Below are 72,089 nucleotides of genomic sequence, written 5' to 3'. Positions count from 1 at the left end.
TCACATTTTCAACAGTCTGAACCTCTTTTTCCTGATTGCCGGCTGCAGTGTTCGATATATAAACCTTTGGTGAGGAATTCAAAACCATGGACGTCGTCCATTTAAAAATCACAGTTATGAAAGTTTTTAACTAGTATTTATGCAGAAAAATCGCACACTATTTGTCAATCGTGTTATATACCTTGTAAACTAGTGGTAGAAACACTTAATTCATCAGCCCAGTAGTCAGCACTTCAGTGCGGACATGAATAGTGGGCTGTAGGCACTATCAATCAAACATCTATGAATCATCTGATGGCTGGGTTTTTTAAAGAGACAAAAAAAGTAATTTAACACATTCAAAGGGAGATAATACCTAACATCACGTTTTCAAATTTTTTTTTAGAAAAAAAACAAATGCAGTACGTTATTTCTATATAAGGCAAAGACCATGGACTACCTTATTATAGGTGCATATGAACTTTAAAATTGAAACCGATATTTCAAATGCCAGTTTACGAAATGACTTTAAAATCGGTAAACTAAATAAGGAGCTAAAAACTAGAACTTAAATGACTTAATGAAAATCTCTCTTACCCACAACAATGTGGTAATTGTATCAGTCTATGCTTCATGGATTGGTTAAAGTTTGCAGTTTTGTAGCTATGTGTATGACGTATATTTTTAAATGTATTTTAAAGTCTTTCAAGAATGTTCTGCAGTGCTATGACATAATTCAAAAATACTATACAGAGATAAAATTATAAATTCCTTCTACACAACCATTTGTCAAAAGAGGGACGAAAGATACCAGAAGGACAGTCAAACTCATAGATTGAAAATAAACTGAAAAGGCATGGGCTTAAAATAAAAAGACAAACAGACAAATGATAGTACAGAAGACACAACATTGAAACTAAAGACTAAGCAGCACAAAAACCAGCTAAATCTGGGAATGATCTCAGCTGCTCCGGAAGGGTGAACAGATCCTGCTCTGCTTTGTTTTGTTAGATAATATATTTAACGTTTCTATATTCAATTTAGCGATTAAATTTGTTTTTCTATTTGTTTTCCGTATTTCATTTTTTTTCGATTTAAATTCGTTTTTGTAATTGTTTTCAATTTTGGATACAGGTTTCACTCAATTGGCAACTAAGAGCGTTTGGCGAAAGGTACTTTTTTGTTATTATAATAATGAGGGGGTAGGAGGGGTCCTGATCCCGAAATCCCGGGCTTAAAAACACGAAATCCCGAAATCCCGGGTTTTAAATCACGAAATCCCTAGGTCCCGAAATTGGAATAAAGAATTCCAAGATTCCGAAAGTGTCAATCACGAAATCCCGAGCTTAAAAACACCCGATCCCAGAGTCCCGATAAAGGTCCTATCCCCCCTCAATAATGCAATCATATATATTTGTACTTACACCAAACATGAAGTCAATAAGCTACAATGGACAAAGTGTCAATATGAAGCACCTGATTCAGATCTGGGTAATGATAAAAATAATAATAAAGATAAAAATCAAATACATAATAAAATGTGACTCCAAAAGTATTCGCTCGAACATTATTTTTAGGGCGTACGCTCTAAGTAAAACTCATGCAAATTCGATTTCAATTTTGCCAGTAGTTTCAATGGACATGTTTAAACTTTATTTCATCGTTAAAGAATTCAATTTTGGAAGTAACGCGTCCTCTGATTGGATGATAGACAAACCATATAGTACATAGTTTTGTCATGTGACCATAAAGTCGTCAACAATTTTTCCTGATTTACTCCGGCTAAGATTAGAATTTATAATTAAATTATAAGGAATGACTGTAATTTTTTCCGTCTATTCAAAATAACATAATAAAACAAGAATGTGTCCACAGTACACGGATGCCCCACTCGCACTATCATTTTCTATGTTTACTGGAACGTGAAATTGGAATAAATTCTCTAATTTGTCATTAAAATTAGAAGGATGTTATCAAAGGGAATATGTATACTAAGTTTCAAGTTGATTGGACTTCAACTTCATCAAAAACTACCTTGACCTAAAACTTTAACCTGAAGTGTAACATACGGACGAACGAACAGACGGCCGGACAAACGAACGGACGAACGGACGCACAGACCAGAAAACATAATGCCCTCTACTATCGTAGGTGGGGCATAAAAAATGTGATTCACATTTTGTAATAACCCGCTACACGGGTTAGTCAGTGTGCACCACATTTTTTTATGTTTTCAGTAGACATCATTCCTTAAATACATATTTGACAGAGTCAGCAAATAAATAAGTGTGTTTATGCATTCTTACACATCACTTTATTCATTCAGTTATTCAGACTTCGAGCTGTAGGACCGTGTAATTTTTTTTTGTCGCACAAACATTTCTTACATTATTTAAAGAAACGATTCATCCACTACATTCCATTAGATGGTTTTGCTTTATATATGTACAAAACTGATAAAGCTATGTTAAAAATATAAACTACAAAACAAAAGAGCTTCTTGAAACAAAGTAAGAGCCTTTTTTCACATACATGTACATTTAAATGTAACAGTTTTCAATGTTACTTTTCCCTACCATGTATCTTTAGCATATACGTTATAACATTTGCACGGGTTTCGCATTGATGTTTCAAGATGTCTTTAAATTCCTTCATGAGATTAATTTGTTCATAAGGTTTGATGATGAAAATGTCTTCACGTCTGGGGATGAAAAATACTGGAAACGTCTGATTTTTGTTAAAAGACTGCAAACATAATAGGATATCGCCTACTAAATCAACTATAGCTACATGTTCATTGCTGGTTGCTACAGGCATGCCTTTCTTGTTGTAATTTTCGTACACATAGAAGAGACAATTTTTGAACATGTAGCTTGTTATCAATTTATTTTTTATACAGGCCTGAATATACTTGTCTTCCGAACTATGGGTATTTATAAGCCATAAATAAAGTAGTTTACAAAGACGATAACCGTCAAGAAAATATGGCGGTAAAACATTTTTTAACAACTTGAGCTCTGCTGGTGAACAGGAAATTCTCAAATGTGTTTCCGACTGTACCATTACTGTTGTTTGAAAAAGTAATAAGCATCCTTGCCCTTTGATACTTTCATTCTTCAGCAACTCACAACTTCCGCCATTTGAAGGCCACCATTCTGTTTTTCTGATAGCTGGCACGAGGTCAATACTTATAACTTCATCTTTGTAAGAGCATCCAAACCAATTTATTTCCATTGTTAACACCGGTTTGTCACATTCAGTAGAATTTTTCAACTTCCCAAAAATAACGTTTTTTGATTTCCAAATCTTCTCATCGAAAACAATTGTTTTCACCGCTCTAGAAAATGCCATTCGAACCTCGGATATTTTACACAACCCATCATCCCCAAAAAACATTTTAAATGGCTGAGGGATGTCTTTATTGTCCATGTTAGCACTTAGTTCAACAAATTCTTTTTCCATCTTCAAATCCTTAACGCTACACAATTTCTGGATTTCATCCAAGCAAAATATAAAATCGAATTCATTTGGATCCCCTACTTTTGTTCCCTCTTCTGAACTCCCTGATCTTCGAAGAGTGCATTTCAATCTTGCGTCCAATTCACCGATAGCTATGCACAATTCTTCAGCAAACTTTATCACAGTTTGTTTGATATCTTCACTTTCGTCATAGTCCCATGGGGCTACTATTCCTCTCTTATTTAAAAGTGAATGTATGGATTCGATATTGATATTCGGAATTCTCTTGATTTCAGACTGTAACCGGAATCTCGAAACTTCATATGGTGCATGTCCTTTAATATCTTTACATTCAAAGTTATCCCAACCTTTTCTATCTTTACGTTCTAGGTAATCACACGTGTCCAATTCTTTCTGCAATATCGCAACGTAGTGAAATAATGTTGAGTGATAAACATCAGTATGTAGAATATGTTCTTTGTCCATTGTTTCGATATAATACTGAGAAAGTTGTTTATGATTTTCCATAGATACAGCTGCAAGTAATATTGATCTTCCAAATATATCGTTTATGTTCAAATCTGCACCATTGTCTATCAGAAGCTGAACTGAACTTGTAGCATTTGCTAAAAACAATGGCGTACGGTCGAAAATATCTTTTTGGTTAACATTTGCACGAGCATTCAGTAACACTGTTGCAATCTTATTTCTCTCTTCGTTGTAACCATCCAGCAGTTGTTTGTCAGTGGCGGATGAAACATTCTCGTAAATATTTGGCAAAAATTCTTTTGACATTATTAGATGAAGTGAACCTAATTTCATATTGTTCGAAGTGTTGATATCATAGTCATAGTCTTCGTGTAAAAAGATTTGTAGGGCCTCTCTGTTAACACATTCCATATCTTCACATCTTAAAAGTTCAAGCAAAGGTGTATTTCCTATATTATTTTTTTGCTTTAAAGCTTTTTTAACGAACTCTTTTCCTTTCCTAAAAAGAAGCTTGTCTATTTGACTATCAAAGTTGTCGAAATTATCGGCATCTCCCATTAGAACCAATTTATGGAGAATATTATTTCCATCTTTGTCTATTAAATCTGCATTTTTTAAAGAATCATCTATAAAGAAAATCATCATTATTTTCAAACAATCTCAGTGTGGAATTATCATTTTGTCTACTGCAGAGATAAACAAATTGATACAATATTAATAAAAACAAGATTTAGAATGAATGAGATGACACAATGTTACATAATATACCGTGTTTTTATTACCACATCATCCATGAAGGGATGGATACGCGGCATTAATATGGTGCCATGACTTTAATATATTTTTAAAGTTCATTATAAAAGTATTATGAAACTCGTTTCTGGTGGTTATTATGTTGAGGAAATTATTGAACCATGCTTGCATATATAATAAACTTAGTCCTCTGTGCACTTATTTTAATTCTATAACAAATACATAAAGATAATCGACAACAAACAATTATTCGATGATTATTGACAAAATTTTGCTGCTTATTAACTTTCGGGTTTCGTACCATAGTTAAGGACGCGTCTTTACATGTCAAATACATGAGATGATATTACAGTGCAATGATTATATTTATGTGTTTTGTTTATTTTCGTTTTATTTGTTAATCACGCTTTGCCATTACAGATTTCAATCGATATGCGTGTATCAAAAGTTTTCTTACATAATCGGTTAATTCTTCAATTTTGATGACTATGTTAAACGAATCTATCCAATCGAACTTGAGATACAGAAAAGGATACAATAGATACAGTTAGGTATGCCTCATATATTGACTTACATTTAGATATGACAATGAGGGTTTGTTGAATAGAAAAGTTTACGATAAATAGAGATGAATATAGCTTCATAATTGTTAACTTTCCTTTTCTATGTACCAGCATGCAAGCAAACATACGGAGTATATATCTCCCTGCTGATACGCGATTTTAGGACTTTTATTTCCTATCATGATTTCATTGATAGAGGGTTGCTGCTTGCAAGGAAGCTATTAAATCAAGAGTTTCAAATGATGAAGTTGAGGTCATCTCTTCGTAAGTTTTACGGACGCAATCACGAGTTGCCACTGATATCATGTGTCAGAAATCTAAATGCACTACATGAATATCATCAATAATAGACAATTGTGTATATAAATCACTATTTATATTACAAACTTTGCACTTGTCCGAATACAATTGAACTTTAAATGGTGTTTACCTATTATTTCATCCCAAAGTGTTGTTTCATTGTCACTGTTTTCATCAGTACTTTGGTCACTGTACTTGCTGGTACCACCTTGATATTAATAAAAAATATAATTATGAATAATATACATATGTCGTGTGGTCTAGCGGGACGACTGCAGTGCAGGCGATTTGGTGTCACGATATCACAGTAGCATGGGTTCGAATACCGGCGAGGGAAGAACCAAAAATTTGCGAAAGCAAATTTACAGATCTAACATTGTTGGGTTGATGTTTAGACGAGTTGTATATATATATATATATATACGCTAGATTAAAACTGACGTGGAAAGGTAACATATGGCCACCGAAAGCTCTTTTTTTGAGAGCCCAGGTGGTCGTGTGGTCTAGCGGGACGGCTGCAGTGCAGGCGATTTGGTGTCACGATATCACAGTAGCATGGGTTCGAATCCCGGCGAGGGAAGAACCAAAAATTTGCGAAAGCAAATTTACAGATCTAACATTGTTGGGTTGATGTTTAGACCAGTTGTATATACATTATGTACACAGCCATGTATCACCATCATTGATGGCGATCCGATGGATACATCTGTTGTAGGGTTGTCACTGACTCAGACGTACTTATGAATATAATTATTTTCTGTGACTGTATCTTACATTAATTTGCAGGATCCTTTACTATAGATAATTTAGCTGATCTGTAACAATAACATCTTCATGCCTTATATATCATGTACTGTAGTACGCCGCTAGATTAAAACTGACGTGGAAAGGTAACATATGGCCACCAAAAGCTCTTTTTTTGAGAGCCCAGGTGGTCGTGTGGTCTAGCGGGACGGCTGCAGTGCAGGCGATTTGGTGTCACGATATCACAGTAGCATGGGTTCGAATCCCGGCGAGGGAAGAACCAAAAATTTGCGAAAGCAAATTTACAGATCTAACATTGTTGGGTTGATGTTTAGACGAGTTGTATATACATTATGTACACAGCCATGTATCACCATCATTGATGGCGATCCGATGGATACATCTGTTGTAGGGTTGTCACTGACTCAGACGTACTTATGAATATAATTATTTTCTGTGACTGTATCTTACATTAATTTGCAGGATCCTTTACTATAGATAATTTAGCTGATCTGTAACAATAACATCTTCATGCCTTATATATCATGTACTGTAGTACGCCGCTAGATTAAAACTGACGTGGAAAGGTAACATATGGCCACCGAAAGCTCTTTTTTTGAGAGCCCAGGTGGTCGTGTGGTCTAGCGGGACGGCTGCAGTGCAAGCGATTTGGTGTCACGATATCACAGTAGCATGGGTTCGAATCCCGGCGAGGGAAGAACCAAAAATTTGCGAAAGCAAATTTACAGATCTAACATTGTTGGGTTGATGTTTAGACGAGTTGTATATACATTATGTACACAGCCATGTATCACCATCATTGATGGCGATCCGATGGATACATCTGTTGTAGGGTTGTCACTGACTCAGACGTACTTATGAATATAATTATTTTCTGTGACTGTATCTTACATTAATTTGCAGGATCCTTTACTATAGATAATTTAGCTGATCTGTAACAATAACATCTTCATGCCTTATATATCATGTACTGTAGTACGCCGCTAGATTAAAACTGACGTGGAAAGGTAACATATGGCCACCGAAAGCTCTTTTTTTGAGAGCCCAGGTGGTCGTGTGGTCTAGCGGGACGGCTGCAGTGCAGGCGATTTGGTGTCACGATATCACAGTAGCATGGGTTCGAATCCCGGCGAGGGAAGAACCAAAAATTTGCGAAAGCAAATTTACAGATCTAACATTGTTGGGTTGATGTTTAGACGAGTTGTATATACATTATGTACACAGCCATGTATCACCATCATTGATGGCGATCCGATGGATACATCTGTTGTAGGGTTGTCACTGACTCAGACGTACTTATATATATATATATGTATATATATCAATGTTCACACTTAATGCTTTTGTTTTCAGCCTTCTTTTTTCATTATAGGAATGTCCTGCATTGTATGTTTTAATGATTCTTATACTTTATTTATTAAGTATTGTCAAAGTTTGTTTCGAACCGATGATAATATGCCAAGGACGTATGTGGTTTTTCTAATCTTCTATTCCAAACATGTGCAAATTGAAGCTTAATTATATCAATTTGAAATAACAAAAACTAGTAACATTACCATGATTTAGAGTAATTTCTCGCAATTTGATTGGCTGATATTGTCCTAATAAATTTCAGTACAATTTTTTATCACGTCAATATGAATTATCTTCCTTATTTAATCAATTGGGATTATCTCCCTTAACCCATTAACCTAATAAAAAAGAAAAAAATAGTCGCTTTATATTTTTTTATTTTTACAGTTTTAAATGAAATATCTCAAATATATTTGGTTGATATTGTCCTTATATTGAATTTAAATATAATAATATATATGTAACATAACAATATCAGGATAAATTCGTTACACATCTTTCAATTGTCCTAATACGGAATTTATCGGGCCAATAAATTCATTTCGGGTTTGGCGATATAGATTTTATTGACCCGATAAATTTTCATATTAAGACAATTGCACAATGTGTAACTAATAACATCCTAGTATAATAAGAGCATTTTAAATGATTTTAGTTTACTGAGAAACGAATTGACATGTCGTTGTCATAAAAACACCTAAACATCCAATATTACATTGCCACTGAGATGCAGACCCTGTTTCTGTGAAATCTATAACAACAATATGAAACTATGATAAGCAATAATTATAGTCCGTTAGAAGATTACCATCCCGTATTGTGTTCATTGACATTATAATAAGTTTCACACATGAACATCAATCTTTATCAAATTAAATTTTCTTATGGTTGTGACTTGTTTTTATTACTTGCATGAATAGAAAATTATTGTATGACACTGCACGGAGTTCGATACGAAAAAGAGATACGAAAATCTGTGTAAATTTGATAGGCTTGTTCGGTATTATAAGACGATATTACAGCATTTCAATAGTCTTATCGTTAACTGATGGTTTTCAAAGGTTAAGATGGTGTATATTTCGTCCATGGCAAAGAACATATGTGATTCCGGAAAAAATATATAAAACACTTACACATTTCACCTGACAATCTTCCTTTTGGTCAAATTTTATTTCATTCAGGAGCGTACAAAAAATTTTAAAATGTCTGATGTTAAAGTTTGACACCGTAAAGGAGATATGACGTTTTACAGGAATGTACAAAAGACTACATTTCGATGAATCTTTAACTTCACACATTGAATGTGTTGACCATAAGAGAAATAGTTATAACAATTTGTGAAAATTGGATATCGCTGTATATCAACTCTCGTTAAATCTAAGTATATTGAAATCAAATAACTCGAGTTTTTATCAAGCAATATTCCATTCTCACACGTTATGAAACCTATAAATATCAATAAATTTTCAATATGAAAAAAAAATAATAAATTTAAAACCCAAAATATCAATAAATGTAGCATTTTAATGTTTTACCAAAGTCATCAAACCCTTCGGGAACTCCAAATTGGTCCATTTTACGGAATACGTTAGCCTCGTCTATTCTTGCGTTTATTAAAGATGCATCTATAAACAAAAATACAGAACGATATCTTACTAGTAGGCATTGTACATGTATTCAGTACACAAATCATACAACATACACCACATATGAAACTCAACTGCATGACCCAAAGGAGGAGCGAAAGATTCCAGAAGGGCATTCAAACTCATAGATGAAAAATAAACTGACAACGCCATTGCTAAAAATGACAAAAGACAAACAGAGGATAAATAGCATACAAAGCACAACATAGAAAACTAAAGATTAAGCAACACGAATCCCATCACAAACTTGGGGTGATCTAAAGTGCCCCCGAAGGGAAAGTAGACCCTGCTCCACATGTGGCATCCGCCGTGTTGGCCAAGTTATAACAAACCTGGTAAATATTCTCATTCCGTAGCACACATTTAAAATGACCCTCAATATAACATATTTTTAATTATCAGAATTTGTTTTAAAAATTTTTAAAAGTGAATTCTAATTAGAAAAGTACTATCGTTAAAAGTAAAACCACAAAAATACTGAACATAGAGGAAAATCAATTCGGAAAGTCCATAATCACATGGCAAAATCAAATAACAAAACGCATCCAAAACTAATGGACAAGAACTGTCATATTCCTGACTTGGTACAGGCATTTTCAAATGTAGAAAATAGTGGATCAAACCTGGTTCTATAGTGCTAACCCTCTCACTTTGATGAGAGTCTCATCAAATTCCGTTATATTTACATTTATGCGTTAAAGAAACAGACACAATAAATAAGATAGTCAAAATATGGGTACATAAACTATTATATGTATTTACCAAAATCATCAAAACCTCCAGTAGCTTTAAACTGGTCCAATTTTTGAAGTACGTTTGCATAGTCCTCATCTGATGAAAAATCACCTATGGAGAGAGAGAAAACGCGCAAAATGATTATATTGGATAATGGATAATAATTCTCTACATTCCTGTGCTGGTGGAGTTTTAATTCTCCGAGTTTATCACCAGCCCAGTACTTAGTCAGCACTTCTTCTATTAATTGTAATTATGATGGAGAGTTGTCTCATTGGCACTCACACCACATCTTCCTTTTATCTATGACATGAATTATCATTGATATGCTCATATTTATAAATTAACTGTTTACAAAACTGTTTTGAATTTATGAAAAAATTAGGCTTTTCTACCTCAGGAATAGTTTACCTTGGCTGTATTTGACAAACCTTTTAGGAATTTTGGTCCTCAATGCTCTTCAACTTCGTACTTTAGTGTGGCCTTTTCAACTTCTTTTTTTCGATCGTCACTGATGAGTCTTTTGTAGACAAAACGCGCGTCTGGCGTAAATACAAATTTAATCCTGGTTTCTGTGATGAGTTTATTTGCTACTTAAATAGTTATCTAGCATATATCATATTTGACAACTAGAAAAACAAAGCAATGCATACAATGTAATCAGTAATAAGCAGTGAATCTTTAAAAGAGATACGGAATGAAAAAATATATAGCGTATTTTATAAAGTATCATCAAATACAAAAAGTATACAACTTCTTTTCTTCCTGTTACAGTTGCGTTTGTGTCGTGATTCATTGTATATCGCCTATTTGAAACCGATCGGCAATATAATATAGGTACAGTGTGAGTCATAGCTTTGACATTTATATGTCACACTTGAAATAAATGTATTTTGTCGACATAATTTATGAGAAAGATTTTTTAACAGGGTCCATCTTGTCATAATGTCCAGAATTATAGCTAACATCCTGGACAAAGTTGTTTTTCAACTAATGAAAACATGTTAGTGTTTTAATACCAAAATTTATAACATCGAACCAAAAAAAGGTGTGAAAACATTACCATTCTGTATTTGTGATGACATTCTTCCTTGTCATTTTTGAATGAGCAGCAAACATTTAATCTTTGGCGAAGGAAACATCTTTGTGAATATTGAGCTTATACTATTTGACAGTATCATGGACATATGACTAAATACATCTTGTACGAAGTATTGCTATCGTATTCGGAGTCTTTGTTTGACACCATTTCAAAGGCTAAAAAAGTTAATACATAGTCCTATCGGTATGCTATCAAATAGTGTGGTCACCTCCTATTACCAACATCGTCTTTATATTTAATAGTACCACCAATTAAGGAAAATCGAAAATGTTTTCAACAAAAGAATTATAGGTCTCTGGGGGGACTTTCTGGTCCACGGGTATCATAAAATCTAACATAATTATATACATATATCAATGCATAAATTAACAAACTGTAGAACAAGAAATGATTGCGTGCATTTATTTATTTTTGGCAATTGCAGGAAAATCTGCGTAGATGTCTATATGTATCAGATATAAGAATACAAGTTTTGTGTATTTGATACTCAACCAGACGCATTATTCTCACTAATAACATCTTCGCAAATAATTTCTGAATTAACAGCATAAGAAAGTATTAATAAATATCACATATTCATCACTATTGCTGTTTCTTAAAAATCACCTGTGTTTGTAGTTCCTCCTTCTGCCATTTCTTCTTGTCTGTTGTTTTAAGAATAATCAAATCTTTAGAAACAAAATCCGCCTTTAAAAAGAATATTGGGTGCATTTTTAAAGTTAAACTTGATGCAGACGCATTGTATACTGTAAGCTGAGTATTAACCTGCATTGTCTTAATTTCCAAAGCAAACTGGTTTATTTACTTCAATATATTAAGATCTTTCAAAATATCTACTTCATTAGCTCAGTGGTGTCATACTAAGGTTGGGGTCTATAGATTTATTTGTAAACGTATGTTTATGTTTGACCAATCCGAGATATGATAAGAAAGTATTGATATAGATGATTAACAGTCTACCTCAGGCATAGATTACCTTAGCTGCATTTGGCAAAACTTTTAGGAAATTTGGTCCTTAATGCTCTTCAACTTCGTACTTTATGTGACCTTTTTAACTTTTTTGGATTCGAGCGTCACTGATGAGTCTTTTGTAGACGAAACGTGCGTCTGACATACATACAAAATTTAGTCCTGGTATCTATGATGAATTTATTTTCATTGGGCAAAATCATATGATTGGGCAATTAGAGAATATTTTACTCAATACAAGGCAACATATTCATGATATAAATTTTTACGATCAACGGACAAAACTCATACCAGATTATTATCATTAAGGTATCGGTCATTCAGTACGTACTTTAAAGGGGCACTAGCTACGAGATATATAAAAAAAATCTAAAGTATGATTTTGTTTTGTTTGTTCAATCATTAATGAAAGTGAAATAGTGAAAAAATAATTTGCTTTTATCAGCTCATATGATACAATTTTGCCAAATAAAGCTAATAAACATTTATAATGAGTTATTCACATGCAAGTGAAAAACTCGACATCATTAAATCCGTATTCATGTGAACTTCAATTTAACCGCGTAGAAAAAGATAGAATACGCATGCATTGCCAGTGTATGGTAATTTAAAGGAAAATAATGTCAACATTGAAAATGAAACAAAGGCTAATAATTTGATTGACAAAAAATCTTACTTATAAAGGTAAAAACGACGATAAACATAAATTTATAATTTATAAAACAAAATTTAACAGACCTATAAAAATATAATTGCACCAGCTGCTTAATCTATTTACATGTCCTGTAAAATGATTTTTGTACTTTTGATAGTTTGAAAGAAGTTTTACATTGTTATAAACAATATATTAGAATTTGAGTCAAATCGGTGAACATGAATTTGGCAGCTAGTGCCCCTTTGATATAACCCTCTTCCTTCCAAAAAAAATATATAATGATGAATGATGTTTTCAATTTATCAGGATATAAAGAGTGTTAAGTATAAGATTGAATAAATTGGTGAGTGCTATCAACATTTCTGTGTTGTTACTCTGGCTTGATTATTTCATAGTGTATACTTTCAATTAACAACACTGTGGTTTACAAATAGAAAAATTACATGCTATTTCAAATATGTTTCTACATAAAGTTTTTAATCATATAAAACGTATAACGAAATGAACGACAACGCAAACAAACGTATGAGATTTTACGCCGATGATTGCAGCACTACTGGGTCCATGGCACTGTTGGTGGACGTTTCGTCCCCGAGGGTATCACCAGCCCAGTAGTCAACATTTCGGTGTTGACATGAATATCAATAATGTGGTCATTTTTTTAAATTTCCTGTTTACAAAACTTTGAATTTTTCGAAAAACTAAGGATTTCTTTTCCCAGGCTTGGATTACCTTAGCCGTATTTGGCACAAAGATTTGGAACTTTTGGATCCTCTCAATGCTCTTCAACTTTGTAATTGATTGGCTTTATAAATATTTTGATATGAGCGTCACTGATGAGTCTTATGTAGACGAAACGCGCGTCTGGCGTACTAAATTATAATCCTGTTACCTTTGATAACTATTAGCAGGCACATTTGCTAAGAACCGCGACAAATTCGTGACTTATTTTTGAGACTACATGAAAACTCAAGACATGGAAGAACTCCAGATCAAATTTTCAATATTATCAATTATACTATAAACACTGCTTTTTTGGCCTTTGAAATATATAAACAAAATCTAGGTCAAAATAAATCACCACATATTACACAATGTAGAAATGTTTTTGTAAGATAAGGGTGTCTGATATCATCGTTTTATACAACATTTTTGTGGCATTTAATTTGTAATTTGTTTCGTTATTTGTAAATATTTCGGTCAATTTATGTTCGATCTTTTTTTATAATAAGATAGTCTTTTTTAAACTGTTAAGACTTTTAAATGATTCTATCTGAATATAACATATGTTTATATATATTTTCAGATCAGTTCTATTACTCTGCATTTCGCTTTATAGGTCATTTTTATTCGTACCAGTCAGACTGTTCATTTCTTTATTCCTCTCACGGGTTTTTAATGTCTTTGTGGGTTGAGGCAGTGTCAGAGCGAATTCCTTATAAAAAAACATGGAAATTGTCCATAATTCCCCATATGAGCTTTTGTCTCGAAATCTTAATAGGTCTGTTTTCAGACATTCCTACAAAAACATTTCTACATTGTGTAATATGTGGTGATTTAATTTGACCTAGATTTTAACCAAATAAATCATACAATAATCGACTTTTCATTCATTTGTCTCCACCAATTTGTATCTTTTATTTCAGTACTTACCTTTGCAAAGCAACAGCTTCATTCCCGAAAACCATATTTGCAATAATTTACTTTCGTTTTGAGAAACAATATATACACTCCAGTGGTAATAAGTCAGATCATCGACGGACCGAAATAACCTCTAGGATCCCTCTCGTGTAACCATATTTGTACTAAGCAGACGGCCTTACGACATTTCAGTCCACAGACGACAACTGTCTTTGGAAACAAAGGCGTGTCGATAACTGTCTGAAGTCTATTAGAAAAAAAGAGAACTATAGATGATTATATTTGTCTTCTTATGTAGCAATAACAAACTACTAATCTAGTATGTAAGCGTGAAAAAAAAACACACTGATGTTTTCTGCTTGAGTTCTGACAGGTATTGCTAGGTTGACAATGGTTGAAAAGATATACCTTGATAAATTAAGTTTTTAAGACACTGGGCGTTCTGTCACTTAATTCTTGAGATCAGTGAAGTTTTGTCAATTCAAAGTTGATATTGCCATATACATGATATACGAGAACTTGGTAATAAGATAAGATTGTTTACAGAGATTGGACACGTTACCACAACGGGTTAGCTGACGAGTTTAGGCGTAACACAAAACACGAAAAGAACGCATCAAGATGGAGTCCTATAATGTTAAGTATTACTGCCTGATCCGGTTAATCCATATTCCTTGCCTCTTACCTGCCATGAAGTATTCCTGAACCCAAACTGTAGTGTCTGTTCCAGTCCTATGAGTCCCGACTTCAGTTCCAGTCTTAGTCTTGATCTATTTATTCCAGTAATTGATGCATTTCATTTGGTTACCTTAGAATATGTGAACAAGATCATTCTTGACATCAAACTTGGCCTCGAACACTTTCGAGTCAATTTTATTTGTACTCATACTCCAAAATCTATCAATCAGGTTGAGCAATGTTCATAGAATCCTACATTGAGTGGAAAGACTAGTCCAACAAAATAATGTCGTTCTTAAATCATTGAAATGCTAGTTCAACTCTAAATTAAACGCAAGCTTTCTATGGCAATTTTCCAAAACTTTATTTGCTTGTCAACTCTAGGGTACAATGATCAGCTGTATTGGTGGATGACAAATACTAGTGGATACCATGTTTTACCTGGTAGAAAGAAATCCTGACTTGGCATATATAAGAAACTAAAAAGCTATTGGGATAAAAAGTTATACAAGAGATTATCAAACTATAGACGATTATATTTGTCCTATAAGCTAGCTTGGAAGTGTGAAAAAGCAAATGTTCTCTCCTTGAGTTCTTACAGGGAGGACTAGTTTGAAAATGTATACCTTGATAAATCACTGAGCGTTCTGTCACTTAATACTTTAGATCAGTGAATTAAAGGCATTAACAATAAGTCAACTCAGGGGTAGATACGTGTGAAAAGGTTTAACAGGTAAACGTTGATATTGCCATGTACAAGATGTACAAGAAATGGGTAATCAGAAAAGTTGTTTACAGAGATAAGACATGTAACGAACACGGGTTAGTTTATGAGTGTAGGTATAACACAAAAAAAACGCATTAAAATCGAGTCCTATAATGTTAGCGATTGCTGCATACACCAATAAATCCATATGCATTGTCTCTAACCTACCGCGAAATATTCAAAGAGCCCAAATTGAAGTCTCAGTTCCAGCTCCGACTTCAGTTCCAGTCTAGCTCTTAATCTTTGTATTTCAGCGTTAGTGATGCATTTGAATGTCATTTGGTCAAGTTAATCTGTGCTGTCAATTATAATTAGGGTGATATTGAGTTATAAAATTGATATGATTGATAAAAAGTTGATACTGCTTCCGAAATTGGGGTTGCTTGTGGTTATGTGATATAATAATCCGAAAGGGCTTATACATTCTTCGGGCATGGATGCCATGAACAAGCACCGTTCAAAGATTGCCGTGATACCATTTGACTTCAATTTCTTATAGTATCTGAGATACTGACTACATCTTCGTACTTTATTCGGCTTTTTTAAAACTTCTATTCCGACGTCACTGGTGAGTTTTTAGACGACTACAAATTTAAATCCTGGTATCTATTCCGTATCTATGATGACTTTATTTGATACGTTAATAGAACATATACACTACAACATATACTTTCAAATCAATAGTGAGAGTCAATTGACAACTTGAGACGAGACAAAACAAGATGTTTCAATTTGGCAACATGGTACTGTTACGAGTCACAGTTTATGACTAAACTCAGTGAAGACCCGTCTAAATTGCATTTAATTGATAAATCCAACAGCACTTACCGTTATCTTGATGATCTTTTTTCGTTAAATAATCAAGAATTTTCTCAATATACTGCTGAAATTTACCCCCAAGGAACTTACTTTAAATAAATCAAATGTATTCGGTAATAACTGTCCTTTCCTGGATTTAGATATTTCGGTTTTAAACGGGAAACTACACACAAACATTTACGACAAGAGAGACGATTTTTCGTTCCCTATTGCAATTAATTTTCCATTTTTAGATGGGGATGTTCCTTTGGCACCATCTTACGGTGTTTATATTTCACAACTTGTTCGCTATGCCCGTGTCTGTTGTGACGTTTTTGATTTTAACGAACGCAACCTATGTATTACTGGTAAATTATTAAACCAGGGATATCGTTACCATAAATTACTTAAAACCTTTACTAAATTTTTCCATAGATATAAAGATTTGGTTTTGAAGTTTGGTTGTACCTGTAGAAAACTTATTTCAAACGGGATAGCACATCGTCAGATTTACGGAAATGTTGTAAACAGTGCCCAGAAATTAATAAATGATCCATGTAAACTTGTTGCTCCTTTAAATAAACTTATTCTAAAAGTTTACCTTTTCAACACTGTAATACGATCATTGATTATTGTTTTTATTGGTATAAATATTGATTTTGTTATCAGTAGATTAAAAGCTAACTAAATATTACTAGTATGGTATATACATATACATTTTCATGGATCTACAATCTGTCGATACCTGTAACTTTGCATTGCACACGGTCATGTTCTTCTCTGGCAGTTTTGGACATCTTTACACTAAATCCATTGTATGTTGGATGTGTACGGATTGAGTGTTAAGTCTTAGAGGCATGATTTTTTATGAGTTGTTAGTGGCTTTGAACTACCTGTCAGATAACTGCGAGTACTCTCAGATCTGTTCATTATGTCTTTTTGTGTCGGGATGTATAAGTACCCTGCCGCGTCCACTTGTATTTTTCAACTGATTTTTATAATTCGTTCTTATGTTGTACTGTTATACCACTGTCCCAGGTAAGGGGGAGGGTTGGGATCCCGCTAACATGTTTAACCCCGCCACATTATTTAGGTATGTGCCTGTCCCAAGTCAGGAGCCTGTAATTCAGTGGTTGTCGTTTGTTTATGTGTTACATATTTGTTTTTCGTTAATTTTTTTTACATAAATGAGGCCGTTAGTTTTCTCGTTTGAATTGTTTTACATTGTCCTATCGGGGCCTTTTATAGCTGACTATGCGGTATGGGCTTTGCTCATTGTTGAAGGCCGTACGGTGACCTATAGTTGTTAATTTTTTGTGTCATTTTGGTCTTTTGTGGATAGTTGTCTCATTGGCAATCATACCACATCTTCTTTTTTTATATGTTCAATTGGTCGAAACCTTCCGATATTAAATATTTTCATAGTTGACATCATCCTGTACATAGTACTTTGACCTATAATTATTTACTTTTACAAATTGGGACTTGGATGGAGTTGTCTCATTGGCACTCAACCAACATCTTTGTATATCTATAAAGTGTTATTATATTTTTTGGAAAAATGTACCTAGTTTCAAGTTGGTTAGGTCCATAACCTTAAACATAATCTTCAATCCTACAAGGGGTGGACGAACAGATGTAAAAGACTAGAAAAAAATAATGTCCTACTATTATAGTAGACATTTCATAAAAAGTTACTAAATTTCCTATATTGAACTTTCGAATGTTATGTAGCACTTTCTAGCAGCAACTGCATTTGAAATATGTATCTCCAAGAAATTTATTAAGCATTCAAGTCTTGTGTTCCCTAACAAAATTTCTTTGATAAATGATTGTTGCAAAGGTAGTCTATTCCATGAATATAATCATTTCCACCAGGAGTTCATTACTAGAAATGGACTTCTGTTATCACGAATAATTGTTGAATCTCCACTTTTCAGAAAGCCACAATTTCGGTTTTTTTTCTCAATCATCACAGTTTTCAAAAGTACCAGGCTTATAGTTTGATACGCCAAACACGTGTTTCGTCTTCATAAAACTCATCAGTGATGCTCAAATCAAATTTTTTATAAAGCCAAACAAGTACAAGGTTGAAATGCATTCAATACCCAAAATTTCAAAAAGTTGTGCCAAATATGACTAAGGTAACCTAGCCTGGTATAAATAAATTCTTAAGTTTCATACTTTTGCAAACAGGAAATATATAAAAAAAAAAAAATACCATATATTTGATATTCATGTCAACACCAAATAGCTTACTGCTTGGCTGGTGATATCCCTTAGGAACGAAACGTCCAGCAGCAGTGGCAGGACTATATAAACCTTCTCATAGCATTGGAGCCACCAAAAGAGAAAGAACTGAAGACCCCTTTTGGCAAACATAAACACTACCCTGTTTTTGTATGCTCAATTTTGACTTATCTGTGTAAAGTTTTGTAAATATGTTTTTTAGTCTTTATTCCTTTTCATCATTTTTGCTATGTGTTGTATGTCCATACATTGGTGGTTTCATTGTTTTGTTCTCTTGGTTTCTTCTTTATTTTCCATTATTATTAAAGATGTGCATATTGTTCAATCCAATTAAGATGCATATCCTGTTTCCAGTTCTACTTTCAGTTCTTGTAACTTTTTTGAAGAAATTACTGCCTACAATTATTTTAAAAGTATGTATACAGATCATAAATACTTAACCAGACCAACAGAGGAACATAAAAAGGGATTTAAAAACAGAAAGTAGAAAGAAGATTTCTAAGATCCTTGTAAATGAAGCATAGACATACATATAGATGTTCTCATTGAAAGAGTATGATTCTTTGAAGTTGTCCACAGGTACAAATGTAGTAGCATCAATCCTACTAATTAGGACAATTATAGTTTTTTTGTATTGTGGTTGTCTTTTCAATATCAATAGTTATCAAAGGTACCAGGATTATAATTTAATACACCAGACACATGTTTCTTCTACATAAGACTCATCAGTGACACTCAGATCAAAATAGTTATAAAGCCAAACAAGTACAAAGTTGAAGAGCATTTAGAACCGAAATTTCAAAAAGTTGTGCCAAATACAGCTAATTTACGTAAGGTCATCTTTTCCTGGGATAAGAAAATCCTTAGTTTTTTTAAATATTTAAAGTTTTGTCAACAGGACATTTATTGAAACTACCATATACATGATATAGTTAATATGCATGTGCTGAATATCAAGGCTGTAACCTAAACAATGAAACAAATGGTGAACACAATAAAGGTTTATTTACTGAAACTTAACATTTACAAGCAGTCATATTGTTATTTTAAGTCTAAACATAAATGGTGGAGACAAAAAACTAAAATAGAACTAAACAAATAATAAACAATTTAAAGTATAAGAAAGTCAAATAATAACCTTGTTTAGGAAATACCCTGTATCCCTAAAATCTTTGAATTAAATATCCCTCAAAAAAGGAGTACTGCATCCATCAATTAAGAAATAATCTTCACCCAAGCTATAAGGTATACATTTAACATGCGTAGTTAGGCTGCACTACTTTAAAATCCCTAAAAAAAGGCTCATAATGCAAATTCTTAAAAGACTAAAGATACTAAAACATTTCTATTGCTATAAAATAAGGAAAGATGATATTATTGCCACAGAGACAAAATATCAACCAGAGATAAAATCATGTAAATGTTTCCAACAATACATGTACATTACAGTCTTAGAGCAAAATCCATAATAATTCCTGTTTTGATTATTACTTTATACTCTGTTCTTATTTAAGTTAAAAACAATTGTAAAAAGGCAGACTTATTTCTTTTCAATTAATTTGACAGCGGCATTCAGGTAGAAATCATGTGATCAGATTTGTCTGTATATAAAAGTCTACACGCACATTAGTTATTTTATTACAAAAGAACCCTTAGAAAGGTTTTGAAAGTTCTATATTGTCCTTTTTGATTAAATACTAATTCAAAATGTTTTTGAAAATATTAAAGTATCTAAAGAAACACCTGAAATTATCCAACTGAGCTGAACAGAAATGTGCGTCATTTGAAGGGATTAAGTATGATAAATACAATTACATTTTATACCGAATAAATTAGAATATAAAATATATATATCTCCATATTATTTCTTGTATTAGATAACTTTTCCTTTCTAATATTAAACCTGTGACTATAAGACACTCCTTGTATTAGTTTACATACTGAAAATGACTATAAATCTGAATCATGGTTATAGTCAATATAGATAAAATAAGTGAAGATGTATTTAAAAATTGTTTGAATATTAAACAAAGAAAAACTTTGAAAAGACAACAATATTTCTGCTAAGAGCAGACCAAATAAATAATAATATTTGTGTGTACGGCATGTTAAAAATATTCATCAAGGAAACTCAATTCAAAAAAGTTAAAAATCAGGTATTGAGATATAGGATTATAAATATAACATTGCATGTCTGTCTTCATAATATTTTTTTTTCAATTTATCAATTGCTGGAATAAATTTTGGCTGTTTAAGGACCCTTGTTAATGTGAATCTAACACACAGATCATTAATGTTTATCAAAGGACATTTCTAGACTTTTTTCTTTCACTTCAGTCTTTTTGTTGTGTTAAAATAATCAAATTATTTTGTAGTGTTTAAGTTGTTAAACCCATACCAAGTATGGCAGCTTTATTAGCTTTAATGAAAAGATAGGTAAATCATAAATCATGTATTTAGCTAAAGCATCTAATTAACATAACCTCATAAAATGTGATTACAAGCAAAATTAATTAAGTAGAGACGTCTTCAGTATTAAAGCTGAAAATAAATAGTTGTCAGGCATGTCGGGATTTAACTATTTTTTTAATATAAAATTGAAAACTTTTACACTGAACCATCTATAAAAGTAATCACTCAGGCCAAATAGAATAATTGTGTGATTCTGGTTATTATCTATATATGTTATTAAAATAACAGGTTTGGTAGGTATGTTATTTTCCTTTTTTTGATAATTTTTTCTATAGAATATACTAAGACACATGTGAATAAAAGATGCTTACTTAAAAATGGCCCAAAAAAGTTTACGGTAAAGGAGCTAGGGGTTCAAAATAAGTGTAGATAGGGAAACCAGAACAACCAGAACAACATCTTCATTTTATTTGGCCTTGTGGTATAATGTATTTAAAATCACAACCATTTTCTTACTAAACATTATACCAGACAAATCTGTTCTATCACTTATCAATTCATAAAAAAGTCAACTTGTCTAACATCTTGTAACATACATGAACTTCAATTTAAATAAATAAATAAAAACAAATAGAATATCACCCCTTTCATCATTTTCTTATATCATTAAAAATATTAAATTTGGAAATCTTCCCAACCATATTCAAACTGATATTCATTCTTGTGGAGGTCTCCCTATTACTGTAAAAACTTGCATACAAGCTTGCAAATAAATTATTTTGACAATTATCAATACAAAAAATAAAGATAATATCTCATAACTGACCATATTGTGAGAACACATGTACATGTGTACATTACAAACACGTGACAATGGTGTATACCATACTCATATACATGTAGTAGTTAGGCCAATTAAAAGTAGTTACAAGAGACAGTTATATGTTAAATAATATATGAGAAATTTTGGCCTTCAAAACTTTCATGAAGCAATACTAGACACATGTACAGCTGTTTTGACAGTACAGACAGTATATAATTTACATGTCCCAAATATTTCCATTAAACCATTGTTTGGTGAAACTACATATATGTGTGGTAAGTCCCTGAACTCTGGAGTGACATAAAAAAAAGTATCACTGACAGCATAAAAGCTATCATCCAAAGCATAAATGTGTAAGGGTTTTACCCTTTTCAAACAAGGCCTTTTTTGGTCAGGTCACATGAATGTTATATAAAGAAAACTTAATAATACATTTTATTTGAAATAAGGGTATTCTGACTTCATAACTAATAACTGACCACATAAATAATAAATAATAATGGTATACTGGATTTTCAGTTGAAGTGGGTGAACAACAAACAAACAATGCATCAAAATATACTACAATACATCAAATACATTTGTAATAAGGTGAATAAAAAACACCAAAACAAACATCTATACATTGTACCTACATGTATAGGTGACAAAAAACAAAGACATAATCAAACAATATATAACACTATCAAACATTATAAAGCACTTATAAAACAATAACTAGCCCCAGCTAAAGACATAAAATCAGTGGAACTAAGGCTTAGCGATTAATAAAAAAAGAGAAGATGTAAGTTTGTTATTGCAAAAATATTACTTGTATCTAATCTGAATTATCAGGTTAAAGTAAAATTGAAATAAAACATCACAATTCTCAACATTTCTATTGATCAAAACTTTAACCAAAACATAAACAAAAAAACAAGCTTAACAAAACCCTCATGGTTTTAACTCTAACACCATGTGCATACATGGTTTCAGCTGTAACAAAAATTTGTTACCATTTTCAACCCTGATTTTACTCTCTTGCAATCATCCTGCTTTATCAATTTTCAAATTTCTTTAATTTAAGGAAAACGCATATACTATTCATTAAAAAGCAAATTCTTAATAGTATCTCCTCACAAAAATACAATTTTGTTACCAGGGGTATTTATAAGCTAAAGAAAAAATTTAGAAGTGGTGTTCGTTTTCAGCCCCATCTCTTTTGTGTGACTGAGGTTGATGTCTTTATCTGCCTTTATATCACTGAGATTGAGATTCATATCCTTTATACCAATTGCTTTAAAAATGGTATTGTTCTGGTGGTTAAACTCATCAGTATTGCTCGTATTTGTTAATTTATGATGTAGAGAAACTGCTGCAATCACAACTAATACCAAAATGAGTATAATTGCGAAGATGAAACAGAATGTGGCATTCCTTGATCTTCTTCTCGTTTTGTCTTCCCGACTTTGTGTAAATAATTTATGCTCTCTGTGAAGAAGAAGAGCGGTATCTCGTACATATGGAGCACTATTAGTACTTGTGACAGTTGAGTAGTTGGATAAGAACTGCCCTCCCTCCAAGTCATGGATGGTAGAATAGTTGGATTTCATAGGATCCATTATTTCTATACAGTCAGGACGGGTAATTGGAACACATGGTTCATCACCATTTTCGAATGAAATACTTTTTTTTGCTTGGGACATTCTTTTAGCTTATGATTGAGTATCTAGCTATCTATAGTTGGTCCAAGTTTATCTACTCTCAGCTTTGCTGTAGTTCCAACCTTAGGTCACTGCAGTTATTCTCATCTTTTGTGATGTAACCTAAAAAGTAAAATTTGATATAATTAATTAACCAGATGCTCCGCAGGGCGTAGCTTTATACGACCGCAGAGGTTGAACCCTGAACGGTTGGGGCAAGTATGGACACAACATTCAAGCTGGATTCAGCTCTAAATTTGGATTGTGATTAAATAGTTGACACAGCATAGGTTTCTGACACAGAATGAATGTGTTCTAATGAACTTAAAATTTTTGTTTTCTCTTAGAGCAATTCACTATGCTGTTGAATATTAATCCTCTCAAAAAAATGTTTGAAGAAATTTTCTTTTTATTTATGAAATTTCAAATGAGAAAAATTGAACCCAATTTTTTAATCACATCCCCCTTTCCCTTATTCCAAAACTAATCTCAATTAAAATATTCTAATGGAGTTTGCAACAATAACTACTCATTTAAATACATCATAAATATTAAGATGTAAAAAAACTGCTTGTTATCACTGAATGATAAAGATTATTTAAATTTATCAGTTGGTAGTAAAAAGTGAATATACATTGTATATTGTATATAACAAAGATTTAAGTTGATTCTGGACAAAGAAAGATAACTCCAATTAAAAAAAAAATCTTGCAATAAGATATTTCTTGCTTACTATTCTGGACAAAGAAAGATAACTCAAATTAAAAAAAAAATTTGCTATTTCACAATATTGTGAAATTAGATATTTCTTGCCATTGCACAATATTGTGCAATTGAAAAGACTTGCTATTGCACAATACTTAATATAATAATTTTAGATCCTGATTTGGACCAACTTGAAAACTGGGCCCATAATAAAAAATCTAAGTACATGTTTAGATTCAGCATATCAAAGAGGCCCAAGAATTTATTTTTTGTTAAAATCAAACTTAGTTTCATTTTGGACCCTTTGGACCTTAATGTAGGCCAATTTGAAAACGGGACCAAAAATGAAGAATCTACATACACAGTTAGATTTGGCATATCAAAGAACCCCATTTATTCAATTTTTTATGAAATCAAATAAAGTTTAATTTTGGACCCAGATTTGGACCAACTTGAAAACTGGGCCAATAATCAAAAATCTAAGTACATTTTTAGATTCAACATATCAAAGAACCCAACCGATTCATTTTTTGTCAAAATCAAACTAAGTTTAATTTTGGACCCTTTGGACCTTAATGTAGACCAATTTGAAAACATGACCAAAAGTTAAGAATCTACATACACAGTTAGATTCGGCATATCAAAGAACCCCAATTATTCAATTTTGATGAAATCAAACAAAGTTTAATTTTGGACCCTTTGGGCCCCTTTTTCCTAAACTGTTGAGACCAAAACTCCCAAAATCAATACCAACCTTCCTTTTATGGTCATAAACCTTGTGTTTAAATTTCATAGATTTTTATTTACTTATACTAACGTTATGGTGCGAAAACCAAGAAAAATGCTTATTTGGGTCCCTTTTTGGCCCTTAATTCCTAAACTGTTGGGACCTAAACTCCCAAAATCAATACCAACCTTCCTTTTGTGGTCATAAACATTGTGTTTAAATTTCATTGATTTCTATTAACTTAAACTAAAGTTATAGTGCGAAAACCAAGAAAATGCTTATTTGGGCCCTTTTTGGCCCCTAATTCCTAAAATATTAGGACCAAAACTCCCAAAATCAATACCAACCTTTCTTTTATGGTCATAAACCTTGTGTTAAAATTTCATAGATTTATATTCACTTTTACTAAAGTTAGAGTGCGAAAACTAAAAGTATTCGGACGACGACGACGACGACGACGACGACGCCAACGTGATAGCAATATACGACGAAAATTTTTTCAAAATTTGCGGTCGTATAAAAATGTCAACATCAATGTACATCTGTACTAACTTAAATATCTTGATATTTTACTCTCACCTATTCACATACACCTTTTATTTTATTATAAAATTGATGCAAATTTATAAGTTACAATTCCTATACTCGTCTGACATGGGTTTTTATACATGTAATATACTTTATTAAGAATGAATTCGCCTTTTCAAAATCTCAAGGACTATGGGTAATCTCATTGTTCGTACACCAAAAGGAGAATATTGATACATCATTAGATGAATTTTAATTGATTAGAACGTTTTTAACCAACATGACCAATCACAACATTTTGATGTACACTTTTGAAAATATTACCCTAAATGCATTAGATTCTGAAATGGCAAATTGTGACGTCATAATTTCCCTTGAAAATGCATGTAAATTACAATTTTTGTAAAGTATAAATCCATACATAAGGGAAGTAATGCCTTTTAATGTCAGGTGCAAGCAGTCATTTTTGGCTACCGTTAGTATCAAATTGGTTAAAATTTTACCATGATTTGTAAAAAAATCCTCAGATTCATCAGAGGTTTCAAATAATTATCTTTACCGTCATTTAAAAAAAAAAAAACGATATTGGTCAAAATCAGTCGATGTTTTTATCATCTAAAAGTAATTAAGTGTACATTTCATTGACATACACCAAAAATTACCATTAACGTCATTTTTCAAGATTTTTTACCATTATTCCCCATTACGACCCTCGTACACAGGGGCATAGCAGCTAAGGTAATAATTTTTGTTGGTATGGCATGCCGTACCAAATAAATTGCATAAAAAGTTTTTTTAAACCCAAGGTTTTTGCTTGGAAATAAAGAAAACAAGGTATTAAGGGAAATAAAAGATAGAAAATCCATTTATGAGTCATACATTGTAAGTAGTTTACCGTATACATTCATCAATACCGGTTCAATAGAAATAAGAAGATGGAGTATGTTTGTATGTACTTCTGAGATTCTGTCAGTTGAGATGCACCCCTTGATTGATTGCAAGGGTACAGCGGATCCATGTACACTCCCTTAGGATTAATGGAAATGTGTCCTTTACAATATTATCCCACCACCAAAACAATTGCCACCCAACACTGCCCAAGGTAGGTTGTAGGACACAGGGAAGTCTTTTATTAGGGTTGAGGGAGACGAAGTACTCGGAGAGAACCACCAGGATTTTCGGCGGCAACAAACAACCCGAAGAGATTTCAAAAGATTGATCTCCAGGTCAAGCTTGGAACAACTTTGACCTACCGAGGCCCCCGAAGTATCCAATGTAGTTTTAAACTCCATTTTGGTTACCAGACATGTGTGTGTGTGTGTGTGGGGGGGGGGGGGGGGTGAAAATAATCCTACTGATGTACTGAAAATTTGACGTCTCCAGTGAGAATCGTACTGGGGACCTTCAGTACTGTAGCCAATGATCTTAACCACTAGACCATGAACCCACATTTTTCTAGTTTGAGTTTGAGTATCAATGAGACAACTCTCAATCCAAGTCACAATGTGTTAAAAAGAAAACAATTATAGGTAAAACAAGTGAAACTGCGAGCTACTGCTCACTGATGATACCCCCGCCGCAAGTGGATAATATAAATAGTGTAAAAATATGCAACTGTTCAGTAAACAGGAAGTTGTCGAGTGATGAATCTGAAAACGCATCACACAGTATAGCTGACTTATATAAATCCTGAAACCAAATTTCAGAAATCCTTGTATTGTAGTTCCTGAGAAAAGTGTGACGAAAATTTTCAACTTGGCTATCATGTGTAAAATCATACAAGTGTTCGGTAAACAGGAAGTTTTCAAGTGATCAATCTGAAAACGCATCACACGGTATAGCTGACTTAGATAAACCCTGAAACCAAATTTCAGAAATCTTGTATTGTAGTTCGTGAGAAAAATGCGACAAAAAATATTCATTGGACGGACTGACTGACGGACGGACTGAAGGACGGACAGACAGAGGTAAAACAGTATACCCCCCTTTTTTAAAGCAGGGGTATAATTAAGGTCTTCAGTACGGAGCCTTGGCTCTGTCACATTGAACAGCAAGCAAAACAGAACCCCATTATAATTGACTGAAGTAAAACAATTCAAACAGACAAACGACAAAAGAGAAAATGTCAGCTTCCCAATTGTGAACTTTCCATTTCTTTGTTGCAATATTACAGCATCGCCTGCATACGGAGTATATGCATTTGTATCTCCCAATCGATACGATATTCCCTGGGTTGTGTTTCCTATAATGATTTCCTTGATAGAGGGTTGCTGCTTGAAAGGAAACAATAAAACCAAGAGTTCAAAATGGTAAAGTTGAACATGTTGAAATCATCCCTTCGTAAATTTTACTGATGCTATCAAGAGTTGGTTGAATGTAATGGACTTTCTGTTTCACATATGAAATTGGATATGTTACTAGTTTCTCTACTACAATCCAGTTCCCTTTTCACAATTGTTTTGTCTTTAGTTTTTTATCTTGTGTCTTGTGTACTATAAGTTGTCTTTTTTTCAGTAATGCCAGCATTGTCAGTTTATTTTCGATCTACGAGTTTGAATGTCCCTCTGGTAACTTTTGCCCCCTCTTTTCTACAATTATCCTGGTGTAAACATTTCATAACAACAGTTGCATGACTTTTTTGTATGAATACTATGACTCAGTGGCATCATATCGCGCGTTAAATGCCCTTTTTCAGGATTGGCACCCTGCCCTTTTGAAAACCTAGCTGGAACACTGCCATGGAAGAACTGAAGTTATTAAGTACTCAACTTCCCAACTTCTCTGTTTAAAGAGTTCCGCAGTGAAAGTTATTGAACAAAACATACGAAAAACAAAAAGAGAATTAAATTACTCTTGTAATTTAACTCTTTTTTATTGAAAATTGTCACTGATTTCAATCCTTCCCTGAAAACCCTTTCTCGTCTAAAAATTTGGCGTCGGTTGTACCCTAAAGTATGCAAGGCAACGGCCATCTTTTATTTAACGATCGCTTTGCAAAAGGTTTAACCACACGTAAATACTGTTCGCGATTCACATGCAATGTACGACCATCGCAAAGTACGATTGATTTATGAAACGGAATTTTAGCGTTACTTTTGGTTAACGTTCAAACTTACGCTAATGATCGTTTTATGAAACAGCAGCCAGGTGTCCAACACAAATGTAAAGTATTAGTTTTAGCTTAGATATTCCATTTTTCCTATTCCAGTTGGATTGTTAACTTTTTTTACACATAGGTCTTGTGACCTTCAAACTAGCACTTGATGGTCTTTAAACGAGACAACTGTTTACTAAGACCCTTAATAAAGAATCCATACATACTACCATGACTACTGTCACGGAAAATAAGTTCCTTCATAATATAAGTTCTAAATGGAAAAAATATTCTGGAATATTATTTCCTCAGGAATAAATATTACAGTATATGTTCCTAACGGAATAAATAGTAAAGAATATTTTTTCCATCAGGAATAGGTATTCTGACATTGTTTATAACAAAGTTTCCATTGGAACTTCTGTTAGGGGGAACAAATATATGTTGAAACTACAACCGAGTCTTTATGATGCCCATTTCCACCCGGTTTCAATGGCGCCCAACGTGGGGCTCGAACCCACAACCCCGAGATTAAGAGTCTCGTGCTCTACCGACTGAGCTAATGTCTTTATGATGCCCATTTCCACCCGGTTTCATATATATCATGCACGGTTGAATTTTTTTTTTTTTTTTTTTTTATATTTTGAAGTTTTTAATTTAAAAATTTGAATTTTCAGGAGCAAAACTTCAGTGTCAGAATGCAGGATATTTTACACTATTTATCCAAAAATTTTTGGGATTGAACCCCTGCTGAATAACCGCCTCTACAAGGCGGGATGACTCGCTTCGCTACTCATAAAATTTTCTGCTGTACCAATATAAATTTGGGTGCTTCGTCTCTAATACATATGATGTATGAAAAACAAATTATCTGACCTAATATGGAGCAGTGGTGTAGTGGTTAGTGCATCGTACTTCTAACACAAAGGTTCCTGGTTCAATTCCCATTCGGGATGAAAATTTCAGGAACTCAATTTTCGGCTCTCCCTTGACACCATTTGAGAGTATGGTTTTGAGGAAACGATGATAGTCTTTCGGAAGGGGACGATAAATGGCTGACCTGTGTTAAGAGAGAGCCATATCTCTTGCACGTTAAAGACACCCTTGTAGATTTCGAAAAAGAGTAGGCTAATGCCGCTACAAGGCAGCACTCGCAGCCGCAAAGTGGAAAGGGATTAATATAAGTTGCAAAACTTGTTTCCCAATCCACTATAAATAAATATGTTTAAAACTAATATGGTTTTTTTTCTCATATTAATATTTTCTATTTGGGCAGGATAAGACTTTAGTTTAAATATGTGCCAGATCAACAGGGGCAGTGCCAGTGGCGGATCCAGAGGGGGGGTTCCGGGGGTGCGCACCCCCCCTTTTTTTTTGCCGATCAATGCATTTGTATTGGGACATATGTTTTGCACCCCCCCCTTTGCCCTGGGTTAGCACCCCCCTTTCGAAAATTCCTGCATCCGCCCCTGAGGGGCCTGAACATATAGGGACCGATCGACATGAAAGCATACTATGTATGTAGAGGGGGGATAGGACCTTTATCGGTACTCCGGGGTCGGCTATTTTTAAGCTCGGGATTTCAGGATTGACCCTTTCGGGATCTGGGAATTCTTATTTCGAAATTCGCGACCTCGGGATTTCGTATTTTTTAGGCCCGGGATATCGGGATTTTGTGTTTTTAAGCTCGGGATTTCGGGATCAAGACCCCTCCTAACCCCCCTCTATATAGTATAAAGACCAGAGTAATGCTGATGGTCATGAATCTTTTATAAATTTTCAAGTACTGATAAATATCATTGGGCTGAGAAACAGCTGAAAGGAACTTCCCAGGAGTTGATTCATATTTTTAGAAGAAGTCGAAGAGTGATTAGAAACAGCTGATACCCATTTTTTTCTATAAATCATTACTTACCAAACAAATTTTTATAAACATGATTAAGAATGACCTTCATTTCACAAAAAATATTTCATTCGACAAAGTATTTCTGTAGCCACGCTATGTGTGAAAATAACCAGTATAATCTGGATAATACACAACTGCAAACTGGAATAAAATGAGTAATCACATGATCAACTGTACACAATTTCTACATTCAAAAGTATATTTTCTCCGTTAACAAACGCAACAATGATTAAGATCAATACAGGGGTTACACTAATGTCCTGACAATGTCCTGACAATGACCTGACAATGTCCTGACAGAAATGAAAATGCTTAATACTTTTTTATTATTGGAAGGATTTACTTGAAATTTGTAATCAAGCAAGATGAGAACTTATATTTAATAAATAAAATGTTCTACATTTAATATGAAAGGATTATAAAGATGTACAGAATGCAATTAAGTCCAAAGACAGTGACATGAATAATTAAAATTTATTCACACATACATTGATTAAAATTAACACAAATTGGAGTGTTTACTTAACTATATTTTTCTTATTTATTTCACTAATTTTTTGTTGTTTAGTTAATGAGGGATTAAACATGTCAAATAACATAAACATGATAAATAAGGACAGGAAATGGGCTTCTTTTGATGTCGATATATTGTTTTTACAAGCATTCAAAGTAAAATTATGTTAGAATCACACAGAAATATAATTTTATTATGTCACTGTCTTTTGCCTTTCTTATACACATATATTACGAATAATTTAAAGTGTATCCAAGTTCTTTCTTAACTATGTTTAAATAAAAAAAAATATCAATATTTTTTAAAGAATTAAGTATATTTTGTCTTTAGATAGAGAAAAAAACAGTTTTATAATATTTGTCTTTTCTTCATCAGTCAGAACATTGCAAGACAAGGTAAACATTGGTGAGGTCAAGTTTAAAATATTTTTTTACATGGCTTATAGTAAGTGTTGTAATCTTCCCTGATATCTAACTTGGTAATATCTCAATAAATAACAAAAATGTTATTGATATCTTTATAACGGTCGGGACATTTATCATGACAAATATCAAGTTGGTCAGGTAAAGTTTTCTAACATTTCAAAAAAATAAAAAAATAAAAAATTTCAGCATTTTATTTTCTCTCTCATAAATTCCTATATTTATTGCTATCATCTTCCTGGGTAAGGAACTTGAGTCATTTTTTTTAATAATAAAAAGTTTTCTACATCGGTCAGGACATTAGTCAGAGCAGAGTCAACGTTGGTCAGGTCAACTTTTTGAACTCTTTAAATTCTCTTTTTTAATCTTTTTCTTGCATCAATAAATTAAGTATTATAATCTACCTTGACATTAAATTTGAAGTCGAACCTTCAAATAACAAAAAAGTTATTAGCATTTTACATCGGTCAGGACATTAGTCACGGGAGTACGTAGTTGGTCAGGTCAAGTTTTCTAACTCTTGAAAATATTTTTTTTCTTATTTTTTCTTATATTTGTGTATCAAATGTATTAATCTTCCTTGGTATCGAATTTGAAGTCTATCCTGTCAATTATAAAACATTTTTTAGCCGTTCATATCGGTCAGAACATTAGTAGTTTAAAAGTCAAGTTGGTCAGGTCAAGTTTTCTAACTCTTAAATTTTTTTTTTTATTTTTTTTAAATTTTATTTATTAAATATAAGTTCTCATCTTGCTTGATTCCAAATTTCAAGTAAATCCTTCCAATAATAAAAATGTATTCAGCATTTACATTTCTGTCAGGACATTGTCAGGTCATTGTCAGGACATTGTCAGGACATTAGTGTAACCCTCAATACAGGGGAAATAATCCTTGTACTAAATTGAAAGTAGAAACAACGTGAGGGAGAAAGAAGAAAACAATGCTTTGAAATTTAAACAAACCATGGAAAGACAAGGTTTGCACAAGTTATAACCATTTATCCATCTACTTGTACCTATTTTTGGTCTCAATATGTTATTTTCCAACACTGCAACAGTTGAAATCTTGACATTTGTTTATAAACTGATAAATAATTTACATGCATGGCCATGGCATGGACTCAAAATGTGCACCAGATTTAGTTATTTTGTTTTGTAAACTCTATTAAAGAAATGATTACAGTGGTTACATATAATGTATAAGACATATATATATTGATCTTGCAACATTCAAGACCAATAAAGTTGATTACATAATTATCATTGCAGAGGGAGGGTAGGAGGGGTCCTGATCCTGAATTCCCAGGCTTAAAAAAACGGAATCCCGAAATCCTGGACTTTAAAACACGAAATCCAGAGGTTTCAAAAAAAGAATTCCAGGATCCCGAAAGGGTCAATCCCGAAATCCTGACCTTAAAAACATGGGATCCCGGATTCCTGATAAAGGTCCTATCCCCCCTCATTGCATAGCTAATAGATCTCTAGTTCTCCACTTGTGTTGAATCTGGGAACAGTATATATATGTTCCTAGTTGAATCCAGTCCATTTGGCCTGATTCATGTTCTCCGGATGGATGTTTGAGGGGGGATAGGACATTTATCGGGACTTTGAGATCGGGTGTTTTTTAGCTCGGGATTTCAGGATTGAAATCCCATTCAGTCTATTTATGCAGTAATATTTTAACTTCAAAATCTTTTAAAATTTAGAAACAGAAATACCGTAATGTTTCCGATTTTGGTTCTGTTGTTCATGTTGTTAGGGATTTTAGTAGTGACGTTATCTATAATACTAAAATAAAGAGGTCCAATTTTACAGCCGTCATCATGTAAAAATCACAGGGTTGACACTACTAAATTCAATCATTGTCACATTGTTCCCGATTGTAGGATTTTAATCAGTATGACTTTCTAAGATGACAATAAGAATAATAAAAATCTGGACTTGAAATAAGGCGTATAGGTACAGCCTGTACAGTTTTCAATTTGTTAGCCGGAATGACATAAAACAGCAAATCAAAGAATTCAACTTTATTTATAACTGATAAAGGACAATGCTGTTGATTAAAAAATACTCCTTTCTAGGCCCTACACAAAATATAGTGCATTGTTCATAACATTCTATACATCTTATCCATGACCATTCAGAAATTTATCGATGTAATATATGCTTAGATATTCATGGCACAAAATGATGTTACAAAATGTACATACACTTGTCAAGAAATTACATAACTTTTGCAAGGTGCAAAAAATCTTATATCTGTTCTAAAGATATAAATTGTGTTATCGTTTACCTCATCTTTAAAAATTTAAGTTATCTTCCTTTTCCTAGAATAGCTGTTAAATCAACTACAACCAATGCAATATTTATCTTTATATACTTCCAACTAATGAATTGAAGCAATCTTTACCATTCAGTGCTTTCAAGCACTTTGATTGACTTAAAAATGTATATTCTCTGAAACTAAAGCATTTAAAGCAAATCTGACCGAATGTAAATGTCCATCTGGTCAAGAAAGAAAATGTTCATCTGGTCAATCCCTATTGATGACTGAATTGCTGCCGAAGAACATGTAGAATTGGTAATTTTATGGCAATTTTACAGTTTTGCTTATTATTTTGAATATTATAATAGACAGAGATAAACTGGCCCGAGAACACAGTTATTTCGTAGTGCATTTCTTTAAGACAATAAATTCAAATTAAAAAAATCGCACCTGCTCTTTCTCAAAAATATGTTTACAGTGTCTGTGTAGTTTACTACCAGTGAGACAAATAATATCAAAATTATAGAAACTTCTCCCAGCTCTAACTCAAAATATTGACAATTCTGTGTTAAGGGGGTGTAAAATTCAGTTTGACAGCTTCAGACGTGATAAAATTTGACCTTTTAGAACTGGACCAAATCACTACTTAACATAAAGTTTCAGCACCCAAATTTTTTTGACATGTAATTACATCCCCCTACTTAATATTTCATGCATTTAATATTAAGAAATAAATTGGGAAAGTGTATTAAATAAAACATGCAAGTTATACACTGTTTACACTAGGGACTATATTCGTAGACAACAAAAACCAAAGGACGATACATGTAACTGTGTCCATGGAGCAACTGTACTGCAAAATTTTTCAACAAAATAAGATCTACAAATAAGTCAGCATGACCAAAATTGTTAAAATAATTGATCCCTTTAGAAGTTATTGCCCTTCATAGTAAATTTTTAACAAACTTTTGTAATCTTTTGCATAAATCTATCTTCTCCTCTGAAACTACTGACTGACTGACACATGACTGAGACAAATTTAACTTGGCCACAATCATCATTAACATGATTAAGGTACAAATGTATCTAATTAAAAAATGTGCCTATCAACCAACATGGCTGACATCACTAAAAGTAGAACATAGGGGTAAAATGGAAGTTTTGTATATAATTGTTTGAATCGTTATCAATCTGTAAATAGAGAAAATCTGAAATGAAAAATAATGTTCAGAATAATGAGCTCTACCAATTGTCCACATATATATACATCAAATTGTTAGATTAATTCTTATACTCAGATACTAGGAGTTATTTAAATGATGAAAAAATACGATTTTTTTTGAATTTTTCCTTTTCTCATGTTTAAAGAGAAACATATTTTTTTGTTATGTCTCATTATGATAATTAAATAAATAAACAGTCTAAATCGTAAAAAAATTATCAGCAAGGCAAGATCTATCAATAAGTCAAACTAAACAGATTAAAAGATCAGTAATACAAGATCAACAAAATAGAGATTTTTGTCATGTTCTGTTCTCATCTACAATTTTACCAGAATGTAATGATCGACTGATTCAAAAATTTAACAGTGATAAATTTGCAGAGGTGTATTAGTATTACCAATGTAATATCAACTGATCAGGCAGAGCTTCTGTTTTTATTTGCATAAGTCTATTTAAAGATGTGTGCCATAAGGTTGATTGCTGTTATAATTATTATTGATCTTTAATCACCTATCAGTGTCACCGAACAGATGTACAAAGAACTAAATTTATAATATTTGACAAATGAATGAGCATTTCGAATTCATCGATAAGTTTATCCCAAAACTCCTGTCTATAGATGGACTGGTCTTTAATAAGCGAACCTGTTAAATATAAAAAAGAAGATGTGGTATGATTGCCAATGAGACAACTGTCTACAAAAGACCAAAATGACACAAACATTAACAACTATAGGTCACCATATGGCCTTCAACAATGAGCAAAGCCCATACCGCATAGTCAGCTATAAAAGGCCCCAATAAGACAATGTAAAAGAATTCAAACGAGAAAACTAACGGCCTGATTTATGTAAAAAAAAATGAACGAAAAACAAATTTGTAACAAATAAACAAACGACAACCACTGAATTACAGGCTCCTGACTTGGGACAGGCACATACATAAATAATGTGGCTGGGTTAAACATGCTAGCGTGATCCCAACCCTCCCCCTAACAGGGACAGTGGTATAACAGTACAACATAAGAACTCCCGTCCAGTCAAGTAAAATAAATCAAGTAATATCCATGGTGATGTGACCTGTTGCATATGACACAGCCCTGAGGTTGGCATAAATGGTGCTTCATAAACATGATAAAGAGCATATTTGAATTACCATGATTACAGTAGTTAAATCTCTTTAAATATAATCTTCCTCAATTTGCTAATAACTTATTGGGTTAGCTTTAATGTGCAATTTTAAATGTTTTTCTTTTGTTTAGTAATTAAGTTGATTAATAATCAAAAGTTTAAATGTTATAATTTTCTCTAATCTTATTATTTTGCTTCTGCCATAATTATGTCTGTGATTCTTCAATCTAAATTTAAGGATGTCCGCTGCTCTAATTTAAAATAACAAGGATTTCATGTGGTTGCTTAAAATGAAAACAACTTTGATATTTAAACAAAATAAAGTAATAAAATCATTAGTCTCGTGTGTAGTTTTCAAAATACGAGACATTTAGAAAATGGCGGGAAAAGGGCTTTCTTCAGACTTTACTATTTGTTAACATTGGAATTGTTTTTTACCCTTTAAACCAAGAAAAAATAACAAGGATTTCATGCCGCTGGAATACTAAATCTTAAATGATCTATTGAACAGATTTATGAAGACAAAAGTGGGGTGTCGTGTAAAAAAAAATTTAATACATTTGGATGGATAAAACCTGAGAAAATCGAAAATATGACAAGAATTCAAAAACATGACCAGCAGACATCCTTAACAAATTGTCATTAGCTCGGATTATTATTAACAGATAAACATGATTATTCAATTTACAAAATAGCCCACTGCCACTTTTGTGTGTAATATAAAGTGCAAGTGTAAAAATATCATACATTTAGAAAATTGAGCCTTTAATTTACAGCTCAAAAATTAAGCTTATGCACATCCATACCGTATTGACAAGTCAAGAGATGTTCTGAAAACAAAAAATATTACCTGTTTACACCTGACCTAATGACTCCTTTAATTAATATATATCAGATAAAATGAACATCCAAACTGTCTTTTTTCATTTCTGGCCCTAAAATACAATAAATGAATGAAAGTGGGAAAGAAAAAATACACTACCAATAGTGAGAACTATAATTGAATACCGGAAATAAAGGTAATTAATTGTTGTTTTGTCTGATACACCATGTACTAAGTGACATAAATAGTATTTGACATTATAAAATGATTTATCAAGGGAAATATATAAAATACTCCCACCAATAGAAGGTTATTTCCTCCAACATTAACCACTTCATAGACTTTGGGTTCATTGTATGTTTTAACTATTTGTATCGTTTTTAAATGTGAAGATCTGGATTGTTTGAATCGTAAATGCCATCCACCAAAATATTTGAATCAATGATTGTACTATGAAAGGTTACAAATGACATCATAGAAATTTCACCTCAGAAAGTAACAGATCTATACTTTCATCTCTTTTTCACTTGCAGGAGTCATTTTAGTAATAAAAGTATTAAAGGGAGACAAATCCAGGTAATCTAATGCCACGTTTACACGTACATTTAATTCGAATTGAATTTGAATCGAATGCGAATCGAATTCCCTAATCACTTTCACACACTCTTCTATTTTAATTGGAATTGATTCTAATTGGCTAATCCGAATTATCCAATTTGCATTAGAAATACGCTTTTGTTAATATGAATTAAAAGTTAACATCGTTTGGACAGTAAAGCGAATTTGACGCCCATTGCAATTCAAATTAGAATTGACGTTTGGACGTAAAACGTTTTGAATGCGAATTAAACTAATTCGAATTAGTTACTGCGAATTACGTGTGAACTCAGCATTAGTCTACTTTTTTATATATTTTTGTAAGGAGGACTAGTCAATGAAATTCAAATTTGTAAATGTACATCATTAGTTTAAAAACTAATTTTCACAAATATTGGTAATCCATAGAATGCTTTTTAGTCAATTGCAGACAATTTTGATAATATATTGTAGATTGTTTATATTTCTGTAAAATGCTGCTGAATCGAGGGTCAGTTGGAACCAAATTGAATTAATAAATTATTTGTATATTATAGAAAGGGTCAGAAAGAATGACAACTCATTGCTTTAAAACCATAATACAAATGTACATAATATTTATGATCAATTTTCTTTTCAGTGGAATTGTGACTCTATCTAATATTTGACTGTAGCTATAAATAATAAGTTTTCTTAAAGCTGTAGAACTGAACAGTGAAGTTAAAGATTGTGATTAATACTAATGCTATGACTTTTTACTCTGATGTTGAGTGAATTTACAAATAATCATAAAAAACTTACCTTCTCTATTCACAAAACATGCACCATGTGCACTAGAGGTACATATGAGTGACATCATACAGTATGATAGATGTAACTCAAGTGCATATTTTGTGAAAAAAGATGATACATGTAATTTATAGATCACATGATTGTATACTAAATCAAAGATGAAAGTTGATTATAGTATACCTAACAGGCATTTATCTAGACACAACATGCACAATTTAACAGCCAATAAAATGCTAGGTAACAAGGTTTAAAATTTGGATCATTTAAGGAACTTAGCTTACCTCCATATTTTATAAAAAAAAAAAAGAGAGATTAATAACAATTTTGACCGGTTAATCAATAGTTTACCTACAGGAGAAGGCTCAGCTTAAGCCATAGTTAGAACAGCTCTTGGCAATAGATGTTTTATTTTGATAAATTGTTTGAAAAATATTGTAGTTGACAAATATATATGTCAATGAATTATGAAACTGATTTTTCAATTCCAGAAAAAAAATGGGGGAAAAAAAATGTTGATAATGACAGTTTATTAGAAGTTCCAAAAGGATGGAAAGAACCAGGAATAACAAAAGAAGATAATAAACATGGCATGCTGGCAGAGAGTTCATTTGCTACACTATTTCCAAAGTACAGGGAAAAGTACCTGAGAGAATGTTGGCCTTTGGTTAAGAAAACTTTAGCGGACTATGTAAGTTCTGGAAAATATATATTATATGGATGTAGTTATTCTTAATTCAGGATAAATGTATTATTTTTATCAGTTACCCGTAAGCATGTTTTAGCATTTTAACCAATTTTTCTTGAAACTTGTGGCCCAAGAGCACAGATATTTTGTAGTGCATTTTTTAGACAATAAATTCAAATTTCAAAAATCACACCTGCTCTCTTTCAAAAAGATTTTTACAGTGTAGTATACTACCAGTGAGATAAATAATATAAAAATTATAGAAACTTCGTCCAGCTCTAAATCAAAATATTGACAATTCTGTGTTAATGGGGTGTAAAATTTAGTTTGATAGCTTCAGACGTGTTAAAATTTGACCTTTTTGAACTGGACCAAATCACTATTTAACATAAAGATTCAGCATTCAAATTTTTTTAACATGTAATTACATCCCCTGCTTAATATTTCATGCATTTAATATCAAGAAAAAATTGGGAAAGTGTATTAAATAAAACCTGCAAGTTATACACTGTTTACACTAGGGACTATATTCATAGACAAAAAAAACAAAGGACGATAACTGTGTCCTTGGACTTTGTGCTGGATTTAGATTTACAGATGAATTATCATTCTCATACCAGTTTAACTAGCCATAAAACCAGGTTTAATCCACCATTCTCTACATAAGAAAATGCCTGTACCAAGTCTGGAATATGACCGTTGTTATCCATTTGTTTGATGTCTTAGAGCTTTTGATTTTGCAGTTTGATAAGGGACTTTCCATTTTGAGTTCTCCTTGGAGTTCAGTATTTTTGTGATTTTAATTTTTATTACTGCAATAAAAACATTAATATTAACTGTTTATTAACACTAGTATTTGCTATTTAATCTTTTTCAGGAAATCAAGGCAGAATTAGATGTAGTAGAAGGAAGTATGAGTGTATCTACCACCAGGAAAACTTGGGATCCATATTCTATTGTCAATGCTAGAGATCTGATCAAGTTGTTGGCCAGGAGCGTCCCTTATGAACAGGTAGAAGTGTTTTTATGCCCCACCTATGATAGTAGAGGGGCATTATGTTTTCTGGTCTGTGCGTCCGTCCGTCCGTTCGTCTGTCTGTCCCGCTTCAGGTTAAAGTTTTTGGTCAAGGTAGTTTTTGATGAAGTTGAAGTCCAATCAACTTCAAACTTAGTACACATGTTCCCTATGATATGAAGTTTTTGGTCAAGGTAGTTTTTGATGAAGTTGAAGTCCAATCAACTTCAAACTTAGTACACATGTTCCCTATGATATGATCTTTCTAATTTTAATGCCAAATTAGAGTTTTTATCCCAATGTCACGGTCCACTGAACATAGAAAATGAAAGTGCTAGTGGGGCATTTGTGTACTGAGGACACATTCTTGTTTAATATAGCAATATTTTTCTAGACTTTCTAAACTTCCCTTTTGAAAAGTTTCTTCTCAGATTCAGTTATTTTGACAGCGGTAGAACTAATGTTCAAACATATATGCCATTGTCTAAGCATGCATGAAAGTGTATAAGACACAGATCAAAAAATGGTCTCATAGATATTTGGATATTTTCTCAAAAATCTGTGTGTTCTGTTTGTTCAAAGACAAATTTAGGATGTAGAGAACACTACATTTATATGTCATATCACAAATATATCTGACTTTGTACAGTTTCAGTGGAGTTGCGGCTCAATTAAACCATTTTCTTCCTTTTGTAGTAAATGTATAGATTACATTTGCCAGAATACTCCATGCAAATATTCTTTACTTTAGAAAATTTGCATAATATATCTTCTTGCATTAAACTTATACAGACTGTTCTAGTCAATAATTATGAAATTATAAATGAAGTTACGTGTATTAGATAACAATAGACGTCTCATGTCTGATAATTGATTTTACAGGCAATAAGGATTCTAGAGAATGATATAGCGTGTGACATCATTAAGATAGCATCACTTTGTAGAAATAAAGAAAGATTTGTAAAGAGGAGACAGAGAGTCATAGGTCCAAACGGATCTACACTAAAGGTGATTTATTGACACATATGATATAGTTTTTTCTGTTGCACATAATGTAGGGCAGCACTGTTTCATGATTTTGAACCAAAATTTTGAAGCAGCATCTTGAGCTTGTGGGGTTTTATATGAATAAGAAGATGTGGTATGATTGTCAGCGAGACAACTCGCCACCACAGACCAAATGACTAGAATGTTACCTACTAGATTCACTGTAAAACCTTTAACAATGAGCAAAACCAATACTGCATAGCTATCTTTAACATGTATAATGCTCACCTTCATTTTAAACAACACCAATATTTTTTCAAAAACTAAAACACTTAAAACATTATAAAAAAAAAGTATTTTTGAAAGTTATTTCATCAAATGATAGATTCTTTCATCAAATGATAGATTCTGCAATCATTTCAAATTATTGGTACGCTTTTGAAATACAATTCATGGACATGAATATTTGTCACTTACAATATTTGATTACAAATTTTATATCTACATGTATAGCATAGATTTCCTTTTTACCTCTTTATTTACTTCTATTCATATTTGATTCTGAGTAATTTAGAAGATTCTTTGTACTACTCTTATCATATTTTATTTCAACAGGCCATAGAGCTCCTAACAGAATGTTATGTTCTGGTACAAGGTAACACTGTGTCTGCTTTGGGACCACACAAAGGATTAAGAGATGTAAGTTAAAAGAAATATCAATCTATGGCAGTCAACTGAATAAACCTAAAAGATCTTATTATATTAAAATGCATGATTTTATAATTGTTTAATCAATGGTACCATTTTAAAAGCATGTGAAAAGATGATGGGGAAAAATGCATTTTGTCAAACATATTTAACCAACACGTAGAAGATGATATGATACATGTACTAGATTTATTTAAAGTAGTGAACTTGCCCCCAAAAATAACCTTTTTAACTCATTGACAAACTGAACAGCAAAAGTCCTAGTGATTGACAAAGGATTTGTTCTAAGTCTGTCAATAAAATTAAACCAAAGCCTGTTTACTAAGAACAAAAAGTCATGTATTAAATGGGCTTAAACACTTTCTTTTCCAAAATATTTACAGAAGTCAGTCCTCACTCCATAAATAGTAATTAGAATATATGTATAAGTTAGCTTATAAAGTTCAAACTTTTTAAATTGCCAAATGTTTTATTTTTCAGGTCAGAAAAATCATTGAAGACACTATGAAAAATATCCATCCTATTTATAATATAAAGGTAACACTTAGTTTTAGTGTGCTAAAAAGTTCAGTAATGTGTTATACTTTGTTTCTTTGTTTGTATGTTGGTGTGTAATGCCATTTTCAGTGCCCTTGACTCTATCTTTGGGCCAGTCAATGTTAGTTATGTAAGTCAAAGTACTTGGAGAGAACCACCATCAGACTTAAAACCTGATATAGACAGACAGCCTTTCTGGTAAATGTCAAAGTGACAGAAAACCAATAGATATCCATCAAATGACTACCTTTGAAATGGCCTGAATAGCGAAAAGTAGGAAATAAATTTAACCCAATACTCAGCAATGTAAATGATGTTTTCAAATTTATATTTTTTTGTGAATAAACCAGTTATTTGTTAAAAATAAGATAATATATGCTTTTTGTTTTAATTTACAATTTACTTACAAACAATGTTACAAATGAAACACGATTTATGTGAAACTAATACCAAGGGTTGAATTCATAAAACTTTGGTCAGTGCTCAGACCACAAAAATCATGCTCGAAAACATGAAATCCAGCGTTTTGATTGGTTGATTTGGAATATGAGTACAAAAACCTGATCGAAAGTTTTATGACTCCAAGGCCAGACTTTCCGGTCATAAAATTATACAGTATGATCATTGTATTCAAACTCAAATTCAACCAATCATAATTGTAGATTTTGTGTTTTGAGCACAAATTTTGTAATCAGAGTACCTAGTATAATTGCAGGATGAAAGGCCTAAGTAATACTGTTTGAGTTTTAAGAGTCACACTGAATTTTTTTACCATATTATACTTATCTATACAAGTGAGAGGATAATGTTCTGACCATTCAAATGACATAACTTGCACTATAATTGTAGACATTGATGATAAGAAGAGAATTAGCAAAAGATCCTCAACTACAAAATGAAAGCTGGGATAGATTTTTGCCAAAATTTAAGTCTAAAAATATCAGTAAGAGGAAGCAACCCATGAAGAAGAGAATAAAGAAAATATATACACCTTTCCCACCTCCACAGCCAGAGAGTAAGGTAGGTTGTTTGTTGTCATTTAGATGTTACCTTTACCGTCATGTGTCAAATGGTCATATTAGGCTAATGTTAAGTCAAATAGGTTAAACTTTACCGTGGTTCGTCGGAGGTCCCTTCTTCAAAATCTGTCGATTTTTTATTGTCTAAAAGAAAGTGTAAATTTTATTGTCATACACCAAAAATTACTGTTAACATGAATTGGCAAGAATTTTTACCAAAATGGTCATGAAGGTACCCCATTACAACCCTCATGTGTAGGGTGAGGGATTATTGCTGTCAATATAATGAAATTTTATGCACCTTTCATACAAGTGAGAGGTTAAGCTATCTATAAAACCAGGTTTAATCCACACCATTTTCTACGCAAGAAAATGCTTGTACCAAGTCAGGAATATGACAGATGTTATCCATACGTTAGATGTGTTTGATCTTTTGATTTAGTCATTTGCTTAGGGACTTTCTATTAAGAATTTTCATCCTAGTTCTTTTTCATACTTCTATACAAGTATTGAATGTTGAGTGTCATCATTTTTGAATCCATTAAGCTATGATGTGATGTAATGTAGCTATTTTAAGCACTAAATGAATTATAACATAAGCATCTTTAACCAACGGACTAGAACCAAATGATAAAAGTTTTAGTGATATTGTTGGGGTGGAGGGAGGTCTGTTTGCTTTATTGATGGTGATGTAATTAATTATTTCTTCTACTTTAAGGTTGACAAAGAACTTGCTTCAGGTGAATATTTCCTGAAGCCCAGTACCAAAAAGGCAAGGAGGCAAGCTGAGAAAAAGGTAATCAATTAATTATACACACAATTTTAAAATAGAAACAGACAAAAATACTTTTAAAAGGTTCTAGAAAAAATATTTGTTCGTACTTTAGATATCTATTGTACAATAGTCAAATTGTCCATTCTTAAGTTACTGTTTTTTCAAAATTATTTTTTGTTTATTATTTGTTTGAAAAGAGAATGAATTAAGGAGGATCTGTACATTGAAAAAACTTAGTATGAAACTATTTTACTATAAACAAAAAGTAATTTATGCAATTAATTACAATGATCATGGCAATCAATACAACATTTCCAGGCATTTATTGGAAACTCTTTAATACACAAAAAAATTGCAAGAATTAAATAAAGAAAAAGAAGAAAATTAATTCAGAACACTTAACCTGCACACAAAAAAAATATGTGCAGAATATAATGTTCAAATTATAGCCTGTCTGCTATTCCAATGAATTTAAATACAATAACATTGAGCAAAACATAACCAGTAAATAATTTTAATGAGTATTGTTGAATTTTCTCAGGAAAAACAGAAAGAAGCAGTTGAAAAGAAACAAGACAAGAGAGCACAAGCATTTGTTCCTCCACAGGAGACGGGAGAATCAGCAGCAAAGAAATTAAAGAAAACAGGTTAGTTGTATTTAATGCCCACTCACTTTTAATTAAAAGATTTATAGATTTTTGAAGATTCTTAAGACAAGATGGAGTATTCATTCCCATTGAAGAGCTACATATACATGATGTAGCCAATACATATCCAAGAATTTGAAATACCTTTGATAATCTGTTTATTGCTATTTTCCAAACAACATCACACATAAGGTTTATGACATCATACATTCTCTTGCTACTTAACTAAGAAAATCTAATATCACTGGAGTAGGGCGATATGGAAAATTATAATATAAGAAAAATCCAGGAAGAAATTGAGAAAATAGAGATAAATTATTTTATTTGATGAAGGGAGTAATATGAAATTAATCCATAATTGTTTCTTAATATTGAAAAACCTCAGATAAGCTACATCATCAAAACCCCTAGATTTTCACTGGATACTGAAAAGTCTTATGTAAAGCACATCTAATTTGATATATTGCTCCATTGTAACTTGAAAAGCAATTACTCCCTTAAAAATAAACATTTAGGAAGTATGCATTCTTGAAAGCACAATTTCTACATTACCATGCAGTCATTCCTTTCAATTTATTACCATCCAACGTAATGCAAAAATTCAGTGTGTAATAAATTGCTTCTTTACATCAGTAAATTCATATTCCAAGACGGAAAGCATATAAAAGTAATGTAATTATAAATGTCTTTGTAAATTTTGGTAACATATTTAATATTTCCTTCATTTTAGATGATACAGTCAACGTTGAAGAGTTGAAAAAGAAAATCAAGAAAGCTCAGGTAATTGTTTGTCAGTTTAAAACACCAATTTTGCGTTCTTTTTTTAGACTTCTTGTGACTAAGTCAATTTGCCTAAATTATTTAATTTTAAAAGCAATTGTCTCGTACTGTGTAAAACATAAGCATGGTCATGAAGGTAGCATCAGAATTGTAAGGGAAATGGCTATATAAATAAGCTTTATTGCATCTTTTTATCAAGCCAGACAAAATACGTATTAAGTTATCAAGTGTTTTTTTCTAATCAACTAGAATAAAAGAAAAAAGAGGTACTTTTGTTTTATTTATCCATTGTAGGTTATGTGTGATTTATTGTCCATTAACTTCTTTATTTGGTCAAATTCTCTGAACTGACATGACCCAATTGATCATAATTTTGTAGAAATTACTTTTACATAAAGATGTTTGGTTTGGTTTCAACTGAAATAAAAACAGGGCAATTATGGAATCCAAATTGTTAATATTTATATTTCATTTCTTCACACAGTAAATAGTCTTTTCTGTATACATTTGATTGCATGACGAGTAAGAGACCTTTACAAATATTCTTGTTTTGAATGGTGGCTCAATAAGTTACCTTCGAACCCTATGGGAATAACGTTTTCATTTTTATTTTGACCATATCTATAGCCTAACCTGACACTTACATATTTGGCAAAGATGCCAGATAGGTTTATTTAAGTTATAGTAAGAGTAAATTGGTCATTTCTTAGAGATTTTTATAATTTTGAATAATTATATAACTGCTTCATTGTAAATTGAATTGAAAATCCAGATATTAATAATGCATTTATCTTCTTTATTTTCTGAAATATTATTGAATTATATTTTCCCAAATAGATTTAAATATGTATATCTAAAACAAATCTGGTAAACAATCCTAAACTTGTATTTAATTCTTAAAATCTGCAACTACCAACACATAGGGTTTTTTTTAAATTGAGAAAGTAATTTTCATTTGATTGAAAAAAATAGTCATATTCACATCCAAAATTAAGACAAGAATTGTTGTACATGTAAATGTTGTATTTTTCAGAAAAAGAAGATTGGTCAAACATCTGGATCCTGACAAATAACATGAATTTTAAACGGAAAAAACTGTTGAACAGAAATAACCATGGCACCATTTCCAGATTTCAAAATATGCTGCATGAGTTATACTGACGAGACAACAATATTAGAAAGTTAAATTTTATAACTGTTTGATGCAGTTTTCAATATGACAAAGATTTGTGTATCATAGATCATTGCAAGTTCTCATTTGATGTCATAGGAAATGTGTTTGTAAACATTTTTGTTGTCATACATAAATTCTTAACAGAAGCATTTGTAGATACCATTACTTTTATAATATGATTTTAGAAATGTGAAAATATCAGCTTAAGAATTTTTTTTCTTTGAATAAGGATGCATTAAATATATCATGTTATTAGAATAGTGCAATTGAAACTGATTCATCGGAACATAACATGTTTATAGAGTTTTTAGTACCCAGATTTATCACTTTAGAGGGATTTATAAAAGTGTAATATGTATAACTGTATATCAGTTTGCCTAAGGACCTATCTGGCACTACATTCATGATAATTTTGAGCTTCTTTTAATTCCTTTTAATTTCTGGAAGGATAATGCTAATATGGTTAGTAGGCTTTTTATTAGAACATGCACATGTATCATTGGAGTTTGATTTCACTAACAATTTCATGATCTATAAAAAAACTATTTCAGTGTTTAAACTGTACATATATATATTTAGATAAAAGTTCATCATGTATTGGATTGGTTCATTGTCAATTAAATATTTGTCTATGCCTTGTCATGACAAATATAACAAGAGGTTGAACAGCTTAATACCCTTAGAACAACATCAAAGATCTAACTTGTTTGTCTGAAAGTTTTGACTATACCAGTAGTAGTTTCGTTTTCATTTTGTTTATATTCAGCTATGCTGGATCTATGTGAGCACTCTGGATTTTAAGATGGTGCAGAATTCTAATTTGAAGACAAATCATGAAATTAATTAGTTGCTTTTATAAATTCTGAAACTTTATACACAATTCTTATCTTCAACTGAAAACTTTTTACATGCTGTTGTCCTTAAATTAAGAAAAGATTGAACAAACAACCCTTTTATTATAGACATAAATATACATATAGTTCTTTTGTACCTATAAAAACAGGTAACAAGTGAAAATATCTATCTCATAGGGAGGGATAAATTCTACTTGGTAAAGGATCAATCTGACATTGTCAAAATGCTGGATTTCTTGATTGGTAACATATTATTTATGTTCGGAGGACATGTTTTTGGGATACGATTGCTGTCAAGCAATCTGTAGACTTTTACCGTTGACCCTATGATACATTCCCTCACGTCATTCGTTTTATTCTAAACATTCAGCAACATCTCAGATTCTTATGATTGTCTTGCTTTAAAAGGTAAAAACAAGCAAAACAATTGAACATAAACAACTTTCCTGTAATGTTTTACTCATAATCTTTATGTGCGATATTTTCCTTGACTTATATGCGTGTTTTTAACAATACGGAAAATCAGAATTAAACAGTATTTATATTTAGTGTTTTTATAAATTTAGAAACACGTCAGAGGGAATTCCCAAATTTTGATAACTTGCGAGAGTTCTCTGAAAGCCGATCGATAATTCTATTTCTGTCACAAGAACTGAAGTGGAGTATTTCTATATTTTACCGTTATGAAACTGATATTTGATACTGTACTCTCATAAAGAAATGGAGAAACATTCATCATATCATTTAATAAACGTTCTTGTTCCAAATCGGAAGTCACGGTTTGTTTATGTATTAATGCCTATGCGTGGTCTCACTAATTAGAGACAAAAAGAATTGTAGAGACAAAAAGCGTCAAGAAGCGACAAAAAGAATAATATTAGCAACAAGAAACTATTTAGCGACAAGAAAACATTTCTTTATTTATATTATTTATTCGAAATAAATATTAAAAAAATATGCAAAAGAAAACAATTTCAACGACAGGAAAGTTCATTTTGATAGGGAAAAAAATGAAACTTGTAAATCTAATTCAGTTGCTACGTTTATTTACATGATATTTTATAAGGTATCACAGGAAAAATTACCTTTACCCTGTCGTTTTATGGTATTACTTTTACTTGTGTTTTAGAACAATAATATATTTTGTCTTTTTATTTGTTTTTAAAACTATTTTTGTACAATATATAATTAACTTGCAAAATGCATTATTTGTGTATAATTGTCCAGAAAATACATACACAAATTGTGAAATACAAATTAAGAACTGAAATCAAACAAGAGGAAAACATAATTAAAATGTGAATATTTTTCATCATTTTACTAGTATTTAGTGTATTGTCTCATTTAACGATATTTATCATGTTTATGCATATAGATTGAAGATTAAAGGAAACTGATGACAATCTTGAGTGTTCAACAGGTGTTCACTATTCGGTACAATAATTGTATATTCTGGTGCGTGTAATTGATGAAGGTGTTAATGGATGTTATTGTAGCAATTAAACAAAGGACACACACCTAGTTAATCTCATTTGATGCTCTTAATTGTGTATTACCTTAGAGTGAAGCCACAGCTAATGTTGGTCCTATCAGGAAAAAATAATTGTATAGTTAGGAAGGATATAATATTTCATGTTTTTGTTTTATTAAATCCTTCAAAAGGAAGGTGACAAATCTTTGTTTTTATTTTCATTTTATAGCGTTCACATTTCCTTTGCTCTTACACATGTTTAATTTCTTCATCTATCAATATGATAATAAAAAGTACACAATCTCTTCCTCAAATTTTTTTTATTTCTTCATCTTTCAATATAATGATTAAATCCTAAAAAAATATTTTGATGTATGTGATAACAAAATGTATTCTTGTCGCTAAATAGCTTCTTGTTGCTTTTTGTCACTATTTTTTTTCTTCTTGTCGCTTCTTGACGGTTTTTGTCGCTAATTAGTGAGACCCCACATGCGTGTAGTTTTCCTGATTTCAAGGGGTATCAGATTGAGTGATTCCCCGTTTCATTGATTAATTTGAAACTCATGGGATTCTTTCTATGTCTGTCTGCATATGGAGGGCTATTGTTGTTGCATACTTTTAAATCATATGCATAATTTAAATTAAAATAAATGTTTCATCGTAAAAATCACCTATAACACCCCTTCAGCAGAAATGGAATCTTCCATATTATCGTTTTGAGAACGATCTCAATGTAAACAGAGGAGTGTGTACGGAAAGGAGTCATGCCCTCTGACCCAAAGGAACTTCAATAATTAAAGAGTAAGAAATGGGGTTCCTCCTAAACTGGTCCGCCGTTCTATAGCTTTGCACCGAAGGTCAGTGTAGCGATAAGTGAAAACAGGGGTCCAGTTTAGGGTTCCTCCTAGAATTACGGTGATAAGATACGGAAGCAAGTTAACTCGTACCACGGCATTGGAACCAAAAAAGTTAACTTGTACTACTGGGAAGTCGTACCATTCAGAAAAATATATTAAAAAATATGATGTTTTATGGGTTTCTGTTTGTAAACTTAATAGAAATAAAGTTGAATTACTTGAATTTTACACAGGAGTTAAATGAAAGACAAAAATAAAGAATGTTTTAAAGCATTAATGTTTTAACTGATCTTTCAAACTAGAACATAGGCGGATCCAGCCCCCCCCCCCCATTTTTCGTGGAAAAAATTTGGTTGATTATAAAGGGAATCATTGAAGCATGACTGGAGCGGGCCCCCTCTTTGGTCAGTCAGCGGGCTCCCCCTTAGGAAAAGTTCTGGATCCGCCACTGTAGAACTTAATCCAGAGGAAAGTTAAATCATTGCTTTATTAAACTGTACCTTATTAAAATTGAACATGTTGAAAATATATATATCCAATTTAAGTTAATTAAAGCTGTAATCCATGATCACAAATTGAATGCTATGTTTACATTTGTTGAAAGCCATGTGCTTTTTTTGTGGGGAAAATGCGGACCCCCTTAACAGGAATCAGTTACATTTCATTGTTATTTATAGACATTGGCAATCATTTTGACTAACTGCTAAGATTCAATTATTCATGAAAAATTTTCTTCGGGTGAAACTGTTTATTCTTTAAGGCAGCAACCATTTGATTTTCTGGGGGGGCTATGGGTTTTTTTTCTGTGCAAACTTTTTTTTTCGCCTTCGGCGAAGAACAATCTATTTTTTAAGCGACAAATCGAAAACTATTTTTTTCTTTCAATTTTAGCATTACATATAGTGGCAGCTGAGGGTGAAACAAATAAAAAAAAATTCTCAGGGTCCAAAACAAATTATTTTTTTCACCAAAACCTTGAAACAAACTTTTTTTTTCAAAAAAAAAACATAGCCCCCCCCCGAAAATCAAATGGTTGCTGCCTAATTATCTACATCTGCCACAGTATTTTCTATCCAATATACAAGGAACATTAGCTACAAATTGGTCATTGTACTTTCAAATTATATACATTTTACAGATTTAAGAGGTATTGGGTGAAAGTAACGTATATCATGTATATTCATCATTTAAAACCAATTGAATGCATTTAAATAAGTTGGTACAAGTTAGCAATGGTACCGGTTTGCATTGGTACAATTTTTTTTTTTAGTGGTATGAGTTTACAATGGTACAGGATAACTATAATTCGATAAAACACAATAAGTACATGGCTCATACACTTGTAACAGGGATTGGCTATTCTTTAAGTTGAGTGACTAATTAGATTGTTACATTTTGCATGTGCAGTTGAATTAGTTAAGAGAATAATACTATCCAGCTATACCAGGGTTACTGGCAAAAAATGCTTGAGACTCACGCATGTTCATGCTTTTTTGCGGCAGTATTCTTGGATCTATTTTTTACCTTTTTGATCTTTTCAATTTTGGCCAAATCTCATGCATTTGTTTAATGAAAATTTGGCAGAACTGCTATACATGTGTCAATGAAAACTATGGCAATCGTATCCCTCAGAGCATTCTGCTCTTTGATTTAACAGACTGTTGGCATTCCAATTGGTTTCTTGCCGACTTTTTTCTTTATTATTATGAGGCTGACTTCATATAGGAACTTCTTAAAGATAAGAAGTTAATACAATCCTTTAACTTTACTTTCCGCTATATAGATGATGTTCTCTCACTGAATAATTCAAAATTTGGTGACTATGTTGAAAGCATCCATCCCATCTAACTAGAGATAAAGAATACAACAGATAAAGTTAAGTCGGCCTCATATCTTGTCTTTCATCTAGAAATTGCCAATGAGGGTCGGTTGAAAACAAAACTTTACGACAAGAGATGATTTCAGCTTTCCAATTGTAAACTTGCCATTTCTAAGTAGCAACATTCAAGCAGCACCTGCATACGGGGTATATATCTCTCAATTGATATGAAATTCCTGTGCTTGGATTTCCTAGATAGAGGGTTGCTGTTCACAAGGAAGGCAAGCTATTAAACCAAGTGTTCAAAATGGTGAAGTTGAAATCATCCCTTCATAAATTTTACGGACACCATCACCAGTTGGTTGACCGTTATGGAATAACTGTTTCACAGATGATATCAGATATGTTTCTCAATTCCTAACTACAATCTCCTTCACTCTCATGAATGTGACCTACCGATATAGACTTTTTACCGGATTTGTTATAACATGAGCAACATGTGGAGCAGGATTTGCTTACCTTTCCAGAGCCCCTGAGGTAATCCCTAGTTTTTGGTGCGGTTCATGTTGCTTATTCTTTAGTCTTATATGTTGTGTTATGTGTACTTTTTTTTGTCTGTTTGTCTTTTTCATTTTTAGCCATAGTGTTGTTAGTTAATTTTCGATTTATGAGTTTGAATGCCCCTCTGGTATCTTTCGTCCCTCTTGTACATTCCTATTTATTGAATAGACAAAATTGCGATCAAATATATAACATTCTATTTTAAATAAAAAAAACACCAAAAGACAAACTAAAACCTACACATTATCTTAACTTATAATTCAAAATGTGTACTAGTACCTTTAAGACCCACTTTTAACATCTGGATAGTAGTGCAATGCGTCAGTCAGTTATTTTGATAGGCCACATTCCCGACGTTGTTCATTCATTTATACTACATTTCTGTTGATGGATGTATATTGTTGCAAATACGAAAATAACCGAAGTACAAATCTGATAAGTATAACTTATTTTAATGACAATGTTTGCAAAAAGTTTGATTTCAACTGCGTGTTTTTCTTTCACTTTTAGTTAATCATTTATCCATTGCTTCAATTAAACTGTGCAGTTCCTGTTTTGCATATAATGTCAATTAGCCGGAAGTAAAAGATTGGTGTTTGATTATATTCCTACATTTCAAACAAATTTAACTGTATTCAGAATTGTATTGGATATGACATTACATTGTGTATTGCTTTCGCAAAATTGAGAATGAAATGAGAAATGTGTCAAATAGATAACAACCCGACCCGCGGCAGAGAGCGGCTACCAATGGGTCGTCACACAACTCTCACGTGACAGCGAGACAATCTAGCACGCGGAGGCACGGGGCTTCAGTTGGCCCTTACATAAAAATTTGTACTAGTTCAGTGAAAATGAATATCCAACTAAACTCAAAAACATAAAAATATTTTTTTTATTTTTTTTAAATGTTGAAGATTGACAATGACAAATGCTCCTTATTTGGGACAGGCGCAAAAAAAAACGTTACGACCATCATATCATCATAAACTATACGAGAAGAACATAACCTGCATCTTGCCAACAACTGGCATTGTAATAAATATGTTTATTTCCGATGCAAAGAAGCTATGAGTGACATACTAGTATATTAATTTTAAAATATGCCATCTTAATGACCTGACACCAATATCTTAACTTATCCTTCCTAAATAAGTCTGTTTAAAGGTTTGGTATACTTTTCAGGTGAAAGACGACATACGTGTGCTTTGTTTAGAGTATTACCAAAGATTGGATGTGAAATACCTAAATTTTTAAGATGTCTGTGTGTTGATTAATAATCAAGAATGATGTCCTTGTGTCGATAATAAAATTATGTAAATTGATTGTTTAACAAGTTTATCCTATCGAAAACCCTTGTGTAATATTTTTTCAGTTATACAGAGATTTCTATAATTAAAATTCTTAAGGGTTCCGCGGAACCCAGTGTCTCGCCTACTTTTGCTGGAACTCCCAGGCTCAACAAAAATGAAGTAAACAATCAATAAAAATATTCCTCTTGGTACATGTACTATCTTTTGATTGTAAGAAGCTTCTGTCCAAATTTGGTAAAAATTTCAGGATAGTTTATGAATCGAATAAATGTTTTAAAACTTTAACTGCAGACTGTATGTAATGTTAACTGGAAGAAAAACTTAGTAAAATACAGATACACAGGTACCAAATATTAACAAAATTTCCTTTCTAGATACTAGCTTTTGATCATAAACAAGCTTCTGTCCAAGTTTGGTACAAATTTGAATTAGTATAAGAAAGTCATTGAATTATTTTTAAAAAATTAACCACAGAGTGAATGTGTTGTTTCCTGGCAGAAAACCTAAGTCCATTTAAAAGTATAATACGGAAAAAATGAATTAATTTTTTTACAAAATTTACTTCTGGATACTATCTTTTGATCATAAACAAGCTTCTGTCCAAGTTTGGAAGAAATCCAGTAAAGAAAAATATATAAATTTTAAAAACTTTAATCACAGAGTAAATGTAATGTTTACCAGCAGAAAAACTAAGTCAATTTATAAATAAAATACAGAAAAAATGGAATTTTATTTTTACAAAATTTGCTTCTGGATACTGTCTTATGATCATAAACAAGCTTCTGTCCAAGTTTGGTAGAAATCTAGTATAGTTTAAGAAAGATGTTCAAATTTTAAAAACTTTAACCACAGAGTGAATGTTATGTTTCCCCGCAGAAAAACTAAGTCCATTTATAAATAAAATACAGAAAAAATGGAATTTTATTTTTACAAAATTTGCTTCTGGATACTATCTTATGATCATAAACAAGCTTCTGTCAAAGTTTGGTAGAAATCCAGTAGAGTTTAAGAAAGTTATCAAATTTTCAAAAACTTTAACCACAGAGTGAATATTTGTGGACGCCGCCGCCGAAGACAACACGGACGACGACGGAATGTAGGATCGCTTAGTCTCGCTTTTTCGACTAAAGTCAAAGGCTCGACAAAAATCAAATGTGTTGTTACTTACATGAGTGAATAGAACAAATTGAAACACCCAAGGATGGCGAAAAGTGAAAGCCACTATCTTAAAATGGATAATAAACAATAGAAAATGAAAACAATAAATTTTTTTCGTAAATTATGTTATTGTTAAAGTTACTACACATGCAGAAGAATATTTTTTTTTCAGTGTGCATACTAAAGTCTTCATTATTGAGAGCCATCTAAACCACCCCGTATAACCCCGATACAAATGAATCCGGACGTTGACGCGTTCGAAGCGATAATCAAGACAAGATTTAGGATGACAACAATTTCGAATGCCTCTCTAGAACTTATATGAGTATATATAAATATGTCAATGTGAATGTTGGTTTATTTATCCAATTATACAATTGTTGTAAGTTTTAGATATTGCAAACGCCATTTGATAAAACTTCTAGATGCAAAACGCACAGACATGGTGCAATTTCATATGTTTTATGCTGAATATCTTTTCTTGCATACACCTTTGCGTATCAATACTTTAAGCAATAATTAATAACTATACGTTGAATTACTACGTGCCTACAAATGTTGTCTAGAACTAAGAGGAAAGGAAATATCATGCATAATAAATTTTCTCTAACTGTATTGTTCGTTCATCCAAATGTGTCGCGTTCGTTGTGCGTTTTTAAATGATCACGGTAAAGTTCGTTAACAAAAACCGACACAAATCACTTTCTTTTTAAGGTATTCGAGATGAAGTCAGCGACCGTTTTTCTGTATTTTATTGGAAATGTTTATCTGTTAACCTAGTCGAAGTATTTGAACTTAAAATATCAGTCATCCAAAGCCGAAATTGCAATGTTTAACCAGACTATATCAGATAGGAATGTTTCTATTTGAAATTAGGACTTTCAACGTTATTCCACATGAAATAAACAGATAATACATATATTCCAGAGGAAAGAAATTTTCAAGAAGTATAGTAGACAATAAAACTTAAAATGACTTACTTTTCACAATTTGAGGCTATTTCAAATGCTGATGTTGGTCTAAATCCACCTAGACGAAAGCAGATATAGGAGCTCGTTGAACTTAGATTGCCGAATGCCTTAGATGGCATGCCAACTGATTTATTTTTTCTATTTCTTTTGTTACATATAAAGCTTTGTAGATGTGGTGTGATGGCCAGTAAGACAACCTTCCACCAAAGTTTAAATATGAAGTGGGTGTATAAAGCAATCAGTATAGTCAAATATACAACATTTAACAATGATGAAACCCTATACCATATAGTCGGCTTAAAACGGCCTTGATATAAAATAAAATGTGAAAAAAATAAAACTAGAAAACTAACTGTTATATATTTATAACTTATGAATTATGTCGTAAAGAAGAAAAAAATGACAGATCTATGTAACCAATGTACTACAGAATCGAGCCCCGAACCCTCTCGTTAACCTGGAGTACTAGTGTAACAGCACATCATGATAAAAAGAAAGATGTACAGTTGCAATTGGCTCAACTTAAAATGTCGGTACAAGGCACAAAAAACATATACATAAAATATCGTCAAAGGAGCAATTGTAGTAACTGATAGTTATTTCAAAGCAAAGCAAATTACAACTAAGAGGTATATCATGTATCTTAAGTATTAGTCAGTATATATCCAACAGTTTTAGGTAATGTTTTAAAAACTATGAGGTACGAGAAACATTAAATTTCGAATATTTAAAAATACCAAGCACGTTTTATCATCGATATCATCGTGCGTTTTTTTATGTTCCTTACTATCTAAACTAAAGTGTTACAAGGTGTGCTCGATTCGAAAGCGTCAACGTCGGGTTTCATCTGTATCGGAGTTATACAGGGTGTACTTGTAAGATTTAGAAATAGCTGCCATGACCTTGAAATTGATAGAGGAGACAAATTGGTATAACATCTGAAAACCGAAAGTATCAGCTTTGTACCATCCGATGAAATATATTTTCTTTTAATATGTCCTATTCAGTAAGAAACAGTCGAGGTCGTAACATCTTTATTATTGAAATTGTCAACTCAAAATTAGCTTTCATCTAAATGTAATGACATTTATTTGTTAATCTAAACTTATCTATTTTTTGCACTCCTTTTTGAAAATAAACTCATCATAGATACCAGGATCAATATTTTCCATTTACGCCAGATACACCGTTCGTCACAAAAGACTCATCAGTGATGTCGAATTCAAAAAAGTTTAAAAGGCCAAATAAAGTACGAAGTGGAGGAGCATTGAGGACCAAAATCCCTAAAGGTTTTGCCAAATACAGCTAAGGTAATTAGTTTTTCAGAAATTCAAAGACGTGAGAAAATTCTAGAAAATATCGATGTAGTTTGGACAATACCAAAAATCAAACAAATCTACCAAGAGTTCTCTTATATACTTATAGGTCTATTAATTGATTATGAAGACGTATTTTCTCCTGGTCACAATGGCTTCAAAAGACTTAATGTTTTTTTGTAAACGTACTTCAATTACTCTTATCGTTATCCTTTACTGTGCTTCATTTTGTAAAAGTTCATTTGATGATATAGATCAAATTCTAAGGACATTGATTGGTTGATAAAAATGTTTCCACTTATCTTAAAACTTTATTTTTTTCCGGTTTTATAGAAGTACTTGAAGTGTACTTAATATTTATAACAATTTTATTATAGAATTAGGGGAGTGTCTCTCTGGATTATCAACATGTTTGATTGATAATAGTATATTTTCCTGTGTCATATTAGTCAACAAGCCCCGGCAATTTTGTTTTAGATATATTGATTGTTACTTGAAAGCGTCTGGATGATAATAATAAGGTAAGTGTCTGAAGTAATGTAAAATAAACTGATAAAACCCTATTATAAGATCACTGAAGTTCGATTCTTGGTATAAATAACAAGTAAAATCACAAAAATACTAAACTCCGAGAAAATTCAAAACGGAAAGTCCCAAATCAAATGGCAAAATCAAATGATTAAACACATCAAACAAATGGACAACAACTGTCATATTCCTGACTTGGTACATGCATTTTCAAATGTAGATAGTGGTGGATTGAACCTGGTTTTATAGCGCTAAACCTATCACTGGCATGGCAGTCATCATAGATACAAATTTAAGATTGCAATTCTATATTTTTGCGTCGGACGCGTATTTTGTCTACTAAATAAAGGCAGCAGTAGAATCCCGCTGTTCGAAATTCATAAATCGATTGAGAGAAAAAAAAATCCGGGTTACACGTTTGTCTACTAAATAACGGCAGCAGTAGTATCCCGCTGTTCGAAATTCATAAATCGATTGAGAGAAAAAAAATCCGGGTTACACGTTTGTCTACTAAATAACGGCAGCAGTAGTATCCCGCTGTTCGAAATTCATAAATTGATTGAGAAAAAAAATCCGGCTTACAAACTAAAACTGAATGGAAAACATCAAATATAACAGGAGAACTACGGCATAACAGAAACACAACACTAAAATGTAACACACACACAGAAACGAAATATAATATAACAATGGCCATTTTCCTGACTTGGTACACACTAAAGACTCATCCTTCAGGCTCGAATAAAAAAAAATAACAGCATTGAGGACCAAAAGTTTTGCCAAATACAGCTTAGGTAATCTTAGGTATATCTTCTAATATTTAGGTATAAAGATGAATTTCCTTCTTTGAAAATTAAAAAAATCGTCAAATTACTAACTAATTGAATCTTCAGATTACATGTAATTAAAAAATACTTATTATTCATAAGCATATTAAAAAAACGTCATGCGACTTCTATTGAAGCAAAAACTATCCCTACCTTACCCAATGAAAAAAAATGTTTCAGATACAACATTTAACATTTACATTAGCCATCAAAATCTATCCACTATGCAATTTTAATGGCTTTCCAGGAAATCAACTTTTTGAAGCCTTTTATTCATGCCTCGTAATAGCTTGTATTGTCATCAAATTAAATTTCTGAAATTAAATGTATCGGCATTGGTTTTCTTACTAGAATATTCCCCAAAATTATGCTTGGTATGATTGAATTTTTGAAAGAAGAAAAAATGCAAAAATGCGTTTTTTAATTTTAAACAAATTAAGTGATCTAGCAGGCCTCCAGATTTTTTCTTTGAAAATTTAGTGTTCATCCTAATAACTGGTTTGGCAACAACATAATAATTTCAAGTTTATTTACAATTTACACAGTGCGTTTTAATGAACACATGTTCCCATGGTTTAGGACTTTCTTCGTTATAGGTTAAAAAATACAGGCAAAGTTTTAGATGTTTATGTGGTGTCCTATAATATGACTTTAGTGGAATCTTAATAGATTTACAGATACCATTCTTTCGAAGACATTTAATTTATCTGTTTATTTTTTAGCAAGTGTAGATATAGACTATTGTTGTTAGATGAGCGATTTTTTTAATGACTTGTGAAGGGATTAATTCTGCAGAGTGACTGCAAATATAAAAGTATCTTATATATTTTTTTTTAATTACAGTAAAAGTGAAATATCAAAAATACCGAGTTCCGAGGAAAATTTTAAACGGAATGAACCAAGTCAGGAATATGACAGTTTTGGTTATTCGTTTGATGCCTTTGAGCTTTTGATTTTGAGTTTTTCCTCGGCGTTCAGTATTTATGTGATTTTACTTTTTCCCTACGCTAATAGCAAAACCAAAAGCTCAAACACACCAATCAAATGGATACACAGCTTTGTATCTATAATCTACATCTGTATAAATAATTTTACTTGGTTCTCTGTACGGCCTTTTAGCACCATGATGATATATGTTTAAATGTATTATATGTGCAAGTGTGCTGCTTTTACATTTATGAATACAGTAGGAATACAGTACTATTTCAAAATCTCGTGGTGTTTCATTTATTGAAAATACTACAAGCTGACATAAATGTAGGTGCATATTTGACCTTAAAAATATTTTGTACATTTCCTTTTTCTTGTAAAATATTGATAAATCATAACTGTGACTAACATATCAGTAGTTCAGAACAAACAAACAACTTCAAGATGCATGGCAAGCCTGATTTATTGTTATAGTGAGTTTTAGCTTACGTCAATCATTTCAACAAATACGCTGACAATGAAGCTATAATTTCAGTAGTTCAATTTAAAGTTTTAACATATTTATTTATAGTGGAGTAGGAAACAAGCTAATGGAACTGATATTAATCCCTTTCCACTTTGCTGGTGCGAGTGCTGCCTTGTAGCGACATTAGCCTGCTCTTTTCTGAAATCTACAAGGATGTCTTTTACCTTGATATGGTTATATTTATAAATTTACTGTTTACAAATTATTAATTTTTTGAAATGCTAAGGCTTTTCTACCTCAGACATAGATTACCTTAGCTGTATTTGGCAAAACTTTTAGGAATTTTGGTTCTCAATGCTCTTCAACTTCGTAATTTATTTGGAATTTTAAACTTTTTTGGATTCGAGTGTCCCTGATGAGTCTTTTATAGACGAAACGCGAGTTTGGCGTATATACTAAATTTAGTCCTGGTATCTATGATGAGTTTATTTACGCGCAAGAGATATGGCTCTCTAAACAGGTCAGCCATTTGTCGTCCACTTCCGACGGGCTATCATCGTTTCCTTAAGACCACACTCGCAAATGGTGTCAAGGGAGAGCCGAAAATTCAGTCCCTGAAATTTTCACCCCGTAACGGCAATCGAAATTGGAACCTTTGTGTTAGTAGTCCGATGCACTAACCACTACACCACGGCTCTTTTTTCAGTAGCGATGTAAAACTTTGATAGACTAGAAACAGCAATTATGCAGAACTTTGAAAGATCACAATTCTGAATATTTCATAAACTGTAACATTTTTAAAAAGGAAAGGCTGAACTCAATCATAAGGAAGCTACCATTTGATTTTATGGGAAGGGGGAGGGGAGGGACTAGGATGAAACATTTTGTCCTGCGTTTTCATTAGTTAAAGGTCTTAATGAAATATTATTTCTCTCGACAATATGCGTGTATGTGACATATTCAAGTTATATGGATACCATTTATAGCGTTGCTCCATGATATTTGAGAACAAAAAAAATACTGTATTTTGTGCATGTTAAATTTAAAAGAAATGAGATATAGAAATTGTCATTTTGTGAAATATACTCAGGTATCATGTTATCCCTGCTTTCTTCTTAAGTCCCAATTAGGTTTTCGAAAAGAGGGACGAAAGATACCAAGGGTATCGAAACTTTAGGCATTTTGTTTTCCCGTTATGTTTGATACGTAATTTTTCACTGTTTGAAGTTTACTATCTAAACTAAAACCAGCTCTGTTCATAACTGTTCAACAAATGGAAGTTTTTAACGACCTTGACTGGCTATACAGCCCTTCCACTGTTGGTAAGTTTCTTTGAAATAAGATATGTCGTCGTCCATTGCATTCAAGCTAGACAATATTTTTTTAAACATATAGGTCCCGTTCTAACAATTCTGTTGTTGCAATGTCGGTAATCTGTAATTGCAAAACAATTTTAAGAATGTATTGGTTTCTACTAAAAAAAAACAATTGGTGACCAATTCTTTTTTCGATTTGAATATGAATATTTATATAAGAATATGTAAAATTCAATAATTTAAATCATTTAGCAAACATGATCTTTTCTTATATAGGCTTTCTATAATACTGTTTAGCTTAGTCAATGATACTCTAATACATAGAAAAATTAGCAAAACGTGAAAGTCATAATATCAAATGGTAAATTTACACCAATACACAATAAAGGTATTTTATTTGAAAGAATTGATTTAGACAACACTTAAATGATTTTTGCTCCTGTTTTTTTTTTTTTACATTTCTAAAGTCGCACGTAGAGACACTTTTTTACACTGTTTTTTTTTAAGAATAATGCTCATCAGACGTAAAACGACCTTTTCCCCACACTGATCACAATTATTATATAGATATAAGAATGTGTGGTGCGAGTGTCAATGATACAACTCTCAATCCAAGTCACAATATGTAAACGTAAACCATTATAGGTCAAATTATGTGTGTTTCCATGATAATTTTATGGAATATTTATCTAACCTTAGATTCATTTCATTTTTAGGCACATTATCCGTAAATATGGAAAACCTTTCATTGCGATTATATAATTTCCTAAGTGACAAGCTTGGATCCGACGATACAGTGAGAACAAGACGAACGTATTATATAACACACAATTATTTGAGCAAAACGAAAACACACGCACCGTTCATTTGTGGAAGTAAAGGAGAAGGTCTTCGCATGAAAGGCAGTGACACAGATACAATTGTCTTGATTAAAGATATGCACATTGTTGAACAACCTAACAATAAAGATGGTTCTAACACATTTGTAATGAGGTCTTCTGATACCAGACCAGGCTTTGCACAGTTAGAGCTGTGTAGTAGTTTCACATATTCAGATGCTTGGTTAAAGAAAATCAAACATAAATTCTTTCTTTCTAGTAGTACAATGATGCAGGAGTTACTTTATGTTAACAAAGATTATAGTGCATGTAACATTACTAATCTACATGGGCCGTGTATGTCTACAAGTAATGAAACACAAGACTTTACTGTGGGGATAAAGTGCAAATCATTCATTAAACAAGCACAGGAATGGATAGGAAGAAAACGACATTGGCCAACAGAAGTAATAAAAAAGATAATTATTGATAGTGGGGTCTGGTTTGTCCCAATAGGCTACAAGCTGTCGCCAAATGAAGATATAGAATGGCGAGCCGCATTTACGGTCGCTGAAGTACTTCTTGTGTTTTCTTTTACCCATACCCAACTTATGGTTTATGCTCTTTTAAAAATAACATTGAAAGACTTAATTGAAAACAATTGCCAATTCAAAGAGCTTCTATGTTCTTATTTTTTAAAGACCGTTGTTTTCTGGATTTCAGAAGAAATTGGGGTCACAGAATGGGCACCGCATAACTTTATGAATTGCTTTCTAGAATGCCTTAAACGACTGGAATACTATGTTAAATATGATATCTTGCCGCATTATTTCATAACAGAAAGGAATATGCTTGAACATAGAATCACTTTACCTGAGTGGATGAATTTGAAAACAACAATAGTTCGGTTGTATAAAAAATACCCTGCATGTTTTGCTTCGTCAAGTTTTATGTCTGTCTTCTTCCTTGTGCCTCTATATGTAAGTGTATCCCAAAACATTTTGCCTGCATTACGTGAAACTGACATGGTTGACTGTGCCAAATGTTCCGCCAATATTTCCAGTCTTAATGAAGTAAGAATTATGCTTTTAGATGGTCAGGCTATCCTGACATACATACTTACGCCCATGCAGGTATTGGTTAATAGTTTTGAGCTACTCAAACAAAAACCCGACCGGTTTATATTCAAGAGTTTATTCAGTACGATATGTCGCGGCGTTGGTACCCGTTTTACCTCTGACGATGTGACTGGTGGTGGTAATAAACTACATTATCAAAAACTGAAAGAGATATTACCATTTGTTATCCTAGGAGTACGAAGCGATGCCGTATCAGGCTGGAACGTTTTAGCTACATTCTATTATTGCATAGGTAGATATTCAGTTTCACTTAAAATCACTGACTACGTATTATACAAGATAAAGGAAGCGAAACAAGAGAAACTGTATTACAGTGAGGATAAGTTTACCGTCGACTATTTACCAAGGGGATGTCATACTATTGACTTGAGCGATATACACATAGCTAATTCAATGGAGCCGAACGATTTTTATCGTGGCTCGTTTTTAATTCCTGATGAAATGAAACCAGAAGTAGAATACAAGAGATATATTCAGAAACCTCCGATTGTGTACACATTTTTTATACGTTTTATGTGTTTACTAAAGTTAGAGCAGACTCAAAAATGTTCACAGTCATTAAGTGATCTAAAAACATTAATTGAAACCAATAACTATATTGGTACTCATGTTATGAAAGCAGAATGTTACACCCTTCTTGGTATTGCATACCATCTTATTGGTGATTTGGTGGAAGCAGAAAATTACCACAAAAAAGCTTTAGTATCAGATTATTCAAGGCAATTTAGCTATGTGAAAAAGCTACAAAAAATACGTAGACAATATGAAATGGGAACGAAAGCCATGAACAATTATTGTCAAACATCTATTCAAGATCCTTTGATTATTTTTGAAGAATATCTGAAGTCCTTATGTGATTAATTTTTTAATGGAACAATACTCACTTTATGTCAGATATCTAAGAAAATTTGGTTTTTGACGATGTTTTATCAGACGGAATCAACCAATGTACTCATACATTTAAAGGATGTATACTCAACAATGGTTGGATGTCCAGCAGTTTTAATATGTTTCACAGAATTCGACAAAATTGTTAAATTTCTTCTTAAGGTTGCATTTTTGTAAATATTGACAATGCAATTTCCCATAGGAACTCCTTTTACGGCTAAAACTGTACTACTTTTACTATGAAGTTTTGAAAAAAGTCTTATCCTAGAATTGAAAGTTCATTTGCACCACAATTTTTTCAAAGGTCAAAATATAGGACTGTGCGGTATATTTTCAACGTTTATATGCCCTGAACTTACACTAATTTTCTTAACTACCGCTACCTCGAATGAAAGGTTACCACAGATTTCAATGTAAACAATATGCACGTGTTTATTTACTGGTAACAATCCCAAGTTCTGTCTCTGCGATATGGAACACAGAGAGCATAACTGGGAAACAGTATGTAAACACAATTAATTTTCTGTGAATATTCAATTTCTCCCCAAAAGAGGAGGGTTTTCAGAAACAGCTGTATTTACAAAGTGCAACCTATAGTCTTGGTTTTGGTAGTTGACATTATGGAAATTAAATTAAGACTAAATGATAACCTAAAATGTTTAGAGGTGAAATTAAGTGGTAAAGACTGCTCACTACAAATATGCTAACATGCAGATGATGCAACTCTTAAATCACCAAAAGATGTTAGTTTAGCAATGAATATAATTAAAACCTTTGGTAGCCTCTCAGAATTACAATTAAACAGAATTATTTTGGTTGAGGAAACTTACACATAGTAGAGACAAATTGGAAAACAGATAACATTAAAAGTCTTGGCTTTTACTTTGGTTATAACAGCCAAGACTCAAAAAATGAAAACTGGTAGATTGGTTAAAAAAAATATGAACAAATAATTTCAAACTGAATGAAAAAAAAACTTATCATGAATAGGTAAAATAATAGGATTAAAATCATTAATTCTTCCAAATTTAACTTATATTGCATCAAACATGTACAAACCAAAAGAACTAATACAATATTTAAAACTCTTAGTCTTTAATTTCTAACAGATTTTTTTTTTTTGGGGGGGGAGGCGATAACGTTTACCGAACAACAACATGAACAACAAATTGGAAGGCGGGTTAAAGATGATCGATATAGAATTAAAACTTCCTTTTCTTGACATTAAACAACCTCATCAACATTGTTTTGTCAATGGGAGTACTGCGAACATAAATAAAAAAAATACTTATTAATGGTATCAATCATGGATGTCTTTAAGTTAATTTATAGAAAGAAGATGTGGCATTATTGCCCATGAGACAACTCTCCACAAGAGACTATGGGTCTACGTACAGCATTCAACAATGAGAAAAGCCCATACCGCGTAGTCATCTATAAAAGGACCAAAAAAATAATAAATGTAAAACAATTCAAATGAGAAAAAAATTACGGCCTAACTTATGTACAAATATACGAAAAACTAATGTAAACAAACAACAACCACTGAAATACGGACTCAAGTCAACATTTGGAACAGCCATGGTACAGCTTGGCCACACTTAAAAATATTTTGGTTTGCCCAAACCCTACCCAAAGGTTGAGACAGTGGGTAGGTAGGTAGGCATTTTTTTTTTTCTAAAATAGAAATTGAAGTATCAGATGTTAGTAAGTCTTCATGCCTATTTGATTAAAAAAAAACTTCTTCAAATCAGGACAATAAAAGAATTTGAGTAGGCAGCTTTTTTCTGGGTAGGTAGCGTTTGGGCAAACAAACCTATTTTTCATTTTGGCCTAATGATCATGATTGTTAAGATAAGTTCATTATCAAAGAAGTACTATACAATCAGTAACACAAATGAGTAAAAACATCATACTTTGATTCAGCCAATAGTGGGAACTACGCTGATGAGCCATACCAATGGTTTACTACTATTATTGATCTGCAATATTGTCCTGTCTTTATATCACATATCACTATAAATGCATAGGTTTGACATAATATTGATAGTATAAAACAATCTTAATGATCCTACAGTAAGAGCACTGCGGACTTATTATATAACGCACACATATTTTATTATATCTTAAAACATGTAATAATGACGTATGCAGATAGACATTATATAGAAATAGAGAAAAAAAACAGTTGAAATCTTTACCATTGAACCAATTCTGATAATGCTACAACATTTAGAACTAAAGCTGTTTTAAATGTTGATGAACACTCAACATCTAAAACTAAAGCATCTGAAGATCTGCAAAACACGACGAGCAAAATGAAAATACAGTAACACCTAAAATGAATTATAACATCTGAAAATTTTGACTCTTACATACAAAAATGAAAGATGCTTCAAAGCTTATATAAAGTTCTAATCAAACTAGCAATGTAACGTATAAACCTATATGACAAGAAGCAATGAAGAGGCAGCAACAAAACAAGACAACTAAACAACTATGCTCAATAAAAGACGAGAATTGTGTACGTCGAACAACAAATTAAACAACTAAAAGCCGTTCTAATATCGGTTATATGAAGCACGAAGAAACATTAATACGTTGAATGTAATATATGATGCATGTGAGTATAACCAATTGAACAAGTTTAATTAAAAAACAAACATTCTTTTACTGGTAAAGACGATGAAACTGGAATATTTTCAGTTACGATCTTAACAGAGAGCCGTGGTGTAGTGGTTAGGGCATCGGACTACTAACACAAGTTTCCTGAGTCGATTCCCGTTTGGGATGAAAATTTCAGGAACTCAATTTTCGGTTTTTCCTTGACACCATTTGAGAGTATGGTCTTGAGGAAACGATGAAAGTCTGTCGGACGGGGACGATAAATGGCTGACCCATGTTAAGAGAGAGCCATATCTCTTGCACGTTAAAGACACCCTTGTAGATTTCGAAAAAGAGTAGGCTAATGCCGCTACAAGGCAGCACTCGCACCCGCAAAGTGGAAAGGGATTAATATAAGTTGTAAAACTTGTTTCCCAATCCACTATAAATAAGTATGTTTAAACTAATTTGATTTTGTCTCGAAGAGATAGATTGTTACTTGCTTCAGGATGATAACAGTAAGATAAGTAATTAAAGATATACAGCTGACAAAACTATCAAATGAGTTGAGTCTGATTTATTTAAGAAAGATACATTTTCTACTTTTGAGAATCAAAAATGGATTTTTTTTTTCATTTTGAAGATTGACAAAGCTATCTTAAATTATATCGTTGTAACTAAAATAAACCTGACTTTCATAAAATACATTTTAGAAAACGTGGAACGATTTCCACTAAGACACCAAAAGAACAAAGTGCAAAAAATAAAGGTCACCATATAGGATGTCAATCTATATATTAAGTCTTTGTCGTTGCATATTATTACTTTAACTGTGTAGTCTATTTTGAGTACTATGCATTTGACGTGGCTCGGTACCTATATATCCTGGCATTTTGTTATAGTGTTAGGGTAAATTTGTGTATTCTTGTCTTTCATATTTGCTAATGTGCTTTTTTACAAAATGCCTGTTTGGTTATCTTTGTTGACATATTTGTTATAACATCATGTTGACAGCTGTTACTTTTGACATTTTTAAATGAAACATCTGTTTGTTTTGTTCACACATCGTTGTCAAATAATGGAATATTATGGGACTGTCATACATTGTACATGTCAGAGGTTCTTTGCCTTCGACCAACTTTCCTGTTTGTGTTATAAAGTTATGTTTACAGATTTACAGATCCCGCATTTTTTTCAATACTTCGAAAATAATTCCCTATGCATATTCTGTAAGTTGTATTTCTTCCTGCAAGGAAATGTCCAACCAAGAGCTGTAAATAAAATTGAGAATGGAAATGGGGAATGTGTCAAAGAGACAACAACCTGACCAAATAAAAAAAACAACAGCAGAAGGTCACCAACAGGTCTTCAATGTAGCGAGAAATTCAAGAGCTGTAAATGCCGTACTAGCTTTTTGTAGTATGTTAAAAAAAAAACATATACTCTGCTTTCCGTATCATGCGCTTTGTTCTTTTCAGAAGTCATCCTGTTTAAAGTTAGTATCTGACATGTGCTTGTTTTGTTATTGTGACAAAATTGAGGGTTCGTGCTCACCTAATCTATTTGGCCTGTACCAAGTTGGGCTTTATATAGGCCATGTTTTTATTCCATTTCATATATAGTTTAATCGATACATATATATTAGAGGAATAACGAGAAGCAATTAATCGCTTGATTCAATATTTTGTATATTAAACATAAAATAAAATGACGAAATATGAGATCTTTGTTACATAAATAGTTATCAAAGGTACCAGGATTATAATTTAGTTCGCCAGACGAGCGTTTCGTCTACATAAGACTCATCAGTGACGCTCATATCAAAATATTTATAAAGCCAAACAAGTACGAAGTTGAAGAGCATTGAGGATCCAAAAATTCCAAAAAGTTGTGCCAAATACGGCTAAGGTAATCTATTCCTGGGATAAGAAAATCCTTAGTTTTTCAAATATTCAAAGTTTTATATTCAGGAAATTTATGAAAATGACCACATAATTGATATTAATGTCAACACCGAATTGCGACCATTCGCTGTTAATAAAGATACAGTCTATTCATGATTCAATATCAGTGTGCATGCAGTGAACAGAAATCCATACCAATGTGGAAATTTATATATTCAAAATGCCAATCGCACTATTTCCCACTAGCTTGAAATATGAAATTGACATTATCAGATATCTTCACAACAGCGGAAACCGGAGTCAAAACCAAAATAAATAAGAAAAATGAAATATGATACTGTGAAAGTACTTTTATTCGTGGGGTACCAATTTTCGTGGTTTTCGTGGATGACATTATCCACGAATTTAAGTGTCCAACGAAATAAAACAACCATTGTCCAAATTAAGACATGGAGTATTCCCCGTCGGTAGGTTTGACTACTTTTATGATCTTAAGAACATTTTGAATAATGCCAAATCTGAGAATACTTTAATAGCAGTCACAGAACTACAACTGCATGCAGGATTATACCCATTTAATTTCTAATAACCTTAACTGTACAGCTTGTCATGTTTTAATTATCATAATAAATGTTTTTGATCAATGAAAGTCAGATTTCCGGTATAGATACGCTGGTATGATAAAGTGTTCGTTTTATATCCTCAATTATCGTACATATGGGAAATAATAATTTAATGTTGGACTTAATTTTGATAAGAATTATTTGACAATTCAAGATATATTGATGGCATTTGTTACTGTTTTCTTTAAGTGACATGTTTATGGCAAAATTAACACCTTTGATGGTCTTTTATCTATTGATCACTTTATCATGGGTTAATTAGTGTTATCACTACGATTTACACAGGTCAATGTTTACTTTGCAATTTCCTTCCATCCAGACTATTTGTAATCTTCTTTTCTAAAGGCTTTTATTTTTTCAATTATTATATTTTTTTTAGAAAACTAAAATCCACGAATTTAAAAACCCACGAACATGTAAATATAGCTCAAACCACGAAAATTGATACCCACGAATTAAAGTACTTTCACAGTACATGGAATGAGTTATATGCTCATCTGTAAATGTACTCAAACAAATACTTTCAACCAACGTTTTGAATTCAGTGACTCTATTAATGAGGGGGATAAAAATAAAAGCGAATTTGCATTAAGCTAAATAGCAGTTAATTTTACGTTTTTTTGTTCATTCTTTTTTATCTGCTTTCCATTACTATTGGAGTTCTCTATTTCCATGATTTGCCGCGGATGTATAATCACGAAGTGAAAACACATTTTTAATGAATTTAGCAGTATGAATTCAAGAGACTTGGTCTGTTAAATAAACTCATCATAGATACTAAGACTAAATTTTGTATGTACGCCAGACGCGCGTTATCTCTACAAATGACTCATCAGTGACAAAAACTTTATAAGTTAATAGAAACAAAGAAAATTGCAATTTTCTTCTCAATTACGAAAAGTTTTATTTTAAAAACACCATTTGCATAAGTTTTCAATTTATCTAGTACATAGTTGAGCAGAACAATTAGATATCAAGTCGACGACATGGGTATCTTTCATGTTGGATGACAAAAATGCATAACCTCCGATTTTTTTGAAAAAAATACCACGGACGAAAAGATATCAATCTATTAGCTCAGTAATTTTCGTGTCTGCCCTTCCATTATGTAATTCAAGAAAAATATTTCGGGGAAGGGCAGACTAGATTTTTTTTAGTGTATGAAAACTATAAACCCTAGTTATCACACACAAAAAATTAGTATGTTTCTTATCTTGTTTATATTTTAGACGAACACCGGAACATCTGTACCCCTTCCGAAAATGAAAGATTAACCTTAAACTATTTTTAAGAATAATACACATACATATTAAAATGTTAAAATTCAAACCACTAAAAACCGTCCACAAGGGACAACCCAGCAAAATTTGGAAACATTTTGAAAGTAAATTAGAAAGTAATAATAATTGGCATATACACTCACAATATTTCTCCTCTTGCTTGTTTTTATTTTAATTGTTTCGTTTTAAATAGTTTAAAGAGGACAACTAAACGTGAAAGGTATAATAAATACTAAGATTAAAATCTGGAATGATTGCCAATGAGACAACTCTCCACAAGAGACCAAATGAAACAGAAATTAAACATGGGTCTCTGTACGGCCTTCAAAAATGAGCAAAGCCCATACCGCATCGTCACTGATGAAACGCCATGAAATTACAAATATAAAACAGATCAGAAGAGAAAAATAACGAAGTAAGTTATGTACAAAATGATGCTAGTGAGGTCGACAGTGAGTAAGAAAGCGTTTTCACTCCCACTTTCCTGTGACAGGACAAACGAGACAGAATATTTTTAGACGAACACAGGAATATCTGTACTCCTTCCGTAAATGTAAGATTAACCTTTTGCCATTATAAAGAATACTAGTAATACACACATATATTAAAATGTTAAAATTCAAACCACTTGATTAGAAATCTGGAATGATTATTGACAATATATTTGTTGAATTTGGAGGTAGACTTTTTCAACAAATTGTCGGCATTCCTATGGGAACGAATTGTGCGCCTCTCCTTACCGATCTCTTCTTATTTTCATATGTATCGGAGTTCCTTCAGACACTTGTTAAAAACAAAAAGATCAAAGAAGCCAGGTTATTTAATTTCACTTTCAGATATATTGATGATGTTCTTTCCATTAACAATCCGAACGTTTCTGATTGGGTTCCATTAATATACCCACAAGAACTAGAAATTAAAGAGACCACAGACACGGCTTCCTCCGCCTCATTTTTAGACTTATACCTCGAATTTGACATACACCGTCATCTCAGTACCAGAATCTATGATAAACGAGACGATTTCAATTTTGAAATTATCAATTTCCCCCACCTTAGTAGTAATATACCAACTTCACCTGCATATGGAATATACATTTCCCAACTTATTAGGTATTTAAGAGCTTGCAGCTCCTATTCAGACTTTGTACAACGTCACCAGTGTCTGAGCAGAAAGTTGATGAACTAGGGGTATGTCAAAGAACGTCTCGTCCTTTTTCTTAAAAAGTTCATCGGAAGATACCCAGAACTTGTTGATAAATATTCCGTATCAACTTCACAAATAATACAAGATGGTCTTGAAGTATAGATTTTCCGTACTGACGTTGGTTATCATCTTAATAACGCGTTATAGTATTATTTTATTAGTCTTTATTAATATTGCTTGTTAAATGTTTGAGATATTCTTTTGAATTGACTCTGTGGTCAAATAAAAACATCATGCTTTGAACGACAAAATTATTTCATTTACTTAAATTACTCTTACTTATGGATTTTGACATACTATGAATGATAAAATTATTTCATTCAATAAAATACTTTAAATTTCTGTTAAGTCTGTTTTTTATTTCATACATTTGACGTGATACTGTACGTA

General features: G+C 32.2%; 2 protein-coding genes and 2 long non-coding RNA genes across 4 annotated transcripts; 3 read left to right on the top strand and 1 right to left on the bottom strand.

Annotated features, from left to right (window-relative positions):
- Positions 1 to 19,887: 19,887 nt before the first annotated feature.
- LOC134683121 (uncharacterized) lies at positions 19,888 to 30,988 on the bottom strand. The gene is made up of 2 exons (XR_010100952.1): positions 30,788 to 30,988; positions 19,888 to 23,941 (listed from the first exon to the last, which is right to left on the bottom strand). It is a non-coding gene; the product is annotated as an uncharacterized LOC134683121 (long non-coding RNA).
- A 1,585-nt stretch (positions 30,989 to 32,573) lies between these two features.
- On the top strand, positions 32,574 to 47,447 carry LOC134683119 (KRR1 small subunit processome component homolog). Its single transcript, XM_063542235.1, has 11 exons — positions 32,574 to 32,691; positions 39,012 to 39,211; positions 40,086 to 40,220; positions 41,106 to 41,231; positions 41,826 to 41,909; positions 42,399 to 42,455; positions 43,305 to 43,475; positions 44,193 to 44,270; positions 44,791 to 44,896; positions 45,627 to 45,676; positions 46,710 to 47,447. The coding sequence occupies exons 1-11, from the start codon at positions 32,679 to 32,681 to the stop codon at positions 46,740 to 46,742; spliced, it is 1,053 nt and encodes a 350-aa protein (XP_063398305.1). The 5' UTR covers positions 32,574 to 32,678; the 3' UTR covers positions 46,743 to 47,447.
- On the top strand, positions 40,236 to 40,535 carry LOC134683120 (uncharacterized). The gene is made up of 2 exons (XR_010100951.1): positions 40,236 to 40,337; positions 40,418 to 40,535. It is a non-coding gene; the product is annotated as an uncharacterized LOC134683120 (long non-coding RNA).
- A 10,067-nt stretch (positions 47,448 to 57,514) lies between the features above and the next one.
- On the top strand, positions 57,515 to 65,173 carry LOC134683118 (uncharacterized). Its single transcript, XM_063542234.1, has 2 exons — positions 57,515 to 57,691; positions 61,954 to 65,173. Exon 2 carries the CDS (start codon positions 61,971 to 61,973, stop codon positions 64,053 to 64,055), a length of 2,085 nt encoding a protein of 694 aa, XP_063398304.1. The 5' UTR covers positions 57,515 to 57,691; positions 61,954 to 61,970; the 3' UTR covers positions 64,056 to 65,173.
- The last annotated feature ends 6,916 nt before the right edge of the window (positions 65,174 to 72,089 follow it).

The sequence above is a fragment of the Mytilus trossulus genome, chromosome 9 (genome assembly GCF_036588685.1).
Source record: "Mytilus trossulus isolate FHL-02 chromosome 9, PNRI_Mtr1.1.1.hap1, whole genome shotgun sequence".
Classification (NCBI taxonomy): Eukaryota; Metazoa; Mollusca; class Bivalvia; order Mytilida; family Mytilidae; genus Mytilus; species Mytilus trossulus.
The sequence above is the reverse complement of the archived record's forward strand: the minus strand, read 5'-3'. Positions and strand labels throughout refer to the sequence as shown.

Excerpts from the sequence above, each read along its gene's own strand:
- LOC134683119 (XM_063542235.1), top strand. Across the intron at positions 42,456-43,304 it reads ATCCTATTTATAATATAAAG|ACATTGATGATAAGAAGAGA; the intron begins GTAACACTTAGT and ends CTATAATTGTAG. Across the intron at positions 43,476-44,192 it reads CTCCACAGCCAGAGAGTAAG|GTTGACAAAGAACTTGCTTC; the intron begins GTAGGTTGTTTG and ends TTCTACTTTAAG.
- LOC134683118 (XM_063542234.1), top strand. The coding sequence starts at position 61,971 with ATGGAAAACCTTTCATTGCGATTATATAATTTCCTAAGTGACAAGCTT.